General features: G+C 50.2%; 1 protein-coding gene across 1 annotated transcript; it reads left to right on the top strand.

Annotated features, from left to right (window-relative positions):
- Nucleotides 409-29,055, top strand: LRRC74A (leucine rich repeat containing 74A). The gene is made up of 13 exons (XM_005686181.2): nucleotides 409-445; nucleotides 1,942-2,070; nucleotides 4,924-5,096; nucleotides 8,172-8,279; nucleotides 9,294-9,390; nucleotides 12,381-12,430; nucleotides 12,782-12,863; nucleotides 18,799-18,884; nucleotides 19,344-19,538; nucleotides 22,211-22,306; nucleotides 23,875-24,021; nucleotides 27,710-27,817; nucleotides 28,900-29,055. Exons 1-13 carry the CDS (start codon nucleotides 409-411, stop codon nucleotides 29,053-29,055), a joined length of 1,464 nt encoding a protein of 487 aa, XP_005686238.2.

Raw genomic sequence — 60,948 nt, 5'->3', positions numbered from 1 at the left:
CTCGCTGTTGCCAGGTCTACCCGCATGGATCACAATGACTGCATGAGGTCATGGAATGCTGAAGATGAAATGAAAGTGGGTCCTAAGTCATAAAGTTGCAGATGTGTGGGCATCCTTTCAACAGGGCTCCCAGGCATAGAGCTATACCTCTCTCCCTGATGATCCTAGGAAGCAGCTCCCACTCCCAGACAGAGCTGGGGTCAAATCCAGGCACATCCCACCAAACTCCACTCTCCCCGGGGCTTGCTGGGATGAAACGATAACTACAGGCTCCCTGCCTAAGATCTGTCTGGGTGAGGGCAGAGTACATAAATTTTGAGACAGAGGTGAATGGACCAGTAGCTTCTTAGGGAAGCAGAAGAAGGGTGCCAAGAAGCTGGCAGCAGCCCCTGAGAGGGCCCTGGCACCATGGACAATGACGAACCTCTTGAGCCTGAGACAAAAGGTGAAAATGCGTCCCATGTCTCACCACTCAGGCCATTCTGGCTGCCTCAAGTGTAATGCCTAATGACCGTGCAGACCTGGAAGCCCTCTCCCCTCTTCTCCTGGGACCCTATAGGTTTGGGATAATGTGTGATGAGTGCAGGGCTGGCCAAACAGGGAGTGAGAGAGATGCATGCAATGCTGGGCTAGAACTAGCTCATACCAGCTCTGGATGACTTTAATTTTCATTCTGTGAGCTGGTTAGTATCATGTTGGTAGTTGGGAATCTGCCATGTTGGGAATATTTACATCACTACATTGGCCAACAAATCAGGATTTTCTTTTTTCTGGAGAGCCAGTTCAACAGTTAGCAACATTCCACTGGCTGGATGGAATTCCAACACTGTGTAATGAAGAAATTAAGACACCATCACTTTTCGATGGCTATGTTTGATGGCTAAGCTGCTGTATGTCTTCGAAGTGTCAGACCACTGCTATTAATATTTCTACCCCTTGTCACACAGACCTTGACTTACAGACTGGGAAATAAATGTTGGAGCTTGGGTCTGTGGACAAGGGCTGAGAAAGACACAGATCTCTGTTGAGCTCATTTGGAACCCACTCTCTTAGAACCTGGGTGGTCAAAACTTGCGCCCCCTGCCATGAATGATCAGCCCACCTAAAAGCGTAGATTGGTTGAGTTCTGACAGGCCACCTGGTGGTGCAACCTGGCTTCCCCAGACCTTTGCATCCTGCTGACATGGCCATGACTAGCCCTACCTAAGTGTGTGGCTTGTAGGAAGGAGCCCAGGGCTGGTTCCAGATCAGAGCCCGAGTGACAGAAAAGTTCCATCTAGCAAGTGCAGGGGACTGGTGTGAGAAAATCCCAGGACTCATGTATTTAATCATAGCAATTAGTCTCAACCCCTCAACCCCAGGGAGATTTGCAAGCTCTTCCTTCTGCGTGGTCATAAATTTGGATTGGAAGGAAGAGAAGCTAGGTCAAATCCTTAGGAATCAAGTTAACCCTCTGGTTCCCTGAGACTGCTTCTGTTCCATTTTATTTTACATTTGACCCAAGTCATCTGCCCTGCCCCTTGCCCTCTGTGCCTGCCAATGACGAAGCCTCCGCATTCGTATATGTCCTTTCTCTGAATGAGTAAAGCAGACCCTGAACCCCACCCAAGCCGCGAAAAAGGAAAAGAGGGAGCAAGTAGTCAACGTCCAAGGCTGGCCCAACCCAGGGGCTGAGACAGGGGCAAGCCTCCTGGAAACATGATGCGCAGTTAGCACAGGAGGCTGCTCCGTGTCAGCGAAGGGAGGGCTCATAGGGTGAAGGCCCCCCAACAGGGCTGAGGGCAGGCTTGAGCCACATAAGGCTGGGGTCAGTGGCTGCAGCCAAGACCCTTGTCGTCGACGAGCGAAACAGAGGGGCAGGAATGCCAGCGCTGGCCTCCATGGGAAAGGCCAATTGATGGCTTTCGTTTCCAGAATTAAGGAGCTGAGTTTTTCTTCCAGATGAGAGCGACAGTGTGTCTGCACCGCAGAGCAGTAACGAAACACTCTACTGTGAGGCTGAAGCCCCTGTGGTTGTTGAGAAAGAGAAACCAGCCCAGGAGAGCTCAGAGACAGATCTTGAGATCGAAGGTGAGTGTAGGCCTTTGAGGGGGAGAGGGGTGGCTTGCCTGCCTGCTCAGAAGCTGCAGAAATCAATCCCTGCCATCGACCCAGCCTCTGCCTGGAGGGACGTGCTGTGGAGGGAATGTGGCTGTGCTCAGCGTTATGCCTCGTCCTCCTCGAGACCAGCCTGGGTGTGGCGGTCGCCGCTACCCCATGCCCATTGCATCAGCTTGTCGAAAGCTGGACCAATAAAAGGGCAGGGGCTTCTGGTTTTCTGAATGTTTCCACAAGTGGCCTCTATATCACCTTTGTACCAGTTCCAGGAGGTAGGCATTATTTACATTTAGTAAATAATGTAAATATTTCCTCCTTTTACAGGGGAGGAAACTGAGGTTTAGAAAGACTGTGCGAGTGGCCGAGAAGTCTGCCAGCATCTGCTGACCCCATGTTCACCCCACCTGGTCCATCTGCCCTCTGTATGCCATATCCCAGGGGCCCCTGGAGGATTTGGGGCCCGTCTGGCATGCTGGCGACTTTCCTCTCCTCACAGGAGAGTTCTTGTTACCCCATTTTCCTTCAACAAATCCAAGCGTGTCTGGGCAAGGGGAGGGGACTCTGGCTGAGGGTTATTGCAAACATCACCTCTACCCTCTCCTCCCTCCCGGTTCCCCCAAGGAAGGAGGTGCAGAAAAAGGACACAGGAAGCAGAGCCAGAACAATGCTGGCCCTGCCTGATGCGCTGGCCTCAGACTCCCCAGACTGAACCCCTTCTCCTGTGTTCTGGAGCTGGGGTGGTGCACTGTGATCAGTGGCTGCAGACACTCAAGGGAGGCTGTTCTGCCGAATTCAGCTGTGTGGCTCCCCTGAGCGGTCACTTCCCCCTCATAGTCAACCTACAACCTCACCCTCAACATAGACCTCCTCCTGCCACCCCCCAGGGAATCCTGTTGTTCATTTTCTAAATTCTTTCCCACTTCAAGGTTGCTGCTGAAGCTGATTGCAACACCCAATTTTACAAGGTCAGAGGGGTGTCAGATAGAAACAATGGATGTTGCATCCCAGTATCTGGCTTCTATCTCTTTCCCCCTCCCCACACCCATGGCCGGCAAGTGATAACACTGTTGCAAACAGCTTCGAAAATATAACTGTAGTGAATACAGCTAGAAGTGGTCAGCGGACTGCAACAGAGGAGAGTGAGTTCCAAGGACAAAGCTGGGGGTTACCTATCCTGCTTGGGCAAACAGGAACCTCTAAGGACTGAATCTGGGCCCCACAGTTCTGTGTTGGACGGAAACTCAGGGCTCAGCTCCTCCAGTTTCTAGCGCCGCAGCAGCTGGCTCTGAGATACAGAGGGTGGGGCAGGAAGTCTCCCATGATGGCCCCCGAGATAGGAGCCCGGGCAGGAATAGCAAGCTGGTGGAGAGGCTCCAGAAGACAGAGAAGAGGGACATTACTTCTGCTTTTCCTGTACAACAGGCCATTTTGCACCCCAAGGGCCACTTGGCAAACTGGAGGTGGGGTGAGCGGGCAGATGCTACTTGAATCTCACGGGAAGAGACCAAGAATCTGGCTCAGGGACTTCCCTGGTGTAGTCCAGTGGTTAAGACTCCACACTCCCTGACCAGGGTTTGATCCCTGGTTGGGAAATGTCCCGCAAGTTGCATGGCATAGCCGAAAAGAAATGTATGAAGAAAAGCATCCTGCTAAATGTTTTACATGCACATAACAGTCCCTCACAGAAGAGAATGATCCAATTCAAAATGTCCATAGTACTAAAACTCAAAAAACCCCCTGGTCTACAATCACCTGGAAAAGAAGGCCAGTTTGTAGCTGTGCCTATAAAATCAACTTGCTTGCAAAGACGTTGTCCTTCCACCAACAAAACTTTCGTTGTCCGTCTTAGAAATGTTTAGGGTGGGTTGGCCAAAGGCCCAGGGATGTGAAGGGAAAACAGATGCTGGCTTAGACCCCAGCTTGCCCTGGGAAGCCCTGGATCAGTGGAGCTTGTTCAATGAGGACAGGGTCGTGGGGCATCTAGAATCCAGGGAGGCCCGCCACCCACTGCCCACTAGCCAGGCTGGTCTAAAGTCCAAGGAACTGAGCCCCCAGCCCCCAAGTGTATTTGTTTCCAATGGATTTGGGGGTCTTTCCAGTCTTGCACATACAGAAGCCCACTGCGTCCTACTTGGGCTTTTTCTAGTTGGGAGTTCTCTAAATCTTTCATAAAACTTTGTGGCTCACATTTTAACAGTGGCAATGAAACTAAAGGCTTCCCAGGTGCACTAGTGGTAAAGAATCCACCTGCCGACGCGGGAGACACAGAGATTCGGGTTCGATCCCTGGGTCGGGACGATCCCCCGGAGGAGGAAATGGCAACCCACTCCAGTGTTCTTGCCTGGAAAATGCCATGGACAGAGGACCTTGGTGGGCTACAGTCCACTGGGTCACAGAAGAAACTAAAACTGCAGTGGAAACTCCCTCAACTGTCAACAAACCACCAGCTTTTTGTCTGGCTGGCCTTTCAAAGGTGTCCCCAGGTGGGCACAGACAGGCTCACACATCCTTAAGGTCACCCTTACACACCCTTTTGCAGTTGGCCTGGGAAGGTGGGGGTGAAGCACATCATTTCTTCCAGGTAGTTTGGAGTCTAAAGCCAGGGACCTTCTCTCTTACCAAAGAGAGACATCCCCATGGGGTTTTCTGGAGTCAGAGTCTCCCACCACGGGCTGACCTTCCAGTTGGAGGAACACACACACATAGGATCAGATCCTCAGGCAGAAAGGACACCAGTCAGAATTGAATGTGGTCTGGGTTAGCAGAAAGCTAAGGCAAAGGAAGAAGAGAAACTCCGCTTCTTCCTCTTGCATCTTTTTTTTGTAGATACCGAGAAATTTTTCACCACTGGACAAAAGGAGCTGTACCTGGAGGCCTGCAAACTGGTGGGCGTAGTGCCTGTCTCCTACTTCATCCGGAACATGGAGGAGCCCTACGTGAACCTCAACCACCATGGGCTGGGCCCCAAGGGAACCAAGGCTATTGCTATAGCCTTGGTGGTGAGCATGCCAGTGGGGGCACGTGAAGCCTGGCAGAGGTGGGGTCTTGAGAGGCTGCTGGGCCCAAGAGTCAGAGAGCCCTACTGTGGGACTGAGTTGCCACCTCTTTGCCCACCTTGCCCTAGGTTCTGCATGTTATTGTTTAGTTGCTTAGTCATCTCCAACTCATTTGTGACCCCATGGACTGTATCCTGCCAGGCTTCTCTGTCCATGGGATTTCCCAGCAAGAATACAGGAGTGGGTTGCCACTTCCTTCTCCAGGGGATCTTCCCGATCCAGAGATCAAGCCTTCATTTCCTGCATGGCAGGCCGATTGTTTACCACTGAGCCACCTGGAATCCCAGACTCTGCATCACTATCAGCTATTTCCCCAATAGGCATGGATGCCCGTTAGCTCCTAGGAAGGAGGTTACCAGAGACCCGGACCTTGAAAGCCTGTGCTCTTTCATATCCAAAAAGCAAAGGCACAAGGCTGTGGGCACTGGAAAAGCAACTGATCTGGGCTAGGGCCCGAATGCTAGTGCAAAACACAGACGAAATTTCAGCCGGGCCCCCATTCCGAAGCTCACCTTTGCGATAAATGAGTTCACTACTGAGCCATTCCATTCCATGTCTGCCTTTCCCAATATTAGGTGTAATTCTTCAAGATCACACTGCAGAGTGAATCCTGTTTTCCCACAGGAATAATGTTCTCGCTCAACTTGGCATGAGTGAACAAGGACTTGACCTTGAACTTAATAGATAGCGTTCCATATTTATAATTGATGGTATGCAAAACTGACTCCATCTCAGGAAAACAGACGATGTAACAGGTGTATGTCAGCCTTACGCTGTTTGTTCACTTAGGACAGTAAAGAAAAAGTTTGATTTTTTTTTAAAGTACTCATTTTTGAATCTATAACAGCATTTGCACTTAGTGCATGCTCATTAAGAAGTCACTGAACGTGACCCTGGGGAGGAGGAGGGTAGGGAGGGAAGAGCAGAGAAAGAACAAAGCCATCTTGAAATTTATGGAGCGTTGAAAGACTGATTAATGAAGTGTTAGGAATGCACCATTACCTCATGAGCTTCATGGGAAAAAAAATGGAATATAATGAAATCCACTCAGGACTTGGGCCACTTGGCTCTCAGGAACAGCAGTTTCTGTTTAGGGGGCGTTTTTCTTCTCTGATTCTCTGTATCATCCATTTGACAATTAATCATTGTGACATTCCCATGGACTGAACTTTTAATTATTACTCATATCTCCAGTACAGTTGAACTTCTCACATGCCGTGCTCTCCCCTGGCTTAGATGAAGAGCGCCCTGATAGGAGGGGTCATTTTCATACTTCTTGGGATCTATCCCTCCTCTGCCAATCTCCATGCCCCTGGTCTTATGGGTTGTGGACCCCCTGCAGAGGAGGGATGGTCTCTGTTTATCCCTGTTTCCTCTGCAGCTAGCACAGAGGGTGACAAATAGATACTCGCCCTTGTGAAATAAATGTGGATGGACTCATGCGCTGTGCTGGCCCCCAGGACGACTCTGAAAGTGGCCCTTCAGTCCCAGTTGCTGCTAAATGACACCTAGACTGGGAGGCCCCCTGAGCCATCTCACTTGCCTTTGAGCCCAGCTGAACTTTGCCACCACCACCCCCTCCCTGCAGAGAGCTGAGGCCAGGAGACACTTCCTGAGGCCCCGGAGGACCTCCCTGCGTGGCTGTGATTCGCTCTGTGACACTCTCCCTTCGCTTGGGACGAGAGCTCCTACCGCGTCCTACTTCTCTCACGGCTCTGTGCACTTCGAAAGTGCTCAGATCCAAAGACGAGTCTGTTCTGTCTGCCTTTCTACACAGGGAACGAGGTGGGGAAGGGAAGGACGGAAGTTCTGGTTAGAGCTAACCCCAATCCCTCTTGCTGCAATGCTAGTCATTTCCACTTGCTTTGTTCTCTGTGGGAATGCAGACTAGCTTGGATGTAGATATTTATTTAAGATTTAGGTTCTAATACGTATCAGTACCAAAGGAGAAGGGCGTGGGGAGGAATTGGGAGATTGGCATTGCAGTATATACACTATTGATACCATGTATAAATAGATAACTAATGAGGCCATACTGTATGGTGCAGGGAGGTCTACTGAATGCTCAGTAGTGACCTACATGGGAAAGAACTCCAAAAAAGAGGGGGTATAGCTGATTCACTTTGCTCTACAGCACAAACTAACACAACATTGTAAAGTAATTATACTCCCATAAAAATTAATTAGGAAAGGATTTAAGTTCCAGTTCCCTCCAAAGAGCCTTGAGGCAACATCCTGTCAGAGAGTCCAGATAAACCTTAAGCCTAAACTAGAAGAGAGGCCTCTGAGCAAGATGGCACAGGAGATGCGTTAGGCTTAAATACCGTTCTTAAATGTATCAGGGAGGCCTGGCATGCTACGGTCCATGGGGTCACAAAGAGTCGGACACGACTGAGCGACTGAACTGAACTGAAATGTATCACGTTCTCCTTAATCCTGGAGTAGGTCACAAGCCTCTCTCCTCAAAGCTAAATGGTTAAAATCTGTTCCCCTCACCCTTGCGCCTTCCCCTTTGCAGGACTCTGTTGTCATGCCCCTCTTCTAAATGCCCCCTGGGAATCCCTTGTTGGGGAGGGAGGTGCCCAGAAGAAGCATGTCCTAGCAAAGCTTCCCTGGTGGGTCAGTGGTGAAGAATCACCTGCCAATGCAGGAGACACGGGCTCGATCCCTGGGTTGAGAAGGTCCCCTGGAGCAGGGAAATGGCAACCCACTCCAGCACTCTTGCCTGGGAAGTCCCACGGACAGAGGAGCCTGGCGGGCCGTGGTCCACCAGGGGTCTCAAAGAATCGGACATGACTTAGTGACAAAGCAACAACCAGGAAACAAAACTCATGGGGACGGCGGTTCCCCTGCCTTATTCTGTTGCTAGCCGCTCCTCCAGAACTGCTAGCCTGCACCTCCATACCCTCTGACATAGCCAGGACATTCAAGAGGGGTGATGGGTTCTGGGCAAAGGCAGGCAACTGACTCTGTCACCATCCATCTTTCTCTCTCCCCCTCCCCTTGTGGTGGCTGAAGTCCAACACAACTGTCCTCACGCTGGAGCTGGCGGATAACTGCATCATGAAGGAGGGTATCCTGAGCCTGGTGGAGATGCTGCAGGAAAATTACTACCTGCAGGAGATGGTGCTGTGCCCTGTCCTGCCTGTTCCTACCTCCACACTTAGGGTCTCAGAATCCACTCGAGACAAGCCAGAGACCCCTCCCTGAGCCCAGCCTCCAGGCTTTCTGCTATCAATCTGGGGGCTCCTCCCCACTAGAAGTGACTTCTCAGAGGAGGGTCCACACCTAAGAGGCTGACCAGGGACTCTGCATTCCCCATGGACATAGGAAGCCCTGAGAACATATTTCCATCTGACCTCACGAGTCCCTAAACGGACAAACTTCTTTAGAGTTGCCTTAACGTGAACTTTCTTAAAGAAAATAAAGTCACGAGATAATTTCATAAACTACAATGTGTCCAGAGATAGATGATTGTTGATGGCTGGACACCAGCGTGAATGTACTTCAGCTCACTGAGCTGCACCCTTCAAAACGGTTAGGATGGCAAGTGTTGTGTTACGTCTATTTTACTACAGTTTTAAAACTTGAAAAGAGAAGGGGAAAAAATGACCAAGATAATAATGGCGAAGTTATGTAAAGTCCCTCCCGCTAGCCTGAATGGACTGTGTCCATTTATACCCCAATTTCTTCCAAGCACAGTAATTCGTGCTTCAGGAACCAGTGAAGGGAATTACAATAATTGCTTACTGTTAATTTTGGTTTTCAATTGTTTCATACTAAACCCTCCAAATAGTTATCTTGGGTTTCCAAAAAAAAAAAAAATGTGCAATGTGCTTATCTAAAATACCAGGGTGAAACTGGGGAGGGTGCGGGGAGTCTTTGAGATCAGCTTCAGAGAATTGAGACCAGCCTAGGGCCTCACCTTGAAACATCAGAAAAACCAGGGGTCCTCTCCTCCTCCTCCTCCTCTTAATTTCCCTAACCCTTCCAGTCCTTTGACCTGACACCTGCTCTATCTACCCTAACCTAATGCCCTTAGGACAGGCCTCAAGTAAGCCCCCACCCCACCCCCATCATTTGTTAACCAGGGCCCTTTGGTGGGATTTTTACACACAGAACTGTTCTCTTGCCTTTTAGAATGTTTCTGACAATGATCTCGGCTTGGAGGGGGCCAGAATCCTCTCCGAGTTCCTCCAGAATAACACCTCCTCGCTCCTCAGTCTTCAGCTAGCAGGTGAGCCTGTGAGGGCTTCCCAGGCGGTACTAGTGGTTAAGACTCTGCCTGCCAATACAGGAGACGCAAGAGACCCAGGTTCAGTCCCAGAGTGGGGAAGACCCCCTGGAGAAGGAAATGGCAACCCCCTCCAGTATTCTTGCCTGGAGAACTCCATGGGCAGAGGAGCCTGGTGGGCTGCGGTCCCTGGGGTAGCAAAGACTCGGACACCACTGCAGTGACTTAGCGCTCACGCCTGGCGCTTTCTGGTATAAAAGTTTGTATATTTACTGTTGTCAAGTTCATCAGTCTTTTACGGTTTTGATTTTTGTAGTCTTGCTTAAAAACTGTTTCCTACTTCAGATTTTAAAGTATTTTCTTTTATTTTCTTCAAATATTTTTGTAATTTTTCCCACATAGATTTTCAATATATCTGGAATTTATTTTTGTTCAAGGCATTAGGTAGAAATCATACATGTTATTTTCACCTGGCTAAAATCCATAGCCAGGTGCCCAGCTTCATTAATTGAATAACTTATCCTTTACTGACTAACTCGAATGCCATTTCAACATATATTAAAGTGTGTGTTAGTCAGTCATGTCTGACTCTTTGCGACCCCATGGACTGTAACCCACCAGGCTCCTGTTCTCCAGGCAAGAATACTAGAGTGGGCTGCCATTCCCTTCTCCAGGGGAGCTTCCCAACCCAGGGATCGATCCTGGGTCTCCTGCGTTACGGGTGGATTCTTTACCATCTAAGCCACCAGAGATGTCTATCATATATTAAATTGCCATATAAATATAGATTCCTTTCTAGAGTCTCTATCCCACTTCATTTATCTATGTCAACATTGTACCATTTTAGTATTTGTTTAAAATATTAAAATTATAATATGCTATAATTAGTTGAAATTTATAAAATAGATCAAGTATGTAATATTCAATATATTAGTTTTATACTTATATGTTTATATTAGATATTTTAATATGTTTTGAGCTTCCCCAGTGGCTCTGCAGTGCAAGAATCCACCTGCAATGCAGGAGACAGAGGTTCTGATCCCTGGGTTGAGAAGATACCCTGGAGAAGGAAAAGGCAAGCCACTCCAGTATTCCAACCTGGGAAATCCCACTGACAGAACCTGGCAGGCTGCAGTCCATGGGACTGCAAAAGAGTCCTGCATGACTTAGCGACTAAACAACAACAATAATGCGTTTAATATTTGAGTGGACAAAGTTTGACCTTTTTCAAAGTAATCTTGGCTATTCCTGGACAGTTTCTCCTGCAGGTGAATTTTAAAATCACTTTGTCAAGTTCTATTAAAAAAACTTATTGGGATGTTGGTTGGAGTTATATTTAATATTCTAGGTTAATTCAGGAAAGAATTGACATATTCAAAATATTGAATAGCTTCATTTAAGAATTTGGTTTCATCAGGTTTTTATTATGTTCTTCAATAAATTATTATAGTTTTATTTCATTATTAGTCATGCATATTTCATACTAGCTTTATGTCTAGGTCTGTATCATTTCATTCTTATGAGAATAGAGTGTTTTTTCTACCACTTTTTCTAATTACTTTATTCCTGGTATGTATGAGAACTATTAATTTTTGTACATTGAGCCTATTGTCAATCATTTTATTGAATTATCTTACTAGTTCTGACGTTTTGTTAATATTCTTGGATTATTTATGTAGGTGATAATGTCTGCAAATAATGGAAGTTTTTGTCTCTTTGTTCCAATATTTATGGCTTCTGGAGAGTTTTTTGGTTGTATTGGCTAAGACCTCTAATATAACATTAATCCAGAAAGTTCTTTGCTAAAATACAAACTTCCCAGCCCTATCCCAGGCTGCTAAGTCAGACTTCTTTAGGGGGAAAGGCAAAGAATCTGTATTTTTCATCTATCTTCCAAACAATTTCTTACAGCCGATGCAGGACAGGTAACAAATAGTATAAATACAACAATTTGAGTAACAGATCACATAAGTTTATACATTGACTAGATTTTCATCTCATTTCATTGCACTGGTGCCAGAAACAACCAAGGAAGTATTTGTGTTTCAGTGGCTTCATTCATTCATTCAGGATTCACTGAGCACCTGCTATGTGCCAAGGGCTTTTTCAGTGCTAGAGATGGTTTATTAAACTTTCAAGGAGAAATCTGGGGATAAGAATTTGTGTTATCTATTCCCCCCAAATCACCAGTGTTTTATCAATGGATTCCTTAGCAGGGCCGGGGCTAAGATAAGACAAGGAAGGCACTCGCCTCAGCCACAGAACTTAAGGGGCAACAAAACCAAGTAAATAACATCTTAAAGCAACATTTTTAAAAGCCAAAATTAATACAAAGATAAGTCCATGGGTGAAGAAAATATCAACACTTTAAATAAACCACAGAATCCCACAGGGACAGATTGGAATGAAGTACAGGGTCAGATCCTGCTTTTATTTAAACTCTGGTTCATCATAGATGTTTTCTCATTGATTTGTATTTTAAACTATTAAGCTGTTATTCATACCGATTACCAAGATTTTTGGCGCCTCTTTGATCTTGCACGCATGGTAAGTGACTCATTCATCTCTCCAGCCCCAACTCTGCTGCTTAGACTTGAATTAGCCTTTTTAGAACATCACAGAGTTTAGGCACAAGGCCAGGGGTTGATGCTATCAGTGGATGCACAGGGCATGGTGTGCCAACTCCTGCAACTCCCTGCCCAGTCATGGCAGAGAGAGAAGGGAAGGAGCACCAAAGAGATGGTAATGAGCTGCCTTTCTTCCTGTGTGTTCCTCTGTGCCCAAACACTGCTTTAAGCATTTGTCCAAACCCCCCGCCCATCCAGGCTGCCACGTAACACGGAGCAGAGTTCCACGTGCTACACGGTCCTTGCTAGACTTGCCGCCTTTTCTATGTCCGATTGTTCCAAAGGCAAGAGGCTGGCAGGACTAGATATGGAGGGTTAGGGAGCCTTAGTCTGAAGAGCGTTGCTAATGCCCCCCCTTCACTGCAGGAAATAACTTCAAGGAAGAATCTGCAGAGCTGTTCTGTCAAGCCTTGTCGGTAAGAAGCCAGGGGTGCAGGTGCAGCCAGCCCCATGAGCGATGCCTCAGGGACACGGGTGGCTCTGAGCGTCAGGAAGGAGTGAGGCCACTTACCTGGTGTAGGGAGCTGCTGAGTGTTCAGACTCCAGTCCTATCAAAAGCCTCAGCAAGTGGTAGGACTGTTTGGATGGTGCTAAATTCTCCCAGCAGTCATCAACAGTTCTACAGGAAATGAACTGTCCTCCATCTAAGAACAGTAGCCTACTTAATTTTCAGCATACGCAGGCCCCCATCACAGTGTTCTAAGTGAGGCATTTGCAAAAACAGAGAAGACAAAAATCACCTCTCTCTGCCCTGTTTCTTTCTCTAGAACAATTACAGAATTAAATCACTGGATCTCAGTCACAACCAATTCTGTCATAAGGCAGGCGAGTACCTGGGGCAGATGCTAGGTGAGTCCTGCTGCGAAGGGAGAGGCCTGGAAAAGGGAGGGAAGTAGGGTAGGATGGCTTGTCAGAGCTCATCTCCTGTTTCTTTATTGTTATTGAAAGTTTTGATTATAGAAAGCAACGTAAACGAGACCCCAAATTCATTCTGAACAGAGCAAACATCTGAATGCGGGAAGTAAAAAATCTTCAAAGTGAGTAGATTAGAAAAACATAGAAGTAACTTGTTTCTATGAGAAGTAATACAGAGAGATGACTTCAGGGAGGCTAAAGATTATTAAACAGAAATGGGCACACACTGTAACAAACCAGTGGGCAGAAAGTGCAACAAAAACGATTCATACATTTGACAACAGTAAAGTTGAAAACTTTCAGATGATAAAAGAAATTGTGGGGCAGTGATAGAAGACAAGCACTAGTTAGGGAGTAGAAATGTAGAACATTTGTAAAATATGAAAGATTACTGTTCTGAATACTGACAAAAGGTCCTCTAGCTCACTTAGGCAGTGATAAATATTCCCAGGGAAAAAAAAACCTGGCCAGAGCATATGGACAGTGACCAAAGAAAGCCAAGTGTCCGCACTCTTCAGTAATTAACACGCAATAAAACCCCACAAACAGAGCTCATTGTCATCTAGCAGAGCTGTAACAATTTCCCATCAGAGAATATCAATGGCGGTGAAAATGAACAAAAAATAGGGACACTCACAAGTCCACTAGACAAAGGCACTTTGGAGAACAATTTGAACAATTGTTCAAATTGGAGAACAATTACATTTAGTAATATATATTACGGAGAAGGCGATGGTACCCCCCTCCAGTGGTAGGACTGGAGAATCCCATGGACGGAGGAGCCTGGTAGGCTGCAGTCCATGTGGTCACGAATAGTCGGACATGACTGAGCAACTTCACTTTCACTTTTCACTTTCATGCATTGGAGAAGGAAATGGCAACCCACTCCAGTGTTCTTGCCTGGAGAATCCTGGGGACGGGGGAGCCTGGTGGGCTGCCATCTATGGGGTCACAAAGAGTCGGACGCGACTGAAGCGACTTAGCAGCAGCAGTAATATATTGGAAATGTATATATTCTATGACATAGTTCACCTCTATAGGTGTCTCAGAGAAGGTCTCATGCATACAGAAAGTGCCGGGGTCCTGCCCCAGTGGTTCCAGGGAATTCGAAGGGGAGACGGCATAGGCAAGGAAAACTTATTTATTTAGAAATATAAAGAGAGATTAGGAAGAAATAGTATAGTAGGAAAATTTAGTGGAGAAAAGAAGCTAAATAACTTGTTTTATGGGGAAGGCTAATAAAACCTCAGGACAAGAGACTTGCACCATCTACGTTGGGCCACCGGCGCCCATTTGAATAGCGGAGGGTGCCCCGCCTTAGGCTCCCTCTCTCACGGATCTTAGAAGCCGGGGCAAGTAAGTAGACGTGGTGAGCCTCCCCACTCCAGATGGGAATTCAGCCAGACAATAGAGTAGGAAAAGACACGGGGGAAACCAGTCCGGTGACTGGCCCATCCTCTATTGTCCGGAAAGGCCTTATGTACTTTTGATTTTACATAGAGACCAATGAATAATACAAAATTATGCAGTGTCAACAGCCCTGACTCTTATCGAGACCAGGCTTTCTCTCTACATACCTAGTTGTATACATAAGTCTTAGGTGATTTACATCATCTTCCGGCCAGAAGGCCAATTAACATTTTACAGCCCTTTTCTGATAAGGGTAATAGTGTTTTTCTTCCGAAAGTCTGGTGCCACTCTCAGAAAGCACTAAATAAAGTTACATTCTTACATAGCAAGGATACAACAATTTATAACAAGAAAGTGAAGTACAGTGATTTATAACAAAAAGAAAATTAATTAACTCAAAAGTCTAGTATTGCTAACATCAAAACTACTATATTCCTATTTCTGCATCCCGTTTACATTGATTAATATCCTCCCAAGTGCCTAAAAGATAAAGGATATGGAGGCCTGGCAGCAAACATTAACTCAACAAACTCTTCACCAAACTAATTCTTAGCCCCCAAAGGCTCTATATCTTTAAGATGTTTTAAGCTTTGTGTCTCTCATGGTTGGGGGCTGTAAACAATCCACAAGTTGTAAAGTCGGTCTGACCGGTCAGATAAGTTAGAAAGCCATCAAAGTGGCTTAAGCCTAGACAGTCTTTTTACATGCAGGAGACTGTTGGAGCTCTGAATTAACTCTTTCCAGAGAAAAGGTGGTAATGTCAGAAGAGTATAGTATAGCAGACAGTAAACAGACAGAGTTTGGTTTCGGGGTAGATGCTCAGACAGAGGACCCCTTGAGACCTGACTCGCCTTGCCCATCAGGCCTCTCCGCATGACCTTGTCATGGGTGGGATCTCCCGTGCTGGCTCTCGGCAAGAGAGAGCTGTCCAAGGAGGTTCGTTTTAACAAAAGTGTTATAAAAGGGGGAGAAAAAAAACAAACTAAATGTTCACTCCTGGGGAAATGAATAGAACCAGAGAGGACTTCTAGCAGTAGGGAGAGAGTGCTAATCTAGATGGGGAGGGGAGAGGAAACCGCCCAGGGAAGGTGGCTCTTTGTTGAAACCTGAATATAAAAGAAGAAACAGCCGTTCTATATAGCTTTCCAGGAAGAAAGCCTGTTTGAGGAACTTGGGGCGACAGTGTGGCTGAAGCGCAGGGGACAGGGGAGGAGAATGGAAGGGGGAGAGGTCTTCGAGGTGGCGGGCAGCCCCTTACGTCGGGCTGTTGGAGCCACGACACCCACAGAGCCTGGGTTTCATTGAACGCACGGTGTGTCACAAAGGATGTGAGCGTGAGAATGATGAGGGACGGCTGGGAGGCTCAGACCGGCTCCGTGACTCCTGCATCCGAGGAGGACAGGAGGGGAGGAGGGAGGCGTGGTGTTCCAGACCAGGACAGGACCACAACGTGAGCTCAGCCAGGAGGCTCCCAGAGGAGATGGATTCAGAATATGCTCCGGAAGTAAAGCCAAAAGGACTTGCTGATGTGAAGAGGGAGGGAAAGTGAGAGATAAAGATAGATTCGTGATTCTTTAGTTTCAGTTCCTCGTGAGATGGAGGTGGTGTTTACTCAGGGGGGGATCTCAGGGAGTCACAGTATGGAGGGGCAGGAGTTAGGAGTCAAGGTGTCTGCTTTTGGCCAGGAAGGGCTTTCAATGCCCATTTGACGCCGACACGGAGATGTCAGGAAGGTGGTTTGCTGGGTCAGTTTAGAGTGTGGAGAACAAGTCAGAACTGAAAACATATTTGTGATGTATTTAAAGCCACGGCCACGTGTCCAGATGAGGTTGTCCAGGCGAAGAGTGCAGACAGAGTTGAGTAGGGGGCCATCCTACTGCCCCCGGGGTCACTCCAACATTTTAAAGGGTTGCAGAGGAGGAGGAGGAGCTGGAGTGGGAGTGATGAGTCAAATAGCAGGGAAAGTGAGGTACCAAGGAGCCACGTGGTGGGGAGTATTTTCAAGAAGGGGGAGGTGGTCAGCTGGGTGAAGTACTGTTTAGAGGTCAAATAAGAAGACAGTAAAGTGACCACAGGACTTGCCAGTGTGGAAATAACTACTGAGGGAGTATGCAAACCCAGCTGGAGTGGGCTGAATTGAAAATGAGATGCAAAGAAGTGAAAATGGCCACGTAAGCAACTCTAGGCGCTCTGCTGAGACGTGGCTGGAACAGAGATGGGTGGCGTAGAGTCCAGGAAGGTTTGCAAGGGTGGGAAATGCTGACAGGAGGAAGAGAAACAGAAACTGATGATGGAGAAGGCTGCTGCTGCTCCGACTCTGCTACTCCATAGACAGCAGCCCACCAGGCTCCCCCGTCCCTGGGATTCTCCAGGCAAGAACGCTGGAGTGGGTTGCCATTTCCTTCTCCAATGCATGAAAGTGAAAAGTGAAAGTGAAGTTGTTCAGTTGTGTCTGACTCTTAGCGACCTCATGGACTGCAGCCCACCAGGCTCCTCTGTCCATGGGATTTTCCAGGCTGCCATTGCCTTCTCCGTGATGGAGAAGAAGGAGGAGATAATTATAGGATTGAAGTCCTTGAAAAGACAGGAGGTGATAGTATCTATAACAAAAATGGAGGGGAGGCCTGAGAGCAGTAGGGACCCATCATTCACTGAAAAGGGGGGAGCCCAAGAGTGGGCGTGGGGGTCAGTGGGGCTGGGAGATAGCACTTTAGGAGGGTGAAGCTCTCTCACCCCATGGTTGCCGTTGCCTCAGCGAAGCAATGAGGCAAGATCTTCAGCTGGAACGGAAGGGACGGAAGAGCAAAGTGTAAATGAGTTATTGGGTATTTTGAGTCTCCCTTTGAAAACTAATTGTCAAACATTTTAAAATTAAATTTTAAAACAAATTTAAAATGAGACAAACTAACTTCTGTTTTAATATGGTTGTCACCATACTATACATGCAGCTTTTAAAAAATTTTGTGTATTAAAGCCACCAAATATTAGATGATTACTATGTGACAGGCATCATGCTAGGCTCTTTACATCAATCTTTACAAAAAAAAAAAAAACCTTTGTAAAGGTTAACGTTCCCATGTTATAGATCAGAAAACAGAAGTAAGGGAAGGACAAGTAAGTCAAAGAATCCGCCTCAGTGTGGGAGAACCAGGTTTGAGCCCTAGATTGGAAAGATCCCCTGAAGAAGGGCATGGCTTGCCACTCCAGTATTCTTGCCTGGAGAATCCCATGAACAGAGAAGCCTGGCAGGCTACAGTCTGTGGGGTGACCAAGAGTCAGACATGACTGCCTTCTGTCTAAGGTCACATAGCTAGGAAGTGGTGAGAACAGAATTAAACTTTTAATTTTGTGGTCATTTAAGAGGAGCAGGAGTGCAAGGTATAACTTAAGTGGGGGACATGGCACAAAAGAGGAAAGAAGGGTAGGAAGGGACTGAGGGAGACAGGCAGGGAGAGAATGAAAGCAGGAGGAAAGTTTGTTCTCAATACAACAGAAGGTGGTGCGCATTTTCCTGAAAGTCTGTCCTGGTGGTTGACACAAGGGGAAGGCATGATCAGTACAGAGCACTCTGTCCATAAAAAAATAAAACAGAAAATCACATTTTCCTGGGCCTGAAGGAGGTTCCTCCCACTCAGCGTCCTTCAAGAGCACTTTAGTCTCTCTTCCCAATAGTGTTCCCAGCACATCCGCCCTCCCCAGATAAAAATGACAATGGCGATGTGTTTAAATAGAATGCTCTCCCAGCCCTATGTAGCCTGTGATCAAAAGCATCTTTAAGTTTTTTTAAAAATTGCAATTTCGGTGCAAACTCAACTTCTAGACAAGCCTGATGTCGCCCCACTTCCACCTGGCTGTATCCCTAAAGTTCTCCTGGGTGGACATTCTGCAGCCCACACTGCTCCCATAGGTCTCCATGAAAATATCACATGATAGAACTCGCCATGCCCACCACAGTCTCGCTATGTAAACAAGCCCTGTTTCCCATGCTGTCTCCATCTGTGTTAAGGACTGTGTGATTTTCCACCAGGTGGATATTTGTGTTAGGCTTTGCCCCTCCCCTGTGAGTCACAAACCTTACTTTTGTAAGTGACGCCGTGGTAAGCATCTGCAAGTGTATCACTCATCTCACATACTATAAGTCTCCCTAGGAAGAGTCTCAGGGGTGATAGTGCCGTGAAATGGAGCAAACAGATTTTAGTAGGAAAATGTCTGTGACCAGACAGTTCGGAGTGTATCTTGTGTTTGCCACCTGCAATGTACGAGTATCTTACTAGGTTGCTGTGGCGTTGGGAATCACCTCGTAATTTTGTGTTTAAATGGATAACTGACAAGTTATTGCCTCCGTGTTCTGCTTTGCATGAGGACTGAGCCCCCCCAGTTTCATGGATCTCAGGCCGACCTGGAGCCTGGGTTCTCCAGGAGGTGGGGGATGCTGAGATGACGCCCTCCCCTCCCTCAGCCATCAATGTAGGGCTCCAGTCGCTGGATCTGAGCTGGAACCACCTCTACATCCGGGGAGTGGTGGCCTTGTGCAACGGTCTCCGGGTAAGCCTGCGGGGGCGGAGCCAGGGTTGAGCCCAGGGGAGGAGGACCAGGCCCTCCGTCCACTGTCTTGAATCCCTTCACCATTGAGGTCGGTGATCTGAGACCTCCTCAGGCACTCTTCACAGCCAGTCTGCCTCCCACAACTCCTGAACGCATGACCTTCGTTAGTACAAACCCCTCCCAGGGAAACTCGCCCTACTGGGGCCTCCTACGCACCTCTGGGGGTAACTTCAAAGGGGCAGTTTAACTCGGGGAGAAGGGAATGACCTTCACCCAAAGAGAATGCGCTCTGAGACTCTGAGCCCAGCTGGGAGGGATCTGGAAAGATCTGGCCATCTCTCTCCAGGGAACCACTGAGCACTCTGTCTGGAAGTCAGCCAGGGTCAAAAATGGGGGTCCGTTGGCTGGGTGAGTTGCCTGCAGCCTTGATGCTGGTGCTGTTTTCCCTTCTCCCTGCAGTCTAACGTGTCGCTGAAGAAACTTGACCTCTCCATGAACAGCTTTGGGAACGAGGGGGCTGCAGCCCTAGGGGAGGTCCTCAGACTCAACAGCTACCTGACCTACCTAGACCTCAGCAGCAACAACATCACCAATGACGGGCTCTCCAAAATCAGCAGAGCCCTGGAGTTGAATGAGAGTCTCAAAGTTCTGAAGGTAGTCTTCACCCAGGCTGGGGACAGGACAGCTTGTGTGTACATGTGTGTGCCTCCGTGTGTGAACTGTGCATATCTGTGTCTCTGCACCCATGCGTGTGTGCGTCAGCGGGTGTGCGTCTGGGTATGTGTCCCTGTGTCCCTATGTGTGCATGCACATGTGTATCTGTGGGGGGGGGAGGGGGGAATGGAAGTGGGTTGGGATGTTGCTGGAGAGAAAAATCCACATTCTTGGCTGGCTTTGTTCTGTAAACTCAGTGTCACACCCTCCGCTATCACCTGGCACAGGGTAGCAGTTTGTCTCTTAACTGGTTTTCCTTTCTCCCATCTGGGTCTCCTCCAGGTTTTTTTTCTTCACCAAGTGGCTTTCGGGGTCTCCGTTCCCCAACCAGGGACTAAACCCGGGCCCGGGGAGTGAAAGCGCCAAGTCCTAACTGCTAGACTGCCAGGGACTCCCCTCCTCCAGTTTTTCTCCGCAGTGCAGCCAGAGTGTGCATTTAGAGTGTAAATCTGGCTTCTAACCCCACCCCTACCTACTCTTCTCCAGCTTGAACCCCACATCCTCCAGGGCCTCCTTCACTCAAACCCAGTTCTCTCCCCGAGTGTGCTTCAAGTTTACCCTCCCCCCAACTCCTATGCTCCAGCCGATGCCTCATGGTCCTTTTTTTTTTTTTATTTAATTTTTTGGCTGCCCTGGGTCTTCACTGTAGTGCACAGGCTTCTCACTGTGGTGGCTTCTCTTGGTGCAGAGCACAGACTCTAGGCTCGTGGGCTTCAGTAGCTGTGGTGCAAGGGTCTAGGAGCTCCTTGACATGTGGGATCATCCCGGACCAGGGATCAAACCCGCACCCCCTACCTTGGCAGGCAGCTTCTTAACCATGGGCTTCCCTGGTAGCTCAGCTGGTAAAGAATCCACCCGCAATGCAGGAGACCCTGGTTCGATCCCTGGGTTGGGAAGATCCCCTGGAGAAGGGATAGACTACCCACTCCAGTATTCTTGGGCTTCCCTGGTGGCCCAGCTGGTAAAAAAAAAAAACCACCTGTAGTGTGGGAGACCTGGGTTAGATCCCTGGGTCGGGAAGATCCCCTGGAGAAGGGAAAGGCTACCCACTCCAGTAGTCTGGCCTGGAGAATTCCATGGACTGTATGGGCCATGGGGTTCTAAGAGTCCTGAGCGACTTTCACTTTCACTTAACCGCTGGACCACGAGGGGAGACCACAGGGGCTTTTTCATCTCCCTCCCTGCAGGACCTTGCCCACACCACTTGCTCAGCCCACAGTGCTCCCCCGACTGGCCTCAGTTGCTGGTCTGCCTCGGAACACGGTGGGAGCCCCAGTTCTCTAGGGACGCCCGGGGAACCCTCAGGTCCCATTTACCCCTTCTCCCAGAATTCCCCAGAGTTCCTCTTTATATTCTCGTTCTGAGTGACTTGCTGTCACCCACTAGCATGAGAGCTTCCTGGGGACAAAGACGTATTCGGGTTTGGCCATTATTATATTCCCTGTACCTAGCAAAGTCCTGGGTGGTTTACTCACTAAGTCGTGTCCAACTGTTGTGATCCCATGGACTGTAGCCCACCAGGCTCCTCTGTCCATGGGATGCCCAATGAATATTTATTAAGTAAATGAATCAATACGTATTTCATTTTAAATTAATTTGTTTATAGATGCTAATTTATAACAGTGAAGCTCCTGGGAAGTTGGCAATTGATGAAAAATGAGGGCTTGTATTAACAGATCCCCTTTCTGGGGCTCCTACCTTGAGCCAGGTTCTGTTTAAGTGATTTGTCTCCTTATTCCTGGCCCAGCCCCACCAGGTGGGCTCCAGTAGCCCCACTTGTCAGATGAGAAGACTGAGGCTGTGTGACTTGTCAGCTAGCAAGAGGCAGAGGGAAGTCAGCTTTACCTGGCTTTCTGCTGCAGCTCCAACTCCCGCAAGATATGTGGGTGACTCGGGGGGACCACAGACGTGGGAGTGCTGGTGAAGAAGAATAGGAGTTAGGAATCAGTGAAGACGAGCTGCCATCCAAGAGGGCAGTCGCCCTAGAGCTGTTGCGGTGACAAGAGGGAGTCAGGTTCTGACCAGTGGAAGTAGCTTGGGGATGGCAGACCATCCAGGTGGCCGCCTAGTGACTGGGGAAGCTGAGAGGCTGGCCTGCCTGGATGGGCACCGAGTGTGATTCAGACAGGAAGGATGGACTCAGCCTCCAAGGACTCAGCCTTGGGGGCCAATGAAGCCAAGGAAAGTTCAGAGAATCTGACTTCTAAAAGACTAAAAAGCTGCCTCAGCAAAATGGCCACGAAGATTTTTTTTCTGGTTAGTGAAATACAGATGATTTAAACATTTTTTTCTACTGCTTTTAAATTTTTTCTGCAATGACCAAATATTTTCATTTTAGATCCTTGTCATGCTTGTCTGTGCTTAACCCAGTGACTGGCATGTTGCAGGGCCCCAGTCAATGTTTGTTGGGTGGATGGATGGATGGATGGATGGATGGGCAGTGAGATGGACAGGTGGATGGATGACAGACAGACAGACAGGGAGGTGGGTGCTTACAGAGAAATCTGGAAGACATAGACTGTAGTGTGACAGGAATGTATGAAAGCCGTGCTCTGAACCAGCCTTTTCTGCCCCCGTCTCTGCCTCCTTCTGCCTTGCCCTTCCTCCCACAGCTTTTCCTGAACCCCATAAGTATGGATGGTGCTTTGTTGCTTATCCTGTCCATCAAGAGGAACCCCAAATCCAGGATGGAGGATATTGACATTTCTGTAAGTCATCTGATGATTTCGCTCACACTCAGGGAGCCTGCCAGTTACCATGGCCACCACGCCAGGTGCCAACAGCTCTGGCCCTCAGGGCCTATGTGCTCCAGGAGATGAAAAAAAAACACTCCTTTTGGGGTACAGTTCTGCCCTCCTCCAGGGGTCCTTTCCATCGGTTTAGCCAGCCGGTCAGTAACATCATGGTATAAATTTGCCCGATCCTGGGAACCTGGGACCTGCACCCCCAAGAGTGGGCCTGAGGGCAGAGATGAGGAACGCCAGAATCAAAGGTGGCGGACCCCAGAACAGACCTGTCTGCAGTCAGCTTTGTCGATGGATGGCTGTGGGCCTTAGAATGCTTCCACGATCACAGGATTTTTAGAATCTGAGTAGGAAAACACGTCCAAATCTGTGTTTTCATTTCATGACTCAGCCTACTCAAATCAGAGTAGTATTTGAGTGTAAAAAAAAAAAACGTTAATGGAGGCGGAAAGCTTGAGGAGGTGACTGCACTCTGCGCGTACTCTGTCCTGAATCATCCCAGAGGTGGGAGCTACTGCCAGCAATATCCTATACTCGTCCACCAGTTTATACTGTGTGTTCCAGAGCCATTTTATAGGCGCCAACTCGTCTAGTTCTACTCTGGGAGGTAGGTAGAATGTGTTCATGTCCTAGGGATGCCAAGGCAAAGTATACAAAGCAAGTGACTCAAGTGATAGAGATGTCTTGTCTCACCATCCTGGAGGCTAGAAGTTCAAGGTCAAGGTGTTGGTCAGGTCGCTTCCTCCAGAGGACTGTGAGAAAGAATCTGCTCCCTGCTTCTCTTCTAGCTCCTGGTAGTTTGCAGGCAATCTTTGCTGTTGCTTGGCTTGTAGAAACCTCACCCTGGATCTCTGCCTTCACCTCAGATGTCACTCTCCTTGCGTGCGCATCTGTCTCTGTATCCCAGTGTTCCCTTGCTACAGGGACACCAGTCATGTCGGGTTAGGGCCCACCCTAGTGACCTCATCTTTAATTTGATCATCTGCAAAGATCTTATTTCTCAATAAGGTCATATTCACAGGTACTGGGGGTTAGGATTTCAGCATCTTTTTTTGTGGGGGATACGATTCAACCCATGACTAGTTCAGTTCAGTTCAGCTCAATTGCTCAGTCGTGTTCGACTCTTTGCGACCCCAAGAATCGCAGCACACCAGGCCTCCCTGTCCAGCTCTGAAGACCAACACTGGGGTAGAAATGGGCTTTTGGGGGCCTTTGGGGACCAGTCATGTAACCCTACAGCCGTGCCTGTCTGTCACACATAGACACCAGGCTCACCTTCTGAGTGCAGAGTGAGATGACAGGAGGTGACAGGCCACCAGCACCCAGCTAGGACACCTGATCCAGATCACGTGGGAAGCTCGCAAGCCAAACCACCAGTTCTAGCAAAGGAGGGCTGTCCCAGGCTAGGAGCAGCACTGCTGAACGAGCTGGGAAAGACAACACGTGGCTTTGCCTGGGGGAGCCCGCAGGTCTGGGAGATGACATGACGGCAGCGCCTGCCACCCGACGGGTCCCCTCTCTCCCTGCTGCAGAATGTGCTGGTGTCCGAGCAGTTCGTGAAAATACTGGATGGCGTGTGCGCCATCCACCCCCAGCTGGACGTGATATACAAGTCAGTGCAAGCCCTCTCGGCCAAGAAAACCCTCTTCACAGGGACTAACCCCGTGAAACTGATCCAGGTGAGCGCTGCTTCCCTCTAAGAGCCCCCAGGGGCCCCTGGAGAGAACTAACCTTTGGCTCAGCTCCCAGAATTTCTCCTCCCCCAGAGCGGCGGTCCTGTCTGACGAGCAACTTCTCAGCTGCAGGATATCCCCTCTGGCTCTCAGATCCGTCAGCAATGCTTCCTGACTCCCAGAGGAAAGGAAGTGCTTGAAACTGGCTAAAGTGCGAGGGGCGTGGAACAGGATGGTTTCTGCCAGCTAGGCTCCTCCATTGCAACCAGAGACAAGTCACTATAGTGCTCTGTGCCTCAGTCTCTTCACCTGTAAAATGGGGGTAATAATAGTACCCACCCCAGCAGGGCTGCTGTGAAGGTTAAATTCTATACTCCACATGACGGACTTAGAACAATGCCTGGCATGTGACCAGCACACAATTCACAGAGGCTCTTTCCAATAGCTGGTAAGGATGCAAAGACATCCTGTGGTCAGCATGGGTATTTGGTGGCTTCAACTAATGAGAAATCGGTAAGTCTTTTATATCTAGAGGTCACCTGCTCCTGGCTCCAGTCTTAAATTGTGTCTGGCAGTCGGAGGAAAAAGATGTAACAGGGGCAATAAAACCCAGAGAGTGTTAGAGCTGGAAGGGATGTTATAGCTCCTCTGGTCCAATGGCCTCACAGAGCAATGACTGCCCAGGCCTGGGGTTTTCACTGCCGGCTGTGCCCTGGACATGCAGGTGAGGGGTGTGCTGCTGGGGACAGGACTGTTACCACCTGGGGCAGCAGGAGCCGGGAGGGTGCCCTGCAAAGGCAGTTCCACGTGGCATGTGCCACTGGACCTCTGTGCCTTGGTTTCAGAACCAAACAGGAGAGCTCTTGCATGAAAATTCTCACTGTAGAAAAAGTTCTAGAAAGCAAAGCAGTATCAGGTATCTTTATATCTTTATGAGTGAATCGATGTCAGGTGAACAGAGGAGAAATTTGTTTTGCAAGAAGAGTGGGAATGGAGTTATCTAGTGCAAAGTGCCCTTGCTCCTGGTTTTAAAACAATATAGAAAAGGAATCCCAGAGGAGAGACCCAACCACACATACAATGTAAGCTGTAGGCCTTCCCCTCAGGGGCCCAGCAGTCTGGCTGGGAAGATAGGATAGACACAGTCATTTCCAATAGAAAAGGTCAGATGATAAATAATAAACAAGTGACCAAGGTAGCAAGTATCAGTACAATCCAAACTAGAGGTCACTGCAGGATTGGGCAAACAGGAAAGGAGGCTTCCTGGCAGAGGCAGGTTGGGGCAAGGGCCCTGACACGCAGAAAGGGTGCAGGTGAGCCCCAGAGGGAGGGGCGGAGGGAGGGGGACTCCCACCAGCAAAGGAGCAGACAGGGAGTCACTTGCAGTGTGTCTGGAGGGGTGGGAACAGAACCACCTGGCTCTGGTCTCACAGGGAAGCCTGGGAACCAAGGCTGCAAGGGGAGGCTGGGGCTGGACATGGCAGTCCTCAGACTGTAGGCTCAGAGCTGGGTTTGAAGTCAGGGAGCAGGGAGCCAGGGAGAGTTGTTGAGCAGAGGGTGTGATATGAATCCAGCAGGACTGAGGGACAGTATTTTTGGCAACAGGGAGAGAAAAGAACTGAAGGGAGTAAATATGAATATGAGAATGGGAAAATCAATGAGGACACGCTTGTAGTATTCTAGATATAGAACGGTAACTTGGCTGAAAATGACGATGGGAGTGGAGATATCCTTACGGAGCATCTCCAGGACTTGGTGAGTGGTTGTGTCTGCGTGCGTGCGTGCATGTGTGTGTATGTATGTGTGTGTGTGTGTTGGGAGAAGAGAGACCTGTGGGAAGAGGGGAGAGGTGAAGATAACTCCAAATTTCAAGCCCAATGGACTAAAAGAATGATGCTAATGTGCAGCAATAGGGAAGTCCAGTGGGGAAAAGAAGCTACCCCTGCCCCCTCTTCCCACTCTGACTTCATCCCTCCCATCTCCCCACACCCCCATTTCAGCCCCACTGGATCTCTCCCCATTGCTTCTTGCATCCCTTAAAGTCAGCTCTGGGTCCCTCTGCCTGGAACACTGCTCCTTCTGCCCTCTGGGTCTCACCCTCTCCTCCGCACTCCCTCGGTCCGCACTTGAGTTTCCCTTCCTCGGGCAACCCTTCTTAGGTTCCCTGGCCAAGAATCAGTGCCCTTGACACACACTGCCCCAGCCCTCTGCTTCACCCTTTCGCCACAAGACTGAACTCCTCCAGGGCAGGAGCTATGTTGGGTCTTGCCAAAAGCACCTCCCAAAGTGACAGGCCCATCCGCCAGTCAAGGCTCTTAGTTGCGGACCACAGAATCCACTCCACTAGGTTAAGCAAAGAGGAATCGATTACCAGAAAGGGACTCCAGAGACGTGAGAGGGCTGAAGAAAAGCCTCCACGTTTAGATTCCAGAAGACACCCAACCAGGAATTGCCTGTGGAATCGGGAAGCCACCCTCCCAGCTGCCAAAGCACTCGGGTCACACATGCATCTCACCAAAGGGCTTGGTGAAACTATCTCGTTCCTACCCACAGCCTCCAGGGGGCTTGCGGAAGGCCGGTCTTTGGTTTTCCAGCCTCTGTAACACATTATAGAGGTGGGTAAGAAGGAACTAGAGTGGGTGTAGCTGCTGCAGCCCTCAGTAGCAGGGATCACAGAATCCAGCTGACTCAGGCTCGCTTCAGACGTGTTGGATTGAGGTGTCAGTGGGGTTCAGCATGGACTAGCGAGCAGCTTCTGGGGATGTGGAATTGGAGATGGAGGTCCGGGATTCACCCTGAGGTGGGGTGGGGTCAGCGGAGCACAGCAGAGAGGGAGATGCAGGGAGAGGAGAGCAGGGACCCAGGAGTGATCCCCGAGGAATTCCTCTGTGAGCAAGGGAGTCTGCAGAAATACCTGTCGGCACATCTGCCTTCGGGCTTTTGAGAGTCAGAGGGAAAGAGAAACCAGAAGATACTAAAAAGGAACCAAAAGAACATTTAATGATACTGGAAAGGAGCTCACAATATATTAATACAGTGCATTTTATTAAACAGTATGTACGGTAGAAAGATGTTAGATAGGCAGGCAGATGAAAAAAATGTATGTCAAGATGTTACCTCTGGGTGGTGGGATTGGACTATGGGTGATTTTTCATTTTCTTCTATTTATCTAAAATGACCTTAAAATGTGAGTAGCTACTATCTTTGAATGGAAAACAATGATATATCATTTTTAAAATACTCTAACACAGTACGTCTCCATATGAGGATATTTGGATGAAATAATGAGAATCCTATGAATTCCAGGAGCCTGTTCCACCCATCCCACTACATGGTTCTGGTTTGGTCTTTGGGTCTCTGAGCTGACAACAGCCCTCTCACATCCACAGAGCACCGTCTCTGCCAGTCTTAGCAGGGGCGACCTCAAAACCAAATAATGCACATGCATGTGATCACCGCCCTATTCCCTCCACGCTGTGGGAGCTTAACAGCCTCGGGAACAATCCTTCCGCCCTTGGGATGTGCACCGGCAGGACAGCCTGCTCAGTGTGGGTGGGACAGACAGACAGGAAGCATCGCGTGCGGTTCTGCCGGGCCTCGGTCTGAGCAGGTAGGGGTCAGAGGTGGGGCAGGGGACAGCAGTGGGGGTTCGTACAGATGTTACAAGGCTCTTGGTGTCTCCTGCTTCTCCCAGAGCTACGCAGACCAAAACAAAATCTCCATCCTGGACTTCTTCAGGAGCCTGAACCCCAGTGGAGAGACGATGATGCCTGTGGGCGAGTTTCGGAAAGCCATGATACGGGTAGGTGGCTGCCTCGTGGCTGCGGGCACTGGGTGTGCGTGTGTGCACGTGTGTGTGACAGAGACACGCACAAGCATTTCACAGAGCTTCCCCCTTGGCTGTGAGAAGCCAGCTGATCCACCTCCTCTATCGAGACCCAGAGGGACAGCTAAGCCTCCCTCCATCACCCCCTGACGTCATTCTCTACTGCATGGCTGGGTGTCACTGGTGACCCAAGATGCTGCCCGAAGACGCACGTTCTTCATCTTCAAGGTCTTTCTCCCCATTGCATTTGGCTCCTGGGCAGATTTTACAAAGGAGTAGGATAAGAGACCACATCCCAGTGCCCCAGTATCTTACCTTAGGCTGTATCGTCTTGGCCGAAATCCCACATCTTCACGTGTAGGATATGAAGGAGGTTCTGAGGAACCCCTGAAATGCAAGTATGAACAGGTCTGGCTCCAGAGCACCCCTAGGAAGGATGGGCCCTGCAAGAATAGGACTCTGTGGAGGTCCAGAGGAGGCGGGATAGGACCCCCGGAGCTGGGCCTGTGGTGAACAGGGCTGGCTAGACTCGGTACCAGGACTCTGTGGAGGTCCAGAGGAGGCGGGATGGGACCCCCAGAGCTGGGCCTGTGGTGAACAGGGCTGGTTAGACTCGGTACCAGGACTCTGTGGAGGTCCAGAGGAGGCGGGATAGGACCCCCGGAGCTGGGCCTGTGGTGAACAGGGCTGGCTAGACTCGGTACCAGGCAGGTAAGGATGAGCCTCCCATGCTGCAAAGTCACTGCCGCCCACTCCACTAGACTCCCACCTCCTTCCCCCCGCCCAGGGCCCTCCAGATTGAAAAGAAAGGCTTGGGGTCCTGGGCAGTGACCCCCGGGTGTCGGGGGGCACTTCTTCCCACCCTGCAGGGTGTGTGAGTTCAGCTCCCTCGGATCTCTCAGTTGCCAGATGTGGGCCCAAGGGGAGTGAGTGAAGCACTGTGGTGTGTGTGTGTGTGTGTGTGTGTGTGTGTGTGTGTGTGTGTGCGTGTGATGGGGAGGTCGGGGGTGGGGAGCAGAGAGCTCCACTGACGTTGCATGTTCTGTCCACCTCCTCAGCAGAACAAGGTCCCCGTAAACCGGTACCAAGTCAGGGAGCTGATAAAGAAGCTGGGCGAGAAGACAGGCATGGTGGACTTCAGGTCAGCCTGGCCCCGCTGCTCAGACCTCTCGGGGCTGCCCCTCTGGCCCCCGGAAGCCCGCAATTCTGTCTAAGGTACCCTGGCTCCAGGGGCCATGCTGGAGCAATGGGGACACACGGAGCAGAGGGCGAGGCCCTGGGGTGGGGACGGGGTGTCAGACACACAGACGAGAGGACAGAGGTGCCCTGGGGAACCGCGGGTCATTCGACTCTGCTGGAGCATAGGCAGCCAGGCAAGTGAGATCTCCTTGAAGAGACCAACAAGGACCTTGACAATGGTCATAACAGTGACCAACATCCACGAGCCCTTACCACGCACCAAGTACTCCACCAGTCAGCAGACGGGTGCCCGGATTCTCACAGCACCCAACAGGCACTGGTGTGCCCCCCACCCTACTGTGAGGGATGAAACGGAGCTTCAGCGAAGGAAGGCATGGAGCCAAGGGCTCGCGGCCAGGAAGGGGCAGCTGCAGCCTTAGGACCCAGGTCTGCGTGGCCCGGGCACCTGCTTCCCTGTGCCAGACCTCCGGGCTGAGGCTGCAGGACGCGCTGGTCTGCACATGGCCCTGCGGCTGCGTGTCCGGGGGAAGCCCTGAGGAGCCTGCCGGAGGAGGCCCCTGTCCGGCCCTGGCCCACGGCCCTCCCCCGGGACCCCGTCCCCGCCTCTGTCAGTGCTCCTCCTGCATGGAGGAGCCGCTGCCACTGCTGTAATTCGGCTCTAACAGTGAGGGTGAGGCTGTGCGCAGGGCTCTCAGTCTCCAAGTCTTTGAATGGGGTGATGACCACAGCGCCCGAGAGAGTTTCATAACAATCGAGTGGCATGAGGGGCTGGCACGTGATGCTCTTGGTCAGGAGCAACACCGTCATCCAGCAAGCATCGCCCCAGCAGGGTGGCTCAGGCGTGCCCCCCATCCCGACGGCCCCCCACCCCAACCCGCCCTCTCTAGAGCGCCACCTCCTGTTCCTTGGGACTGGTGGGAGGAGCCCAAGGCAGAGGGCTGGAGATCAGGCCGCGTGGCCATCGAGAGGCGGAGCTGGGGCCTCGGGACCCAAGTGGGAAGCTCTAGCTGGCACCTCGAATTCCCCTGCGGTCAACACACCGCAGCTCTGTTAGTTCCGATTGAAGAACAGAGTCATCTTTCTTTTCTATTGTTGCTTGAAATTATCATTTTTTGTTACAAATCATACCTACTTGTAAAAGGTCTAAGTCCACAGAAGTGCCATAGGGAGAAAATGAAGGCACTCTCTCCCCTGCCCCCATTGCTCCCGCTGCCCCCAGAGTGCGCTTGTGAGCAAGCCCAGGTGCATGCTTCGGGAATTTTTCTCACATACTTGCAATCAAGCGTGTGTGCGTGTGTGTGTGTGTGTGTGTGTGTGTGTGTGTGTTTTTCTCCAAGTGTTAAAAATATGGACTCTGGGCCCGGGCCACCTTAGTTCCAAGCCCAGCTCCACTCCTGTGGAACTGGGCAGTTTACCGAACCTCCCAGTGCCTCAGTCTCCGCATCTGTATGTAGGGCTGGGAGCTTTCAAGGATTAAATGAGTTAAAGCCTATGAAGCACATAGAACACTAGCTGGCATGTGGTGGACTCACAGTATTTTACTATGTTATTTGACACACACACACACACACACACACACACACAGTTTCTTATTTATCATAAATAGAAGCATACCAAGGCTTCCCTGGTGGCTCAGATGGAAAAGAATCCACCTGCAATGCAGGGTACCCGGGTTCAATCCCTGGGTCGGGAAGATCCCCTGGAGAAGGACATGGCAACCGACTCCAGCATTCTTCCCGGGAGAATCCCACAGATAGGGGAGTCTGGTGGGCTGCAGTCCATGGGGTCCCAGAGTCAGACACGACTGAGCGTCTAACACATGCACAGACCGCGCTGTCACAGTCCTCTGGCCTTGCTCTGCCTTACAGCATGGTTTGGTGAACTGTCCACGTTAGTATCTTTGGACCTATCTCAGCCTCTTCAACCGCCGCGTGGTATATCACAGCGCAGAGAGAGACTCTTACCGACTGTTAGGTTATTCCCAATGTTATGCTGCCACAAGCAACAGTCACCAACTTTCTTTCTATGTCGTGTCTGCACACCTGTTTGTCTAACGTGGGTTGGGTGGCTCAGACCCAGGATGAGCACGTCCACATTCTAAAATTAAATCTGCTGCCAAAGCTGACAACGTAAACCCACCTTCATCCCTGTCTGGATGCTGAACCTCACCTCGGGCATTGCTTTGCCAAGACGAGAGATGGGTTTACACGCGGTCTTACTGGGGTTCGAGCCTGTCTAAACACTCTCGGCAATCAGCCACGAGGCTGCATCAGTGGTCACCGTTATCCCCTTACCTTTCAATCCAGTTTCTTGAAAATGATGAGGTCGTAGCAACACGTCTGGTCTGGAAAGACGTCTCGGCGACAGAGAACTTCTGGCACATCGGCTGGTGGCAGGGGAGGAGGCGGAGAGCTGGCTGAAACCTTGATGGACAAACCCCAAGGCCAGGGCTGTGAGCCAGCCAATAAAGTCTGGCTTGGGTCTCCGGGCTGCTGGTGGCCTGCCCTTCCCCTGGGAGCACCCTCCAGTTTTAGGGGGCCCGTCCTTGGCAGCCTCATCAAGAGCCATGAGACAGATTGGGAGCGGGTGGAGTTGCTGGGCGACAGGATGAGACCAGTGGAGGAAAGGTCAGCGCACGCAAGCAGTTGCCACCGTGCTTGTAAACTGTGTCTAGGGGGGATGGCTGAGACTCGGGAGGAAGCGGCAGAGGCAGCAGGTGCTCAGGAAGTGAGGACGGGGCCTCTGAACGCACAGGCCAGGGTGTCACGTGGAGAGAGCCCGGGCGGGAGACGGAGCAAGCTGGCATCCAGTGTAGCCTGGCATCCAGTGTAGCCTGGCACGGCCTAGCCACCTGACCTTGGAGCCACCTGAAAAGTGGGACAGCTGAAACCAAAGATCCCCCGTCGGTTCTAGGGATCTGCCATCCTGCATTTCTTTGTAAAATTCCTTGGAAAACTGAGGAGGCATGAGTAGCTTAGCAAAAGAAGAGCAGGTGTAGCCAAGAACAGCACATGTTGAGGCGGCGGGGGGAATGGGTGCCTTCAGGGGTTTTGATTAAGCCTGCCAGCCACCTCTGGGACAAACAAGGGCAGGAACTGTCCTTTGTACCTGTACAGTGCCTGCTTATAGTAGGTGCTCAATAAAAACAAGAGGGTGAGATGAAAAAACTCATGCACTTGGCAATTGTTTGGGGCAAGAGAGGGAAAGCTGGGAGAGTTTGGGGGTGCCCAGGGACCCACACTTTGGAGCACCAGGGAAGTACTGGAATGGCACCTGGGAATCAAGGCACCAGCCCTCGGGGTTCCCTTTACTTCTTCATCAGGAGTGGAGGTGATGGTAAGCCCTTTCTGCACGTGCGGTAAAAGCATGATCTGAACATCTCTGTCCCCCTCCCCACAGCTTACTTTCCCCTCCCTTCTCTCATTCAGAGTCTTAGCCTAAAGTTGAATTTCTATTCATTAGACTGTTGTGTGGGCTCAAAGTCAAAATTAGGATGATGAAAAGAAAAGAAGGCAATAGAAGGAGTTTGTGAGCTGAAACTCACATCTATCGCACCCATCAGGGTATGTAGATATATTTGACTCTCCAAATAAATCGGATTCACTTGAAGTCAGGGAGCTTGCCTTTTAAGACTATTATAACCCTTGAAATTCTCCATCAAGTCCATGCTCATAACTGAGCATCCAGTAATTACTGGTGTCTGGGTGGAACCCTGAGGATTATGAGGCTATTACATCAAAATTTGCTACGGACTGTAGACTGTTGTTCATTCATTGTTCGGTCGCTCAGTCATGTCCAACTCTTTGCAACCCAATGGACAGCAGCCTGCCAGGCTTCCCTGTCCTTCACTATCTCCCGGAGTTTGCTCAAACTCATGTCCATTGAGTTGGTGATGCCATCCAACCATCTCATCCTCTGTCGTCCCCTTCTCCTCTCACCTTCAATCTTTCCCAGCATCAGAGTCTTTTCCAATGAGTCAGTTCTTCGCATCAGGTGGCCTAAGTACTGGAGCTTTAGCTTCAGCATCAGTCCTTCCAATGAACATTCAGGACTGATTTCCTTTAGGTTGGACTGGTTGGATCTCCTTGCTGTCTAAGGGACTCTCAAGGGGTCAATGAAAACAGCAATGTTTTCTCAAAATGTTTTTATTCACCTTTTGCCTAAAAGAGAAAAGGCAGCACATTTTCTTATCAAAGTTATTCCTGCGTGTGTAGTTTTTGAGGAATGATGGAGCCGGGACCCTCCAGCCCACCCCTTGACACACACTCCCGTCACAGAGGCCCAGCTGAAACCCTGCCTGCAGCAACTCTGGAACCTGCCCAGGTGTGGCGTAGTTCCTGCCTATGGCCACTAGGTGTCAGGTCAGCTTCAAAAGTCCACCTGAGGCCTGTTCAATCAGCTTACTTTGCGGTCCCTGCTCTGCCCTTTCTCTGACTTCCCAAACTTCTGCCCCCAGGAGCCTGGCATGATGTCAGAGCCCCAAAGCATCCAGCAGCCTGATGCCTGGACAGACCTGTCCTCATTATGAAGCAAAGTCACTCACATCGACCACGCACCCTTGTGTGTGTGTGTGTGTGTGTGTGTGTGTGTGTGTGTGTGTGAGTCGCTCAGTCACGTCCGACTCTTTGCAACCCCACGGACTATAGCCTGCCAGGCTTCTCTGTCCATGGGATTCTCCAGGCAAGAATACTGGAGTGGATTGCCATTCCCTTCTCCAGAGGAACTTCCCAACCCAGGGACTGAACCCTGGTCTCTGGCATCGTGGGCAGATTCTTTACCATTTGAGCTACAGGGAAGTCTTGCACCCTTGTTGTGAGGATGAAAGTCAGGTGCTCAGTACAAGCTCCAGAAGCATTCAGGCCCCCACCCCCAGCCAGCCCACCTTGGAGCTGGGCAAGACCTGAGAAGAGCCCCACTCCCTTTAGGGAGCACTACACAGGAACCCACCTACTGACGAGGCGCTGACTCACGCTTTAGCAGCTTGCCATGTCAGGAGGCTGCCGGCAGGAGGACCCCAGCAGAAGCTGAGGACCAAAGTAGAAGGAGAGGGGCCAGGCAGGAGTGAGAGAGGCTGGCTGGTCAGAGATGGCCAGGCAACAAAGGGGGTTAGCTGAAGTGCAGGGACCCAGGGCATGCCCTCCTTCCATGACCAACTTCAGTTCAGTCCAGTCGCTCAGTCGTGTCTGACTCTTTGTGACCCCATGAACCTCACGCCAGGCCTCCCTGTCCATCACCAACTCCTGGAGTTCACCGAAACCCATGTCCATTGAGTCGGTGATGCCATCCAACCATCTTATCCTCTGTAGTCCCCTTCTCCTCCTGCCCTCAATCTTTCCCAGCATCAGGGTCTTTTCCAATGAGTCAGCTCTTCACATCAGGTGGCCAAATTACTGGAGTTTCAGCTTCAACATTAGTCCTTCCAATGAACACCCAGGACTGATCTCCTTTAGGATGGATTGGTTGGATCTCCTTGCAGTCCAAGAGACTCTCAAGAGTCTTCTCCATCACCACACTTCAAAAGCATCAGTTCTTCTGGGCTCAGCTTTTTTATAGTCCAACTCTCACATCTATACATGACCACTGGAAAAACCATAGCCTTGACTAGACGGACCTTTGTTGACAAAGTAATGTCTCTGCTTTTTAATATGCTGTCTAGATTGGTCATAACTTTCCTTCCAAGGAGTAAGCATCTTTTAATTTCATGGCTGCAGTCACCATCTGCAGTGATTTTGGAGCCCAAGAAAGTAAAGTCAGCCACTGTTTCCACTGTTCCCCCATCTATTTGCCATGAAGTGATGGGACCGGATGCCGTGATCTTCGTTTTCTGAATGTTGAGCTTTAAGCCAACTTTTTCATTTTCCTCTTTCACTTTCATCAAGAGGCTCTTTAGTTCTTCTTCACTTTCTGCCATAAGGGTGGTATTATCTGCATATCTGAGGTTATTGATATTTCTCCTGGCAATCTTGATTCCAGCTTGTGTTTCCTCCAGCCCAGTGTTTCTCATGATGTACTCTGCATAACTTAGCTTTGCTGGTTTTTTTTATTATGAAAGTATGATAATACATTTACTGGAGACTTGGAAAATACAGGACAAAGTTACATGCAGTTCCACTATATATTACAATTATTTTTTAAGTAGATAAATTAAGACTTTTAGTTGGAATTTCAATATCAAACTCTCAAAAATTAATAGAATGAAAATATAGAAAAGTAGGATATAGTAGACCCGAAAAGCACCATGAACCAATTCAACATAATTAAGATTTATACAATTTCCACACAACAGTAGGATACAAATTCCATTCAAGTTTCCATAGACTATAAACTAGGAGACACTGGAACACATCCAGGGACATGAAACGAGGTGCAAAAACTTCATGGTCTGAAGGTACTGCAATCATACAGCCTGTTATCACTGTGGAATTATGTTCGAAATCAATATCAAAAGATATTTGAAAATAACACACATATTTTCAAGTACGATGTGACATTTACCAAGAGAAATCTTTGACTTAGCCATCGAAAGCCTTAAGAAAGTCAGAAGACTGAAAAACCACCAAGGGTGATTGCAGAGAAGAAAAACACCTAAATGAGAAATTAATATCAAAGATACTATTTTAAAAAACATGTATTTGAAAATTACATGTCAACTTTTAAATGATGGGTGTATCTTAGAAACCATAACAAGGAAAATTAGAAAATATTTGTAAAAATGAAAAGAGAATTTACCAGAATTTGTTGCATGCAGCTGAAGCTGCTCAGTGCAGCTAAATACAATGTGGAATTTTGAATAAGATTCAAAAAGCAAATAGTGGACACCAGCATAAAATTTTATGAAGTTTGAACAAAATTTGTGCTTTAGTTAATGTGTGTGTGTGTGTGTGTGTGTGTGTGTGTGTGTGTGTGTGTTAGTCACTCAGTCGTGTCCAACTCTTTGTGACCCCATGGATTGTACCCTACCAGGCTCCTCTGCCCATGGGATTCTCCAAGCAAGAATACTGGAGTGGGCTGCCATTTCCTTCTCCAAGGGACCTTACCAACCCAGGGATTGAACGCTGGTCTCCCTCATTGCTGACAGCTTCTTTATCATCTGAGCCCCCAGGGAAGCCCACCGCAGGTTAATATCCTGGGTTTTTTGTTTGTTTTGGCTTGTTTTTGTACAACATAGTATTTCTTTATAATCTCAGAACTGGATTAGAAGTTTTAAGCTCATACAATTTTTTTTAAATCACTAAGATAATAAGCTTTCCAGACTTTCAGCAGTAATACTAAATGCCAAAATACATGGAACTATATCAAAGTTTTGAATGAATATAAATTAGCAATTGAGCATTCTATTCATACTAAGTCAAACAAGTAGAATCAAAATGTCATAAATTTTTTAGCTTGGCAAAAATTAATATATTTTCTAAAATATATGTTTATATTATATACACTACTATATATATATCAGTTCAGTCACTCAGTCATGTCCGACTCTTTACACTATATATATACATGCACACAAAAGCCTTTCTACCATGCTTGATAAAGGCTTGAGAAAGAACAACAACCAAAAAAGAGATGGAGGATCTTTTACTTTTATCCAGTTTGTTTCACTTTTTCTATTTCATATTCAGTGCCCCCATTTCATTAAGTTTATGATTTTCAGTTTCTCCAACTCAGTTTGGCTTTGTGCATGAACTCTTTGTTTTAATTTGTATTGGAGTTTGGTTAATTTATACTGCTGAGATAGTTTCAAGTGTACAGCAAAGTGAATGAGTTTACATATACATATATCTACTCTTTTCTAGATTCTTTTCCCATATGGATCATTACAGAGTACTGAGTAGAGTTTCCTGTGCTAAACTGTAGGTCCTTATTAGTTATCTATCTATCTATATAGTTTTGTATGTATATCAGTCCCAAACTCCCAACTTTTCTTCCTCCTTTCTTTCCCCCATGGTAACTGTAAGTTTGTTTTCTACATCTGTGACTCTTTGTTTTTTAAATGAGTTCATTTGTTCAGTTTTTTTAAGATTTCACATATAAGCAATATCATATGATATTTTCTTGTCTGACTTACTTTGCTCAGTACGACAATCTTTAGGTCCATCCATGTTACTGCAAACGTCATTATTTTGTCCACTTTTATGGCTGAGTAATATTTCAGTGTATATTTATCATATCTTCTTTATCCACTCCCCTGTCGATGGACATTTAGGTCGCTTCCATGTCTTTGTTATTAGAAATAGTCCTGCAATGGACATTGGGATGCATGCATCCTTTTGAATTGTGGTTTTCTCCAGACACATGTGCACTAGCTGTTTGCATCCTCTCAGGAACCCTGCACAATAAGGTCTGTGGTCATCCCCATTTTATAGCTGAGGAAATACAGACATGGAGAAGTTGAGCATCTCACCCGAAGCCTTCTGCTTGTAAGAAACAAGGCTGAGATTCAGACCTACGTCAGCTCTGTAACCTTGAGCTGGTCACTCAACCTCCCTGAGTCTCCATCTCCTTATCTGTTAATAGCATGATAATGGTACCCACTCCCCCATAGAGTTGCGTGTGAAATGGTGAACCCCAGGCCTGGCACAGGAAGTCCTTAATATAAGCATGCCTTCATCACAGCGGAGTTCCTCTCCTCCGAGAGAGGGCTACAGGGAGATAAAGGTCCCGCAGGCACCTTAGGGGCCAAACCGAGCAGCCATCTTTGAAACACCCAAGTACTGGGTCTTTGAAAGACCACGGGAAGCATTCCAGTCTCAGGATTTGGTTTAACCCTTGAGTGAAATCAAAGGAATATGTCCAGAATCTTAAGAACTGAGGGGAGGTGGAAGGGCCAGGGACCAGGAGCGTGCTGTGGGCAACACAGGGGATGAGGTGGACATCTGGCCTTTTTCTTGGTTCCTAAGACCTGAAGTCCCTTCCTGGGCTGGGAGGGCCCCACCTTACAGGCTCTGGGAGGGACAGTTGGGACTTGTAGCTTGGACCTACACCAGACACGCGCACTCTGGGCTCGATTCAGGAGCTGGCAGCCGAAGAAGCTTAGGCCACAGAGACCTCCCATTGGCAATCTGTGTCTGTGCGGTTGGATGGAGCCCCTGAGCTGTGGTGGGGAGGAGGGGATGGTTCTGAGTGCTGCCCACAGGGCAGCGGTGCCCGCTGCAGCCTCTGTGTGACCGTGCTGGCAAGCTGCGGTGTCCTCAGGGGACCAGGCTGCCCTGCCAAGCGGGGACCTGGCTTGGGATTGGTTTTGTTTGGTTTCGTTTTTAAACAAAAGAAAACAATGATTGGCAAGGCAAGCCTGTGTCCTAAACACTGACCTTGAACTAAAGGGAAATGGTGACCTTGAACTAGAAGAAAGGAACAGCGCTCCTTAGGGAAGCAGACATTCTGGAGAAGAAGAGAAACCGAGGGCGGTGGGGTGGGGTTGGGGAGCGGCTTCCAGGGCTCAGCGGGACCTTTTAAAGAGGGACACTGTTGTGATCCTGGGAGACCTCTCTGCTGTTTTGCCATCTCTTAGGGAGTCTGTCTTAGAGAGTCCCTTACAGGGCAAGGAGATCAAACCAATCAATCCTAAAGGAAATCAGTCCTGAATATTCATTGGAAGGACCGATGCTAAAGCTGAAGCCTCAATACTTTGGCCATCTCATTCGAAAAACTGACTTCTTAAAAAAAAGATTCTGATGCTGGGAAGGCGGGAGGAGAAGGGGACGACAGAGTATGAGATGGTCAGATGGCATCACCAACTCAATGGACATGATTTTGAGTAAACTCTGGGAGTTGGTGATGGACAGGGAGGCCTGGCGTGCTGCAGTTCATTGGGTTGCAAAGAGACAGGACTGGGCGACTGAACTGAAGCTGACTGGCTGGATGTGCCTGGGATGAATGGAACTAACCCTGGTGCGTGCACCCATGTGCTATGGTATAATGTGAAAAGGACAGGTCTTTTCCCAGTTCGTAGCACGTGCTTCAAAAAGCCCTTGGAATTTCCTGAGTGAGGGGAGTGCCTTTGTTATGCTAATGACGGGTCTCAGGGTGGGCCCCACCTGGATAGCTTCCTGGATAGACCACAGGTGTGAGCTGACCGGTTGTTCAGCCAGTAGAAGAACAGGTAGCTGGAGAGTGAGTCACTCATTAGGCAGTGTTCAATCAGGCCAGCCTCCACCATGAGAAGTAATGAAACCCCAATGAAAACGCTGGACACCGGGGTTCTGGGGAGCGTCCTGGGAGGTGCCCCAACTCCACACCCTCTCCCCCAGGTCTTGCCCTGCAGGCCTCTTCATCTGGCTGCTCCTGAGTTGTAACCTTTATAAAATAACAGAACAGCACTTACAGTGAGTTCTGAGGGTTAATGAATTACCAAACCTGAAGGGGCATGGGAACTCACTATTTGTTTCTGGCTGGTGAGACGTGCTAGTCCTGGAGAACCCCGCTTGTGGCTGGAAGCACAGTGGGGGTAATCTGTGGGGGGCACCCAGTGCTTAACCTGTAGAGTTGACGCTAACTCCATTAACTGCATTGCAGCAGACCCCAGGTGATGTCACCCCAGGTGCAGCAGAAATGGAAGATGTGTACACAAAGACACATCTGAATTACAGGGCATGGTGTAGGTACTTGAATGTGTCCGCGCCCAACAGGAAAGGCTTGCCTGTGTACCAACCCGTAGACCCGCCTGCCAGCATCCTAACAGCAGGGTTTCAAAGCAGCCGCTCCTAGGGGTGTACCACTCTCCCGGCTGTACCTCGATCTGGCCAGCAGAGGGCGCTCCCATCCCACAAGTCCTCTGACTCGGGACCGCGGTCTCAGCTCTAAGGCAGGGTTGGGGGAAAACAGAAAAAGAAAATAGGATTCCAGACTGGCTTAGGGAAATCAAATCCTTACTGTTGTTTAGTCTCTAAGTCGGGTCCAGCTCTTTTGAGATCCCATTAACTGTAGCCTGCCAGGCTCCCCTGTACTTGGATTTTCGCAGGCAAGAATACTGCAGTGGGTTGCCGTTTCCTTCTCCAGGGCATCTTTTCGACCTAGGGATCAAACCCAGGTGTCCTGAATTGCAGGTGGATTCTTCACCACTGAGCCACCCGGGAATTCTTACTGGGTGCCTGCAAAAAGGCAACAATGCAGCTGGCTTCAGCAACACAGGAGTGGCCTGGGTCAGAACCCTCAGTCTGCCCCCTCACCGTCTGATGCAGGTTCTTGGAGCCTGAGCTTACGAACCAGGGGCCCTTTAAAAAAAAAAAAAAAAAAATTTACAAATATAATGTCAGGCATAGCACACTCATCCCAGACTGGACCATGAGCCCCTGGAGTCTGAGCTGAACTGTCCACACATAGATCCCCACGCTGAGTACCGTTCCTGGGGCAGAGCAGGGGGGACACGCAGAGATACTCAGTGCATACAGTCAGAGACGGGAGAAGGAGCGAAGCGGTCCCCGCCCTCAGCAGCCCCGCTGTGGGGTTTCCTGAGAACTGTTCCCGCAGACATGCTCCTGGGCACCCTGGCAGTGCCCGCTGCAGGCGCATTTGGGGTGAATGCCCACAGAGGCTCCCAACAGCAAGACTGACCCCGAGCTGCGGCTCCAGCCAAACGGTGGAAGCAGAGACTCCAAGGGCACTGGGAAAGCGGGGGACTAGACACCCGTTGGGGGATCCACAGGGAAGAATCCACACGGTGTTTCTTCCAGAAGAGGCCCCCCTGGTGACACACTCCCTGGGCCCCCAACCTCACAGGGACGGACCCTCCCAACTGCTGCAACACCGGCCTCACAGAGCTGGGGAGGCAATAAAGCAGCCAGGAGCCAGCCAGCTCGGGGTGGGGGGGGGCTCCCGTGAAGGAGCCTCAGTGATGGGGACCCTGACGGAGGGGTGGAGAGGGTGACCCCACACTCAGTTCTGCCCCCCTCTCAGCCCCCGGCCGATGCAAAGCGCGCCTGGCCCTACTCTGGTCCAGCAGAAGCACCTCAAGGAACCTGGGTGAGGGGCAGGCCAGCGGGTAGGGATGCAGGCTGGGCGTCCCACCGACCCGTGTGGGACTCCTGACACAACCCCTTCCCACCTTCCCTGGTTCTTTATGGGGGGGTCTTACCACATGCCAGGCCCTGTGTGTGGCACCAGGGTCAGACAGAGCCTTGAACGTCGCCATGGGCCAGGTGTGAATTCAAGGGGCAGCTCTACTCAGGGACACGGGGCTTAAGCCCAATCAGAGAGGCGGACATTGATTAGACAGGCACCCCGACAGGGCCGCTCTGAAGACTGCGCGGAGGAAGGGCAGCTGGGGACAACAAGGCAGCCCTGAGGCCTAGAACCAGCTTCCCAGCTAATCTGACTCTCACTGTGACAGTAACATTGAGACCTGCCGCCTACGGCTTTTGTGAGACTCGATGGGACCCCGCACACAGACCGCCCGGGACCCCTGGCCAGGTCCTTGGTGCACCATAAGCGGAGGGTGGCGGGCTTTCTCATCCCTAGGCCAGTGGGAGTCTGGGGGTGCGGCTGCAGTCAGGAAGGGCTCGCCCAGGGCAGAGGAATGGCGGTCAGGCCCACCTTCCCTCCCGACTCGGCCTTTCCCTGGAACTGGAGGGCCGGCTTCCCGCCTGCTCCCTGACCTTGGCCAGCTGCCGCCGCCAGAACCCAGTACAATTTCCAGGTCAGTACACTCCTGGATTGGGCCCCACTGTCCCCCAGGGGCAGTCATCCTGCCAGGGAGCGGCTGAGCCAGCCGCTGTGCGCTGGCTGTGCGGGGGAGACCAAGAACAAAGCGACCAGGCTTGGCCAGGCAGATGCCGGATCTGCAGCTGGTGAAGCCACCGTGATCCCCCGCCCCGGCTCCACCCCCCATAAAGGGGGGACGGTCCTGATGGAGATCTGAAGGCTACGGTGACAACTGCCCCACCACCGAGTCCTGCCCAGAGCCCTGGGCCGCTGAGGGGAGCCCGGGCTCAGCCACCCCCACTATCCCTCCTCCCACCATCGTGGTGGGGGAGTCCCCAGGCCCTTCCTGCTGCCTCAGTTTCCCCAAGGAGAGGCCAGGGTGGGGCATCACTGATAACACTAATCACAGCATGAGATGTGAAGGAGCAGAGGTGGGGGTTTGGGGGGTTTGGGGGGTTTGGGGGAGCCCTGCTCAGATCTGCCTTCCAGCCAAGGTCCAGGAGACAAACGGGGTGGAGCCTCAAGGGCCAGGACTTCCTGGGAGCAGGCTGGTTTTATGGGTGCTGCCTGTGTGGTCACCCAGGGTGGGGGGGTTCCATAATTAGGAAGCCCTGGGGCTTGGTTTCCTGCTCTGCTGTCACTGTCGTCAGACTCCTAATAACTTCCTAACAGACACAGCCCCACAGACTCTGTGGCCACTCCTGCCCGACACTGGCACACCAAAAGCCGTCCCATCTGGGGGACAGAACTGGGGGGTGCTGGAGCAACCGACCGCCACCTCCCACCCCCTAAACACTCCAGTGACGATGGAGACACCAGAGGCCTCCTCTCGACTTTAGCCAGGTGGAACCTGTGATTCTGGAGGGCAGGGGAGATACAGAGCAGCCCTGAGCTCACCAGGGGCAGGTGAGGCCAAGGTCAGGGGGGAACTCACCCCTCCCCCTTTACCCCCTCCCCACCTCCCACAATAGGGGAGGGGGAGCCCTGACCATCCCCTTCGAGCTGAGTTCTCACCCGTTCATCAGAGGATGCTGCAATGCCTAGGCAGGCGGGCAGAGACTCGGGCCGAGGCGGGAAGGCCGCAGCCAGCAGGACCAGCCCAGGGCCCCCGCTCTGGCCTCCGGTCTCCAGCCAGGAGGTAATTCAGAAATTCCTCCAGAATGCTGCCCAAGCCTGCCGGCCTCACCACCCCAGCCTAAACCCGCCCGCCTGGGCCGCCTGACTCCTGGTTTCCACTTCCCAGAGCCCAGTGGCTGCTCCCACCCCCTCTCTCACAGCTGGTCCAGGGTCCGGGAAACCAGCTGGCAGGCGGGGAGCTGGCCCTGGCTTCCCCGGCTGCACAAAAGAGGGCAGAGAGGAGGCCCATCCCGGTCTGTGGGGTGGGGAAAGAGGCAAGACTGAGCCTTGGGGATCTGCCCGAGGCTCAGCCTGGAGCCTGGCCCAGTTCTCAGAAGCCAGCCCGGCGGAATCTTGCCCTTCCTGGCAGAGGGCTCCAGGCAGGAGCCAGGAACCCTGGGCGGGCCCTAACCCAGCACCCCAGTCTTCTGTGCCCAGAGGGTGAGAACTGGGCTACCCCACCCCCACCCCAGGCTCCTTCCCCAGCATGTCCCAGGATCCCAGGATTGCTCACCCCCTCCCCATTAAGATGCATATTTTCTCAGGGAGGCTTGGAGAGGCCGGAACCCCCGGCAGCATTTCCCCTTCTTCGTGTCTGCGGGAAGCTATGGCCAGCCAAGCTCAAGTAAGACCCAGAGGAAAGGGTGAGGGAGGGAATTCAGTCAAACTGGCAGCGAGACTTGCTTCTGCAGAGGAGGAAGTGAAGGGAAAATCGCTCAGTCGTGTCTGACTCTCTCTGTGACCCCGTGGACTATACAATCCATGGAGTTCTCCAGGTCAGAACACTGGAGTGGGTAGCCATTCCCTCCTCCAGGGTATCTTCCTGGCCCAGGGATCGAACCCAGGTCTCCCACATTGCAGGCGGATTCTTTACCAGCTGAGCTACAAGGGAAGACTTTAAGGAAGGGGACAAAAGTGTCAATGAATTTACTGGTTTCAAAACCACGTCCTGGACGGGTTTTGCTACCAGGGCCACCAGCATCACGAAGGCCCCTCCCGGGCTGGATGCCGAGGGCGCAAAGCAGGTCAGAGCTCCGAAGTAAGAGCCCAGCTTTGCCACTGACCGGCCACAGGAGACCGGGCAGAAAGCGGCAGCTCTCGTCTGCTGCTTCCTTACCTGTAAGGAGGGAAATTGTCGCCCCCTTCCCAGGGGCGCTGTGGGTGTCACTATGGATCCTGGGGGGCTGGGCGCCATGCCTGGCTCGGAGGGTGCCCCCGCAGCCGGCATCGCCCTTTTCCACGGCGGTAACTCTGCTCAGCCCTGGCCCGAGCTGCGTCCCCCACATTCCCATGGCCCAGGAGCACTTCTGGGCCTGGTTCTCAGACTCGGGGTGTCAGCAAGCTGGAAGTGGACATGGCCTTCCTGGGAAAGGGCTCCTGAGGCCCCCCCCAGGGACACTTGGCCTCCAGAGTGGTGGAGCCTGTCTCCCCCCATCACCTTCCCCAGTACCACGGCCAGCACCAATTCCCAGATGCCAGGTGAAGGACCCCATGGTAAAGCGTCTGCCTGCAATGCAGGAGACCCGGGTTCGATCCCTGGGCCAGGAAGATCCCCTGGAGAGGGGAATGGCAACCCACTCCAATATTTTTTGCCTCGAGAATCCCATGGACAGAGGAGCCTGGTGGGCTACACAGTCCATGGAGTCGCAGAGAGTCAGACATGACTGAGCGACTGAACAATAACAACATTGAAAGAATCCAGAAATACCCTGGCTCACGTCCAGGTTTCCCAAGTCTACAAAGCTGCAGAACACACGTCTTTGCCCCTCATCTCCTTGGAGAATAAGAGGGCACCCCCTCTACACCCGCAGGGACTTTAAGTTCTGAAAGTCAAGCACAGCCCTCATGGCCGACCCTGGAAGAGGACCCCGCCAAACGCTCCTGCATAACCAGATGCCCCTCCACCTCCACTGCCTGCTTCTCAGAAACCGCTGAGCAGAGCTTCCCCTCAACCGTATTCCCCTCCTGCCTTGACTTCTCTGTTTCTGCCTGAGGCCTGACTCTTGGCCCCCGACTTTCAGCCATGAACTCTAGGCCTCTACACCTCTAACCCCTCCCACCTGTCCCCCCCCCCCCCTGGCCCAGTCTCCCTGACATCAGACAGCACCGCTGGCTTTGCATGTGAAGCTTGGAAACAGCCGATAGAATGAGCGTTGTCATCCCCTCGGAGGTTACAGCATTCACATTTGGCTGCTGGAAAGTACAGACAGACAGATTGCTGGCTCCTTGCTCCCCAACTCTGCAGGGCCTCCCCAGGGGCTGGGAGGGAGGGAAACCGGCTCAGCCTCGGAGGTCCTGAGGTCTCACCAGGCTCTGTGATTCAAGGACAGCCAGCACCTGGGAGCCGGGTGAGTCTATGGCCCTACAAAGAACTCGAGCCCTTAACTCAGCAGCTTCACGACCTTGACCTCACTGGTATTGGTGACCTTGACCTCACTGGTATTCATTTCTTCCTCTATAAACCGGGAACAATCCCGCCTCGCAGGCGGAAGTGAAGAGTGTTGTGTGTACTATTTGAGCCATGGTGGGTTTGTGTGTGGTCAGTTGTCAATCACGCTCCATCACTTTTACGTGCACGTGACATCTGTTTTTCATGCAGAATTGAGTTGACGTGTTCATGTCTGACAAGGTTTGGAAACATGGATGTTCAATATGTGTTCGGTTTCCCTGAGCTGGGCACCACGAAGACATACAGTCCCCCATGGACTTCTCTCTCTCTCCTTTGCCATGAATGAGACAATGTACTTTGCAGGCAAGCACTGCTTGTCACCCCCACACAGTCCCTTTGCTCCAGGAGATCCGTGGAGATCCCAGGGTGGTCCCAGGGATGGACTGGAAGGCTGAGCCTCCTGGGATCCCCAGGGCAGGAATTCCTGGGCAAGGCTGGACTCAATTTCCCAGAAACATGATTCCACATTCCTTACCCTCTGACATGCAAACATGTAAATTTTCTTTTTCCCATTACTAAGCTTGATTTTTGTTGTAAACCACGTTCACCCTTCTATCATCTCAAAGAACACAGAATTTCATTTGATAACTTCCAAATAAACTTAGTCACTGCAGTGGCTTCTAAATTGTTTTGTGATTAAACTCCATTACAATCAGGATTTCCCTCATTAACCTCCTCCTCTCTGGGGCTGATTCTAACTTTGGGAGTCCAGGCAGTTTCCCCAGATTGGTGTGTTGGAGTCTGTGGCTCAATCTTGATCTACCCTGTGTAGCTCATATGCTGTCCTTTGGCCTGCCACGCACACACGCACACCAGGTCCCTCCAGCCCCTAGCCCGGCCTCTGCATCATCCTTGCCCCTGCAGAAAGACCTAGGGGTGCATTCCCATGGAGGGGTCTGGGGACTCCCAGTGGGGTTGCCCAGGAATCCATGTTGTTCAGTCACTAAATTGTGTCCTCCTCTTTGCAACCCCATGGACTGCAGCACTCCCGGCTCCTTTATCCTCCACTATCTACCGGAGTTTGCTCAAATTCATGTCCACTGATTCGGTGACGCTAGCTAACGATCTCATCCTCTGCTGCCTCCTTCTCCTCCTGCCTTCAATCTTTCCCTGCATCAGGGTCTTTTCCAGTAAGTCAACTCTTCGCATCAGGTGGCCAAACTATTGAAGCTTCAGCTTTAGCATCATTCCTTCCAAGAAATATTCAGGGTTGATTTCCTTTAGGATGGACTGGTTTGATCTCCTTGCAGGTATTTCTCCTCCCAGCCATCTTGGTTCCTGCTTGTGGTTCATTCATCCCAGCATTTCGTTTGATGTACTCTCCATAGAAGTTAAATAAGCAGGGAGACAATATGCAGCCTTGTTGTACTCCTTTCCCAGTTTTGAACAAGTCAGTTGTTCCATGGACTGACTGTCTTCCCAAAGCTACAGCCAGAAATCAGCCACTGGTCCCTTTACTCTTAGTTACTCAAATATAACCAGGGCTTCTAGAGTCTGGCCCCCAAGCATTCACCCAGCCAGGGCGGAGGTGAGAAGATGTACACTGAGTTCGCCACCCCATGCCCAGCCGTCTTCCTCCCTGACCTGGAGACCTCCTCTATCCTGGGTGATGGGGAAGGGGAACAAAGGGAGGTGGTAATTAGTCTCGCCTAATCTATGTCCCATCTGTAACCATTAAGCAATGTAGAAGCTTCAGGTCTGGCGTCCAGATTCATCATCTCACAGTTCCAAGCCTGAGAGGGGTCCTAGGCTTGGTGGTCAGTTGGGACTTGCCTGTTGTCTCACTGCTTCAGGGAGAAGAAGTGTAAAGCCCTCCCACGAGAACCACTGCTGTGGTCATAACCTACAGCGTCCTCTGCTGGGAGCTGGAGCCCAGAGCCTCGGACAGGAGGGCCCAAGAGCCACCTCCTTTCTCTTCCAAGGAAACAGAGATGATGGTCGATCTCGCCGCAGCCCCCATAGACCAGAAAGAGCTCCGTTGTAGGCTGGCTTTCCGCACTGTCCCTGGTCTTGCTCCTTTCAGAGAAACTCAGCTTCAGCCTGCTTTGGCTCTTCCTGCTCCCCACTCACTCCTGCCTGCACACCCTGCTCCAGAATACGAGCCTCCAGTCGGATAGACTAGGCTGTACCTGCCTCTAACACCCACCACCAGTGTGACTTCATCGGGCCACATACAACTTTCAGCTTCAGCTTGCTTATCTGTAAAATGGGAATAATAGTCACACTTCCTTCCTCGGGATGTGAGAATGAGATGAGAGGATGAGTGTCAAGTGCTGAGTTCAGTGTCTGAGGTCAAGAGTCAAGAGAGGGCAGTAATTTTTATTTCCATTTTATTTATCATCTTGCCCCTCATAGCAGGGAAATGAGCTGATACACCGCCCCCAACAGAGCCTACTGGGCAGGCACTAACCCAGGAGAGGGTGCAAACGCTGGGTCCAATGACCGGCCTGGGTGGCTGTGCTTTCCGGCACTTCCCAGGAAGAGGACCCACTTTGCCAAGCTGTTTTAGGGGCTGGAGAGAGAGACCTTCACCAACGAATAAACTCAGTACAAGAGCTGTTTACCGAAGCACCTTCCAAAGAGGACGGGCTGGTCCTGCAGGTGTTTATTGTTAGAGAGGGGTCAGCAGCTCAGGTCAGGCCAAATTCCCCGGAAGAGTAAAAAGAAACAGGCTCGTTCCTCTACCCTGCCCCGCCTCCCCCGTCCCCCCAACCTTCAATCAGTCTCGCCTTCAAACTGATGTCAAATAAATAACTTAAATAACACAGTGTGAAGGCATTCTGAATTATTAATGGGCCAGGATGCCGCACATCCCTGCCTGGGCCTCCTGCCTCCCCAGGGGCTACTCTGAGCAGAAGCATAGAGAAAAAGTTGGGGGAGAAGCCCAGAAGTGGTAGGGGCGGGGTGGGGCTGGGAAGCCATGTCTCCAAGGCATCCCCTGTGGCCATCTTCTCTGAGGTTCCGCCTCTTGCCTTCTGAGGCTTTCTCTGGAACAGAGGCTACTCAAAGTGCCATCAAGGGCCCTTCTGCAAACCGCTTGCTCAGGTCCAGGGTGGGACAAGCACAGAAAGTGTCTGCAAACATTTAGATGCTTTCCCATCAGTTCAGCAAAGTTAATTTACGACAGCTGAATCTAATAATAATACAAAAATTTTACTTGTATTTTGTATGTCTCTTGTCCATTTCATTTTTTTTTTCCAGGTAATTCTTTTGTGTTATGTTTTACAAAAGAAGTCGGCCATTTTTTAAAATGTTATTGAAGTCTAGTTGGTTTACAATTTAAGTTCCGCTGTACAGCAAAGTGACTCAGTTATATGTATATGTTCTTCTTCATAGTCTAAATCATTATGGTTTATCACAGAATCCCCAGTGGCTCATTGGTAAAGAATTTGCCTGAAATCCAGGAGACGCCGGTTCGATCCTTGGGTTGGGAAGATCCCCTGGAGAAGGAAATGGCAACCCACTCCATATCCTTGCCTGGGAAATTCCATGGACTGAGGAGCCTGGCAGGCTACCGTCCACGGGGTTGTGAAAGAGTTGGACATGCCTTAGCAACTAAACAACACTGAATACAGTTCTCTGTGGTATACAGCAGGACCTTGTTTTTATCCACCTGATGTATAACAGAGTGTGTCTGCTAACCCCAAGCTCACAGTCCTTCTCTCCCTCATCTCTCCTCCTCCTTGGCAACCACAAGTGTGTTCTCAATGTCTGTAAGCCTGTTTTTGTCTCATAGCTCAGATTTCACACACATGTGATAGCATATATTTGTCTCTTTCTGACTTACTTCTCTTAGTATGATAATCTCTAGGTCCATCCATGTTGCTCCAAATGGCATTATTCCACTCTTCTTTATGGCTGAGTAATATTCCGTTGTAAATACGCACCGCATCTTTTTGAATCATTCATCTGTCAATAGACATTTAGGTTGCTTCCATGTCTTGACTGCTGTTGTGAACACAGGGGGATGTATATAGATTTTATCTGGGTATATGCATAGGAGGAGAATTGTTGGATCATAGGGAAACTCTATTTTTAGTGTTTTGAGGGACCTCCCTACTGTTTTCCATAATGGCTGCAACAAGTTACATTCCTACCCACGGGGTAGGAAGGTTCTCTTTTTTCCACACCCTATCCGAGCACTTATTTGTAGACTTCTTAACGGTGGTCATTCTGACGACGGCCCTCCATTGACTAGAAATGACAAAGAAAACAATTGGCCCTTGACTACAGAGAGCTGGGGAAGCATCACTCCAGATGCCTCTTCATCGTGGTCTTAGCAACCCTCCCGTCAACAAATTACATTAAAATGTGCTGCTTAGAAAGTCTGCGTAGGAGGCGCCAAAGGCCCCTTCCCAGGTCAGCTCTCCTACTTAGTTGTCCAGCTGGAAGCGTCCCTCCTCCATCAAGCCCCCACTGCCATCAAGTTGCTAGCCCTCTCTCCTGCCCCAGAACCCATAGGACTTTCTGTCTCCACCACTCATTTGACAATTTAGCTAATAAAATATAATAATAATAATTGAGGGCAAGGCTTTGTACTGTCACATTAAACACACGTCCTTTGTGTCTGGCCTCTCGAGGCTACTTTGCAGCCTCTGTTGCAGACACTTGCCTGCTGTGTGTGGACTCCTCCACTCCCAGCTGTGAGGCTCCCGGGCACCAAGCCTACCGTCCACCCTCCTAGGGCCCTCCACCCTTGCTGGGCACCGCAGATGGCAGCAGACAAATAGACAAATATACCAGTAGACCCAGCAGCCAGATTTGCTGGAGGAGACTTGGCAGCGGGTGGGGCAAGGGAGGAGCAAAGGAACTCCCTTCTCTTTGTTCAACATTTATTTCCAAGCACCAGGGCTGTTTTCTTTTTGTTTTAAAACATGCTGATTTTTTTTTTAAGCCATAAGGTAAAAAATGGGAAACCTCAGAGAGCAGACAACCCACAGCCTCGGGACCCCCTCTTCAGAGCTCACCACTTCTCCCCTCCCATCAAGATGTGCGTGTATCTACAGGCACTTTTGTGTCCTTCTCTCCTATAATTCCAGGGATGCCCGTATGGAGCCTCAGGTGCAGGTGCCGACGTGCTGGGTCAGACTCACCTGACACAGATCTGGGGCCAGGCTCTGGCAGGGTTTATGGGAGGACACCTGGGAACTGGCCTGTCTCTAATTAAACTGAATAAACTCAGCTTGGGACTCTCCGGTGAGCCTAATGCTCCAGCAGTTTGTTGACTCCTCTCTAGTTACAAGGGAGGAAACTGAGGCTCAGCGAGGGGAACTAATTGAAGTGAGTGGCAGGGATGGGGTGGGTGGGGTGGGGTGGGGCTATGTTTCCCATGGCAACAGGCCTTAGGGCTTGTATTAGTTTCAAAAGTGAAAGTGAAGTCACTCATCTGAGCCACCAGGGAAGTCCATTAGTTTCCAAGGGCTACCCTAATTACCACAAACTGGGTGGCCTAGGATAACAGAAATTTCTTCTCTCCCAGTGCAGGAGAATTTTATGGAATTGAATTTTATGGTGGCTCAGAGGTTAAAGCGTCTGCCTGCAATGTGGGAGACCTGGGTTCGATCCCTGGGTTGGGAAGATCCCCTGGAGAAAGAAATGGCAACCCACTCCAGTACTCTTGCCTGGAGAATCCCATGGACGGAGGAGCCTGGTGGGCTACAGTCCACAGGGTCGCAAAGAGCCGGACACGACTGAGCAACTTTACTTTCACTTTAAGTGCAGGAAGCTGGAAGTCTGTAATCGCGGTGCCCGCGGGGCCCTGCCCCTCTGAAGCCTCCAGGGGAGGATCTTTCCCTGCCTCTCCCAGCCTCCGGAGGCTCCCAGTGCTCCTTGCTTTGAAGACACATCCCTCCAGCCTATGCCTCCGTCATCACACCGTCTCTGTGCGTCCTCTCCTCTTCTTAGAAGGACACTAGGTGCTGTGCTTAGTCACTCAGTCACGTCCAACTCTGCAACCGCATGGACTGTTGCCCGCCAGGCTCCTCTGTCCCTGGGGATTCTCCGGGCAAGAACACTGGAGTTATCTTTCCGACCCAGGGCTCGAACCCAGGTCTCCTGCATTGCTGGAGGATTCTTTACCTTCTGAGCCACCGGGGAAGGCCCATGTGGGCACGAGAGTGGATTTAGCCTCACCTTCCCAAATCTGCATCCCAAGTCACTCCAGTCATGTCGGACTCTTTGCAACTCTATGGGCTGTTGCCCGCCAGGCTCCTCTGTCCACGGGATTCTCCAGGCAAGAACACTGGAGTGGGTTGGCATGCCCTCCTCCAGGGGATCTTTCCTACCCAGGGACTTAACCTGCGTCTCTTACATCTCATGCTTAGCAGGCATGTTCTTTACCACTAGCGCCACGTGGGAAGCCAAATCTAGGATAGTTTTACCTTGATATCCTTAACTTAATGCATCTGCAAAGCCCCTATGTCCAAATATGGTCACCTTCTCATGTTCCAGGTGGACATGAATGGGGTGGGTGGTTATCCAACCCTCTACCAGGCCTTCCTTCATAAACAGCTCCACAGGCAGACCTAAGGGCTGCTTTGGGCCCCCAGCCTCAGAGGCTCCAGGCAGCCTTAAACCTGGGGGTCGGTGGATGCAGAGGGGCAGCTTCAGGCCAGGAGCTGCATATCCAAGTTGCTTCCCTGTGCCAGGCTGGCACCCACCTTCTCCACCCCACCACCCCACAGCTGCTATGAGTGTGAGCTGCTCTCGACTGACTCCTGAGAATTGCCCCAGCCTACTGGAGCTGTCTGGCCGGAAATGCTGATTGTTTCCAGACAGGAGCAATGATCGGATGATACCGGAATACATCAGGCCAGTCTCCGTGCTTCAGGAAGGGACAAACTCCTGGTGCCATTCATTCTCCCGAGCTCCTCGTGGGACCAGCTGACGCAAGACCTCTACCAAGCCCACCTGCTTGCCAAGCATCCTCCCTAGCCACTTACTTCCCTTCCCTGCTTACGTTTTCGCCTGACCACCTCGGGCTCTGCTTCTCAGCAACCTGCCCTAAAAGAATGGGGGAGCGAGGCTGCCTGTAACAGCTAGGGAAACAGACCAGAAGGCTCTGCTGCCTTCGTGAGCCAGCAAACCACCCAGTCATCCCCCTCACTCAGCCCTCCCTGGCGTTCCCTGGGAGAGCACACTGTGGGCACCGGGCGCCCCCGGGGGAGTGGGGAGGGGTGGCATGGGAGCGACAGAGGAAGAAGGGATGAAGTAAACAGGTATCACCATGGAGCTTGTATTATGGAAATAAAACACTCAGGCATGAGCCAACTTGAGAGTAATTACAGAGGACATGTCAGCATGGCTAAAACCTGCCAGCAGCTCTTGGTTATCTCAGGGACAACTCATAAAGGGTTTCTAAGCAGGAATTCATTTCTAGGTACTCCCCACCCCCGTCTTGGCCATATTCTCTTGCCTAAAATACCAGGAGGTGAAGGTCAACAGGGCCAGCTACAGTCCATCTGCCACAGACCTCAAGGGCTGGCTTAGGCACTTGTTCGTTAATTGGTTGGTTGGTTAGTTAGCTAAAGAAAGAGAAAAAATGGGGCAACCCAGGCAGAAAGACAATATTGACTAGGCCTAAAGAGAGCCTGGCCTGGTTAAGGAAGTGCCAACAGTTCTATACGAAGGTGGGTGAAGAGGATGCCTGGAAATGAAGCCTGGGCACTGGGCAGAGAGACACCGGGGGTAGGGGGCGGGGGGTTTGTGCACTAAGCTTTAAATTAGGGCTTTACCTTCAAAGTTGTAGATAGGTACAGGATTATAAAAGGAAAATTATTTGAGTAGATTTTCATTTTCAAAAGATATCTTCGACATTGGTTTGGACAGTAATTTGGGATGTGGCGTATACATTATCTACTGCCATATAACGGTGGTGCTGGTGGTGGTTTAGTTGCTCAGTCGGGTCTGACTCTTTCGATCCCAAGGACTGGAGCCTGCCAGGCTCCTCTGTCCATAGGATTTCTCAGGCAAGAATACTGGAGTGGGTTGCCATTTCCTTCTCCAGCTGCCACATAATATATTACTTTACAACTTAGTGGCTTAAAAAAACCGAACATTTATCATCTGACGTGGTTTCTGAGGGCCAGGAATCTGGGAACAGACTAAGTGGTGGTTCCTGGACCAGGGTCTCTCCTGAGGGTACAGTCAAGCTGTGTGCAGGGCTGGAAGATCTGCTGCAAGATGGCTCACTCACAGGACGCTGGCAGAAGACCTCACCTCCTCCCCGCATGGGCCTCTCCTTCTGTGTGTGTGCTCACTCAGTCATGCCTGCCTCTTTGCGACCCTATGAGGACAGGTCCTCTGTCCTTGGGATTTCCCAGGCGAGAGTATTGGAGTGAGTTGACATTCCCTTCTCCGGGGAACTCTTCCCGGCCCAGGGATTGAACCCAGGTCTCCTGCATTGGCAGGCTGATTCTTTACCGCTGAGCCACCTGGGAAGCCTCGAACCTTTCCTTAGGGCTGCTTATAAAGTAGCAGCCAACATCAGAGCCAGGGACCCAAGATGGGATGAAAAGGAAGCTGCAGGGACTTAATCACGTCACTTATGCCATATGCTGCCTAATTCACTCTAACAGATATAGACACCTCTGTCCTTCTCCATGAAGAGAATGGTGACTGGGCCTGAAGAGAATGGTAGAGTTAGAAGCCTTCTTGGCAGAGTCACAACAAATCCAGATGTCAAAAGGTCTAGCCCCTTTACTTCGGATCTGTGCCCTCTAGGTAGCCGCAGGTGAAGAATAAGAGCAAAGGAAGCTAAGTCAGGTAGGGATCTTTCAAAACGGTAGCCAATCCCAGTTGAAATGAATACTGAAGTCATAAGCTTTTACTTGGTAAGCTAGACTGAGTTTATACTTCCTAAAGAGCCCAAAAATGTTCCCCCTTTTCTCCAGGAGAGGTAGAATGGTCTCGGAAAGACTTAGAGGGTTTTGACCAGGTGACTGGGCACCAACATCAGAGTGTAGCCTTCAGTCAGAGAGTGAAAGGGGGAGAAGCACCCCTAACATAGAGACTGTCTGTTGCTTTAGCCCATCCAGCATCCAATTCTTCTTCCTGGTGGGACTCCACCCCCTCTCTCAGCCCTGGAAAGACTGAGCAGTCTGCCAGGCTCCAAAGAGGAGCACATGACCCAGGTCTACCCAAGGAGAACACTGGGTGTCCTTGACCACCATGATTGGTCAGGAGCAGGCACGTGACCTAAGCTGGGCCAATCATAGGCCTCCTCAGCAATTTTCCTTGGAGAAAAACTGCTGTCTCATAGGCATGGGTAGCTATGATGTAAGTCTAAGGTTGCTGATGGCTGTCCGGCCACCACCAGGCAAAAATTGGCGGAGAATGAAGCTTGCTCAGGGATAAGCAGCAGAAAGTGAAGGAATGAACAGGCTCTTGATGACATCATCTGTGCACCTGGTCCAGACAAACCTGAAAATAGCAACCTCTAAGACTTTAAGTTAACTGAGTCAACAAATTCCCTTTTGAGGGTTATATGGCACTTAAAATTGAGAAACTTTTGAAGGGTACACCTCTTGGGAGATAGCATGATGGAAGTGGGAGATCTGGAGGGAAAAATCAGCATTATCTAATTCAGCCATCTCATCACAGCCAACCTCTGGGATTCTCCTTCTGAGGCTATCCCAGTCCTGGGAGTTGTTTTATCAAGGCAGGCTTATTCCCTTACCCATGCATGTGGGAAAGAGCCCACTGCACAGTCCTCCAAAGACTCATGATTAGGAGGGTCATGTGATGGTGTAACTGAGTTTCGTGCATGCCCAGCTATGCAAAGCTCATCTGGTCCAGCCCTGACCAAATCCAAACATTGTCCCTTCAGTTGGCCCCACTTAGTATCATTCAGTTCCTGCTCAAACTTTCCCATAGCAAGATCTGCCCCACCTCCTCGTCAACTTTTCCACTGAGGCCAAGAACCAAGAGCATAGCTCGAAGTTTCTCCATCTTGCTAAGCCAGTTTCTGTTTCCCTGAAACTTCCACAGTCCCTGGCAACACAGGAAAATTCTAAACCCTCTTCCAAAGGCATGTACAGAGAGTGCTGCGTCCCATTTTACTAACAGGGATTGGGTTCAGCTGTGTGAAACAGAAACGGACTGTAGCAGCTTAAGCGAATGCAGAGATAGCTGCTTCTTCACATTATACTAGGGCCGGGCCGCCCGGAGCTAGTGTAACAACTCGGTGAGGTTCTCGATGTCCTTCTAGCCCTCTACTCCACCACCCTTAACTCGTAGTTTTCATCCTTGTGGTTGCCTCAGAGTTGCAAGATGGCTGCTGTATCTCCAGACCCCAATCCACACTCCAAGCAGGAAGAAAGAAACAGAAAGCAATGAGAAAACAAAGCTTTCCCAGAGGCATCCAGCAGACTTCTCCTTTCGTCACATTGGCTGAAATTGTGTTGCAAGGACTACACTAGCTGCAAAGAACTATAGGATATGTCTTCTTTGTTGAAATCTGGACTCTGCTGCCGCAGCTAAAATGACTGTGCTGTTGATACAGGAAAAGGCGAGAATGTGCATTGGGTAGACAACTAGAAGTTGCTTCAGAGGCTTTCTCTGGACAAAATTCTTCTATTGAGAAGCAACATTGGAACAAGGCCGATGCCTTGACTCGAGGGGGTGGGGGTCGGAGAGACCCCCCAACTCCAAGTCGTGCCTGACCCCTTCCTTTCCCAGATGACTCTAGAAGATACTCTTAAACAATCCGAGCTCCTGTTTGCTTGTTTCTTAAAGAGGATAAATGTGCTTTTCTCAAGGGTTTCTGGAGTGATTCGAGCATCCCCATGTGAAGTATCTTAATACTAAGACTCAGCAAATGGTGATTCTTCTACTTCCTGTCATTGCTCATCATGTGACATGTTTCTAGTCCTTTCCTCCTGGACATGCTCCCAGGATCTGCTTTAATGTCTTTTCCGAAAGGTAATCCCAGTGTAAAACGTAAAACTCTACTACGCCTCCATGTGGAGCACAGTGGGGATGCTTACCCTCCTTGCTTTGGGCATCGTACTTCTTACTCACACTCCCGCATGTCTCTGGCGGTCTTGTGAGCACATGGTAACAGCAGACGTGGGGAACTTTGCATTCACGTCTCCCCGCCTTGGGCTCTTGGCCCATCAGCAGTAGGCCAGAAGGAGCTAAGCAGGGACCTGCATTCAGAGTCAGCTTTATTAAAGCAGAGCCGGATGCAGACCTGACAGGACCTCCAACTCCCTTCCTCAACCCTTCAGAACCCTGATGAAACCTCCAGTCACAGGCAGAAAATCTGGAACCCAGGGAGCGAGGGCCTGGCTGAACCCAGCCACGGAAGAGGACCTGCTTAAGCAGACTTAATCCAGGGTGCCCAAAGCTGGAGCTGCTCCCCCACCACAGCTGACCATTGCCCATCCCAGGAGTGTCATGCCCTCCCCAGACTATCCAATCACTTTGGAGGAAAGCAAGAAGGGTGGTGAAGGAGGCTGCAGGAAGCCAGATTATGTTCCCCCAAAGATGTCTGCCTACCCACTCCAGTATTCTTGCTTGGAGAATTCCATGGGCAGAGGAGCCTGACAGGCCATAGTCCACGGGGTCTCAAAGAGTCGGATATGACTAAGTGACGAACATTTCACTTTCAAGAATGTCCACATCCTAATCCTTGGAACCTATGAATGTGTTACTTTATGTCGCAAAAGGGACTCTGCTGATGTGATAAAAGATCTTGGAATGAGAAGATTATACCAGGGACTTTCCCCATGGCCCAGTGGTTAAGCCTCTACGTTTCCACTGCAGAGGGCCCAGGTTCAATCCCTGGCCAGGAAATGAAAGTCCCACATACTGCTGGATGCAGCCAAAAAAGAAAAAAATAGAGAAGATTATACCAGATAATGAATGGGCCCCTACGTGTTAATAATCACAGGAGTCCTTCTAAGAGGGAGACAAGAAGGTCAAAGCCTGAAGAAAGAAAGATCAAAGACTGGAAGAAGGTAATCCCATTATTCCATGGGACGATGGCAGCAGAGGTTGGAGTACTGTCCCTTGAAGACGGAGAAAGGGGCCACGAGCCAAGGAATGCTGCTCTCTCTGGCTCACACAGGTCACTGTCTGCATCACCTCTCTCGACATTCCAGCTTGGCGTGCAGTTTTCTATCTGCGTGTCTGTCTGACTCTGTCATCAGAGGGACAGCTCCTTGGGGACTGAAGCTATCCTAATTTCTCCTAAAAGTCTGAATAGAATTAAGCCAGGCCCTCCCCATCCCAGACTAGCACTACTGAGTGTCTCTGCTTTCATTTCAGCCCAGCCCAGCTATTCACAGCTCATCACTCCAAATGGGAGTTCTCCCACTGCATCTTTGACAAGCTCTGGTTCAGTGTCCTGTCTTGGCCATCAATATAAGCGTCACCCTGGATACCTAGAGTTTTATTTGCATACCTATAATCCAAGTCCTTCCCTCAGAGTTTTGAATCAGAACCAAGAGGTTCCTGCCCACATTAGTTGCTCCTTTGAAGAGAGGCCATGTTGCTTTCACTTTACCTTTTCTCCCCCGTGTTCTGTACATCCTAGAAAAACAGGGTATAGGTGGAGAGTGAGAGGCAGGAAACAGAGACGGGAGGAGAGACTCTGCACTTCCACAGTGCCCCATTCCTGGTTTCAGTACATCCTTGAGGCCTAGCAGCAGGCCTGCCCTGGAATTTTTGAGACACTTCTGAGGTCTTTCCAATAGATTTCCTGTTTTGCTTAGCTCAGCCAGAGTTCATTTCCATCCATCATAAGCAAAGAAGTCCTGAAAAATTTGGAACAGAGAGTTGGCACATCATCCATGTGGTACGTTCCCAAACCAAATACGGTAAAGCCTTGCTTACCCAGAGGTCACGAGTGTGTCCCCTTGCCCAAGCAGAACACTATGGAAAACCCGGACGGAAGAAAGAGGGCCTGTTGTTCTGTCCTCCTGGCTGTGAGGTGAGGCCAGGAGGAGACAAATCATGGAGCAGGGTGGAGCTCGGGAAATGGCCATGGACTGGAATGCTGGGAGCAGAAACCAAAGATGCCAGGATCCAGCGGTCAAAGAGGACAGGCAAAAGTCAAAGAGGAGAGGGCCAAGGGCCAAGCTGGTGGGAGGAAGCCACCCTTCCGGCACCAGAGAGCCCCAACGAATGTGCTCTGTGAATGGACACTCCTCTGGAAGGCCCAGGACCACCGTCCCTGGCATCTCCCATCTTTGCTAGAGTCACTGAGTCCTGCAGTGAGTCCCCGAGGCCCAGCCAGGCTGAGTCAGGCTCCCGAAGCTCATGCACTGGCCCCATGAGTTGTCCAAGGGGCTGGATTCCACACATCCTTTTTATTTAGGAAGCACTTAGTGTTACCAACTAGGGTTCTTGACCTTCCTCAATCAATAGAAATTGACTAGAGGCCAGACAAGAAATTCGGCCAAGGCTTTACTGGGGCCCCAACTGCAGCAGGAAGAGCGAGAACAAACGACAGGTTCCCTTGCTTGCTTATGCCCTGCTCCCCAAGGTGAGGGGAGGCAAGCTTGTTCCTTATATGGGTTAAGTGTAGGACTGGGCCCAGGGATCAGGCCAAAGGGCTGGCTTAGATATTCTGCCCACCCCTCTGTGCTGCTGTGTGCAGGGGGCATGCTCAGCACCCTGCCTTAGTTTCTGACACCCTATTTTTTGCTCCAGGCTCCTCAAAAGTGGCCATTGGGTTTTTTTTATCTCTTTGTATCTTTTGGATCCAGAATTTGCCCCAACTGAGTGTTCATAGAGTTATTTTTAGTCCCATACAGTTTCTTTGTATTTCATTGCTCTAGGAGAGGTGTGTCTGGGTACAAGCTCTGTAGCACGGCAGCAAAGGGTCCCAGGCCCCAGCCTGTCTCACTAGCAAGCTTGATTAACCAGTTTCCCAGCCCACGCTGGATTGGAAATCCCGAGTTGGAAATGGGGAGAGATGCTATTAGAGAAATCACAGAGACAGTGGCCAGAAGCAATAAGCCACAGCAGGGCTTCTCCGCCTCATCACAAATGATGAGCTGTCCTGTGCATCGCACGACGTTTACCAGCATCCTCTGCCCACTAGATGCCAGTACCACTCCCTCTATTTGTGTCAACCAAAAACGTCCCCAACATTGCCACATGTCTCTGGGGGACAAACTCATGCCAGGCAGAGAACCACTGCTACAAGAAGAGAGTAAGAAACCATTTTAAAATATTCACAAGAACGACACCAAGGCCAGTTAGTTAAAGAGGCAGAGACCAGCATCTTTCCAGGCCCTCAAGGGTGAGTCCTTTATGGCAGATAGTCACACCATGCTTGCCACTGACCCAGAGCTGTCCTGGCCGGCTCTCCTGCCCCTCTACCATGCTGATGGAAATCCCCCCAAAGTGCCAGAGGGGAGCTGACCATCCCATTTAAGAAGGCCAGTTCTCAGAAAGAAAGTGAGGGGTATATACCCTCAAAGGGTGACAGCACTCCCTGTGGAGGACAGAACGTGGGATTTTTCTCCTCTCTTTAGCATCCTTTGCCAGTGCTTAGCAGGCACATAGTAGGCCCTCACTAAGCTGAAATGAGTTACATTCAGTTTTAAAGGTTCTACACTTGGAGAAGGAAATGGCAACCCACTCCAGAGTTCTTGCCTGGAGAATCCCAGGGACGGAGAGCCTGTTGGGCTGCCGTCTATGGGGTCGCACAGAGTCGGACATGACTGAAGTGACTTAGCAGCAGCAGCAGAGAAAACTGCCCAAATTGTGCCTTAATGGTGTATTGTTTAGAATTAAAGATACTTAAGAAACAGCCAACAAGAGGACACTCTGACCCTCCTTCATGTCTCCCTGGAAGCAGAAAATCCATCACTCAGATGAAAGGTATACTCCTTGCATCTGGAGGGAGAAGGACACCTTGTTGCCAAAAACAGTGAATTCCAGCCTCTAAGCCTATATAAACAAACACCCTTGTGTCTTTAATTCACTACCTCAAGCCGAAACTCCATTTAAATTTTTCACTAACTGGACACCCCAAACCTGAGTGGGATCTCAGGTTTGTCCTGTGAATTGTCCTGTGAATTCCTTACAAATTTATTGTTCTTTCATTTAACAAATATAAAAAACCACCTGCGTTGGCCACTTACCATATCTCATTTCTATGGGGCCTCTATGCACATGAATTAAAATGATTTCTTTTTCCCTGTTAATCTGTCTTTTGTCAATTTTATTGTTAGTCCAGACACAAAAATTCAAGAAGGGTAAAGGGGGAAATATATACATATATACAATGGAATATTACTCAGCCACTAAAAAGAATGAAATTATGCCATTTGCAGCAACATGGATGGATATTGAGAGTGTCATACTGAGTGAAATAAGTCAGATAAAGAAGGAGAAATATTGTATGACATCCCTTATATGGGGAATCTAAAAAGAAATTATACAAACAAACTTACGAAACAGAGACCCATAGACTTAGAAAATGAACTTATGGTTGCCAGGGGGAAGGGATAGTTAGGGAGTTTGGGAAGGTCAAATACATGTTGCTATATTCAAAATGGATAACCAACAGGGGCCTACTGTATAGCAAGCACGTGGAACTCTACTCAATGTTATGTGCCAGTCTGGATGGAAGGGGGATTTGGGGGAGAACAGATACATGTATATGTATGACTGAGTCCCTTCGCTGTTCACCTGAAACTACCATAACATTGTTAACCATCTAAACCCTAATACAAAATGAGAAGTTTTT

This window comes from Capra hircus, chromosome 10 (assembly GCF_001704415.2).
Source record: "Capra hircus breed San Clemente chromosome 10, ASM170441v1, whole genome shotgun sequence".
NCBI classification, from domain to species: domain Eukaryota; kingdom Metazoa; phylum Chordata; class Mammalia; order Artiodactyla; family Bovidae; genus Capra; species Capra hircus.
This window is presented reverse-complemented; position numbering and strand designations above follow the sequence as displayed.

Coding starts and splice junctions, on each gene's coding strand:
- LRRC74A (XM_005686181.2), top strand. CDS start 409: ATGGACAATGACGAACCTCTTGAGCCTGAGACAAAAG. Junction 12,431..12,781: donor TGTTCTGTCAAGCCTTGTCG/GTAAGAAGCCAG, acceptor TTCTTTCTCTAG/AACAATTACAGAATTAAATC. Junction 18,885..19,343: donor CCTTGTGCAACGGTCTCCGG/GTAAGCCTGCGG, acceptor TTCTCCCTGCAG/TCTAACGTGTCGCTGAAGAA.